Source organism: Centropristis striata, chromosome 20 (assembly GCF_030273125.1).
Source record: "Centropristis striata isolate RG_2023a ecotype Rhode Island chromosome 20, C.striata_1.0, whole genome shotgun sequence".
NCBI lineage: Eukaryota > Metazoa > Chordata > Actinopteri > Perciformes > Serranidae > Centropristis > Centropristis striata.
Window position 1 is genome coordinate 7,010,902 of NC_081536.1, and position 58,502 is coordinate 7,069,403.

The window sequence follows — 58,502 nt, forward strand, 5'->3', positions numbered from 1 at the left end:
AAGTTCAGTCTGAATGATTAAATATGAAAATGAGTAATATTTCTGATTGGGTTCCAGCAGAATCACTACCTCTCTCTCTGTCTGAGACACGTGTTGCATACAAACCTTAAAATCCACTTCTGTGTTTCTTCTAAAGGGCTCTCACTTTTTCCATGGGTAATTTCTGAAAGGGCAAGCGTGGTAAATTAGATATATCAAAATGAAGATGAAAGCACACATGTGCTTGCGCCACTCAGTGCATTTCCTTCCATCCTGTGATTTCTCATACAGCCATAAGTGATGGAAATAGGTCTGTTTCTGAGGAGACTGCAGCTCCCACCGGCACACTGTTTATAATTAAGTGTGATTTTCAACGTCAGGATCAGACCACAGGAAACAGAATGAGGCTGGCTATTTCCTGTTGTCTCTTCTCTGTGTGCTCTGTTTTCATTTGTGCCTTGCTTCTTTTACTGGTTTGACTAAGAAATATGCAGATTTCCAGATAGGAAGACTTGCAATTAAATGATTTAAAAAGCTTATTAATTCCACAGGAATTCCCTCCCTATTTAATTGCTCAGTTGAATTTATTCAACAGTTGAGTAAAGAGCTGGGTGAATTTGAATGAGCTCCTAAAGTCGAATAAAAAGGCCACTCGCAGACAACGGGGAGTTCAGTGTCCAGTTTTGCTCCGTATAAAAACACCTCTCAGGAGAGATGACTTCACTGACTCGATGACCAGAACTGACACGCAGTTGCTCACACATAACAAAGGTGTCAGTTTCAGAGCAGCAGACAGGAATCTCTGAGGATGTGAAATGCACGAATACCATTAAAAAAAAAAATCACAATTTGCATTCATTAGTGGTGTCTGTGACGCCGGCTGAAGCGGTGCGAGAGGAAAACCTGCAACACGATCTATGATTCTCCCATGGTTCACAGAGTTTGTACATGTACCTGTCAGACAACAGAACAACTCAGCAGGGAATCAAATAAACAAATCCAGATCTCAGACCTAAAACCCCTGATACACACACTCCTAAAACTCTGTCATATTCAGTAAGGAAATATTATTCATAAATCCAGAGAAACATGTGAATAAGGAGTGGAACATCACTCGCATTTGCATGTCATTTTCACTTCTTTTTTTCATCTGTCTTTCTTTAATTGTTTAGACTCCTGTGTGTATGAACAAACATGATAACACATGGAAAATCCTTAGAATGAATGAATTGGTTTTGGAAGAAAACCAATCCACCTCACTGGCACATTTTTACATCATTATATTGATTCAATGTAGACAACATTTCATGCTGCATGAACAAAAACTGCCAAGAGACTATTGGCCATTTGCCAAACTGTTCTCCCAAACAGCAATTGTCCAATCACAGCTTAGCAACCGTAACTAGGCATGGCAGGTCTCTGAAGCTTTCTACATATGTGAAGTGAAGTGGTTTGGATGGAGCTGCAGGGATGCTGACATTTTAGCATTAGCATCAGTCTTTTATATGGTAATTCTATATAGTAATTTATGATGTAAGCAGCCATCAAGTGCATATTAAGTGAATGTTGAATAAGTGAAAATTATGTGAATGTCCAGTCAGTGTTGATAGTAAATGTAGGTGACTAAAGCAATATATTCCACAGCTATATTGGCTGAGAAGGCTGAGTTTGCAGCTATCCAGCGCCATCATTGGACATGTGGAGGCAAGGAAGAACTGCAGGCTGCTTCAGCTTAAGCCAGGAGGCATGCCCTTTAAAACAGAACTTCCTTGTTTTCTTCACTAGTATTACAAACTGCAATGGCATCCCAAAATATGTGTGCAGAGGATGTTATGGATAAGGACACATTTTGGCTGTGTTGTTGTTGTGTTGGCTCGAATATCCAGCCATATTTATTTGAGTATCAGTCCAAAGAAATGCAGCAGAGAGATGAAGAGAGGCTGCAGCGGGGGCTGTAGCGGGGAGGACATGTCCAGCTTTTGCTCAAACTGCCCTTCCATGCCAACCTAAACACAATCATTCTGCTACAATGAGCAGTTCTGCTGTAATGAGCTGACAGTTTTTGTTCGATGCTGTCTCTGACATCAACCCCAGAGAGACGGAGCATTTCTGTGCATGAAAGTTTTACTTTTAGGATCTTATTCAGGATCCTCAAGATAAACTGGAAAAGACAACCAAGAACATCAAGGCAATTTTTGTCCTTTTTTTGCTAACTTAATGATCTGAATCTTGCACGCAATGTACCCTAGTACATGCAGGCACGGAGGGCACAGCTTCACCAGCAGGTCTCAGTATAGCACACACAGGAATGTATTTCTTCATTTACCATCAAAACTGATTGGACATATGCAAGAAATTTGGCAATATTCCAAATATATTAGGTCAATTGTAAGCATAAAAAAATTATAATTAATAGTCTTAAAGCTACTAAGCCCACGTTAGGTCAATTAGTGAGCTAGCTGATAAAATCTGCTAATGAGAGTGGTGAGTTCAGTCTGCCTTTGTCTGACTATCTGAAATCTATTGACCCATTGTTTCGAACATTTTTAATGAATTTCGAGTGGTATTGTGTCACTGACATTACAAAGGGACAGACTGGACTGTATTGAAAAAATACGTGAATTTAGCTAATTAGAATAATATATAGCAATACTGTATAATAGCATTGTGCAATAGCATAGCAGCCACATTGCAGAGACAAAGGACCTCACACTGCATGGTGCTTGGTTTTACATCAGGAAACATCTCACCCTGCTATATCTGCCTGCTGAAAACCATCTGGGTTTTTCTACGTGGCCATTTTATGAGCAGAGCTGCCATGCGGGGCACAGTATGGCGCAAGCACAGATTCAATTATGAGGTGGGGGTGTTTGGCAGGAAGGTGTGTGTGCCAGGCTCTGTCTGTATGCTGCCTGAGGCTGATAGATGTGGAGACTTCTGGCCTGGCAAGTGGTTTGCGACCTGTCAGTAATGTGAGAAAGACCCATTGTACTGCTGGAAAAACCCTGAGCACTCAGCTGTGTTTACAACCCAGAGCGCGGGACTGCAGGCACGCCTCCGAGGATCCCTCAGCACCCCCTGCTCCAAAAACACAGGGCACCGAATCAGATGGAGACAAAGCAACATCATCCCATTTCCCCCTGCCATGTCCTCTGTGAGGCTGCCTCCCAATTAGCCACACCACCGCTGCCGAGGCGAGATAACAATAGAAGCCCATGTATCCCCTAAAGACCTCACTAGAGGACCTTTATTACCGTATTGATATCTCCTACATGTCACCACTGCCCTCACTTGCCTGGCAGCACGCCCGCACATTTTATATGAGGGGAAATAACCAGAGGGGCTGTAACTCAATACATGAAGAAAACAGCAGGACACAACATTAGGCTGAATGGTACATGCTGTAATTAGTGTGATGCTGTAAGGAATAAATATAAAATATGATACAGCAGGTTCAAGCTGCACAGTAAATTAAAAAACTGATTAATGGGTGAAAGTACAAAAATTGTACCACCCAGTGGAATGAAGATACATAAAGTAAAACAACACATAATCAGCGGGAGAAAAAACAGCAGTTGCAAATACTTATGTGTCCACTGATCCTTCAATATTTCCTACATGCATATGACACAATTTAACTATTGTGACAGATGTATTTTAAAATACAGAACATCTCTCCAAGCATGCATACAGTGCTTTAAAACAAGGAGGAAAAAATAACCAAAATATTGCATTTTCCACACACACAAAAAAACAATAATAAAGTGTTCAAGTTAGCTCACATTCTGTAGCACCACAAATGAGTTATTTCATGGACAGAATTACACGTAACTGAAGTCCAATCGTACAGAAAACACGCAAAAGTGCCAAGCTGACCTTAAAAAAAATTAAGCATACATTTTAGTTTATGTGCAAGAATGTTACCAGTAAAAGATTGTCCGCTTGGTCCTCGGGCAAAATTCAAACAGGTTGTTGTGGTGAGCGATTAGTGATTTTTCAGCTTCAGTCAGGCTTGCAGGGAATGTACTGTTTTACACATTGATTTTTATAGCAAGACCGTGTAACTTTTGAAAGAAAAAATGACATATAATTGCTCTTACAAACTTAAACTTTAACCTTTCATTATTCCTGATTGCCAGCAGGGGACAACTCCACCACTTGCAAAACAAAAAAAAATTATGATTATTTCGAAATAATCAGGACAGAGACTTAGATTTGCATATCCATGGCATTGTGTACATTTAAAAAGCCGTGAACTTGCCTGTTTCAACTCAGAACGTTGGCCCTTTCACACTGTTCAGTTCATTATAGTTAATTGTAAGTCACTTAAAAATGTCTTGTTCAGCATTCTGTTGCAATAAAAGACACTTTAAGGAGTCACCTGTTATTTTTTTCAGCAAGTACATTTTGTTTTGCACTAGCCCAAATCAGCATTCCAATAAATATCACATTTAAGGTGAATTACCGGTGCACCTTGCTAACAAAGCTAGCTAACATTCCAAATATGGTCACTTCTGTCTCCAAAAAACCAACGTGGCAACGGCCAAAACGCCCAATTCAAGACTTCAAATCGGTAGTCCACAAACCAATAACTGATGTCACGGTGGCTTAGCCACTTCTATTATACAGTATATGTTGCTAATGTTAGCTAATATTAGCAAACACTGAATAGATAGAGCCACAATTTACTGTTGTTCAGCAAAAGTTACACAGTCTTGCTTTAAGGCTGATCAATTCTCATGGCAGCAAACCAGAGCAACTGAAAAACCCTTTATATTCAAATAACCACATTAGTAATGTTTTTACAGTAAATTTTAAATATTAAACTGAATATCATCTAGTTGCTCATGAAAACATGTATCCAAAAACATTTTCATTGAAAAAATAATCACTATTTGGGCTTGTTGGCCAAAGGCACTCTTTAGCTGGTTACACTTAGGCTGGCAAGGTCTGAGGAACTTCTGAAATTTGCATTAAAGTGTCAAATATTATCAAAATCCTTCATGTTTTCCTATTTCTAAATGGATGAAATGATACACAGACTCTCCAAGGCTTTGTACTGGAAACTTTCAGCAGTACCACAGAGGCTGGTTGTGAAGCCCTTTGAGTGAGGCTTTACAGTAAATGGATTTGGGGTCACTCCTACTGCAAAGCTGAGGTCAGGCTCTCAGAGAGCCAGTCTGTGTGAGTGGTCATAAAACATGACGAGCATCCATTTCAAATGCCCCAGCTGTCACTGAAATACTGATCCTCTTCTTCCTGCTCTTCCTCTTCCTCTTCTTCTTCTTCTTCGTCTTCCTCAGTCCCATTTTTCATGAGGTCATCATCTTGTAACTCATCCACTTCCTCCACCTCTTCTTCTTCCTCTTTGAGCTGTGCGAGCATGGTTTGTAAAGTGGCTTTTACTTCCTGAACCTCCTTTTCCAACGACTGTGCAACGTGAGTTAAGGAAGAATATGGCAGACACAAACTGAGAGTCACATATTACATATATTATTATTATTATTATATTATTATATATTATTATAACATTACATATTATTAGTATTAACAATTTATATTGTAAATTGTTAATACTTTTTTATATTTCTTACTTGTTTATTTGTTAATATCTTTCTTATATTTCTAGTTTATACTGCTGTTTACTATTTATTGTTATTTGCTATCCACTTTGCTGCTGTAACTCTGGAAATTTCTCCTTTGTGGGACTAATAAAGGAAATCTTACTTAACATGCATAGTTATTGATAGGGGAAATCAACATTGAACACTCTTGGAATAAAGGTTTTTGTGATCGTTTTTAAAACGGAGTACTGTGGAAGTTTTTTCCTCGTCAAGTAACTTAGACTCACTACTTTTTGTCAATGGAGGCTGGTGGCTTTAAAGAGAGCATAGATAATGGCTTCAGTTGTCTGTTGAAAAGGTCTGTCTGACAGCAAGGTAACATGGTGAAAATATTCTAAACATAGCTTACACTTAAAATGATATGGCCTAAATTCATGTAGCTGATCCCCCATCCATCCCCATGGGTAAGTACCTCGTACAACCCCACTTCAAAAACCCTATTCCTTCAACATGTAAATAAAAAGCATGCCAGAAGAGGAATATCTGGGCAATTGTGACACTTGTGGCGCTTGATGGTTAATAGTTATAGCAGAGGACAGCCATAACCTGATGAAGTCATCAATCTCCAATTTGGCCAGCAAACGGATTACTGGGACAGATCATCAAGTCATACCCAATTTAACCCCATCCAATTCACTATTCATGAGCTCATCTCGTCTAGTGGGGCTGGGTGGCAGCGCGGGGGCCCAAGCAAACAGACTGCCCAGCTAAATTATTCATAAACCATCAATGAAACGGGATAGAGGCTGTCATCAGTGTGGGGATTGTTTAACCTGCTTAGAAACTCAAATTAATCGTGTGAGTGTCCATCTTAAGTGGCAAATCAAAGGGATGGCTTTGATGGCAGATGGGGCCTGATGGCTCGTTTTACTGTCTGAATGGACACAGATTGTCATCATTCATAATTAACCAGCTAAAAAGAGCTTTACATCAATACTGCCGCCGGTTCGACTAAGGCAACATGGTCCAAGTGAGACAATGAAGTTCAGAATCATCTTAAAGCTATTTAAAACTAACAACATCCTTTTGCTGTTTTTTTCCCAATTCCAGTCTCTGTGGTTGTCCATTCACCTCCTTATATTGAGAGAAGGAACTCAATTACGACCCTTAGAGACTGGAGGTTTGATCTTCTTGTCACTATGGCAACAGTAGCGTCATCCCGAGTCCACTCTCGGTTCAATTTTTGCAACCCAACAACAATATTGTCCTGCATCTTCAGTGTCCTCTAGTGTCCACAGTGCTTTTGCTTTGACTTCAAAAGCCTGGGATGAGTGGCATGTAAGGACACAGCAACTGAGACGTGGAGAGAAGCAGGCCAATCTGTCTATCTCCAACTGCCAGGCTGCACTCATATCATGCAAACAGTGGAGGAGCCTGTACTGACCCCTGACAGCCCGGCGGGGGACTTGAATCTCTAATCAGATGTGGAAAAAAGTCCGGCCACATTTCAACAGAGAGTGAAGGACACGCTGCGCAACACAGCTTTTAGAGGTCCTGGAATAAAATAAATATTTTCCTCAGATTAGGAAAGTATTTCTGGCAGCCCGTGTTTGAAGAGAAACGAGGTTTGGCACTTAATAAATAAATTAAGAAAGAAAGAAACAACAACAAACAACAGGTTATGTGGCAAAATGTCTTCTTCTCAATGCAGAAATATCACCTTTTCTATCTGTCTTAATAAGCCCACAGTGTAGAGGGGAAAAGTGGAGCGAGAAAAACACACTAATCTATTTCCAATCAGCTTTCTAATTAGCGCAGAAAATGATGTATTGTGACCTGTAATCAGCTTCAACAGTTTCATTTGAGTCATTATCATGGATATTGTAATTTCCTCCGAGCCACATCCAGCAAGTGGAAGTGAGCAGACGGAGGGGAAGGGGAAGGGGAGGAGAGGAGGCGCGAGGAGAGAAAGGGAGGGTCAGCAGGAGGACGGACATTAAGATATGACTGGAGCAGAGTCATTACAGTGACATTCCTCTATCTGTCGAGGCGCTGCCCCTGTCGGCTGACTTTAATCTCAGCCCGTAGTGACTGGCAGCCTGCATCAAGCGCCCTCTAATAACCTCGCCTGGACTTTTACCATTTCATTTTCCAGGTGGCACGTCCAGCCTGTCAAGAAAAAAATCCTCTGATCCCGGTTTATCTTCAATTCCCTCCCTGAATGGACCCATAATGTCAGATAAGACAGGTTGATTTTTCCTCAAAAGGTAAAGTCTCAGAACATCAGTCAGCCTAAAGCCAGTTTGGATGTGTACTTTCGAGAGCTGGAAGGTCTCCAGGAAACTAGGTCTTTGAGATGGATGGACGGAGACAGGAACAAACCCACAGATAGTACACAGTCAGTTTATATGATGTATGCATATTTAGAGAGCAGTGAAAGGATATGGGTGAGGGCCTGATCCCGGTTCAGTATGGCCGTCTGCAATTCATCTTCCAAGGTCATTAGTCTGTCACTGATCAGCTCGCAGCGCTCTGTCAGGTCTGCAACCTCGCTGCACCCGTCCTGGCAAGGAAGAGAGATGAAATGAACGGCAAGGAAAGGAGGGGAGGTTTAAAACTTGAAACTGCAATGGTTTGGATACAGTATGGGTCTGACATTGAAAAGGAATAAACACAAAAGCCTAAAACAACAAAGGAAAGGAAATAATGAGGGTTTTAAAATAGGAATAGTGAAAAGTTAAGAGTAATCAGGGAAACAAGGTTGGAGACTTTCCTCCTGTATTTAAGAAATAAAACATTAGTATAACATTTTGTAGGTATCTTGAATATAATATAATATATAATATATATATATATATATATATATATAATATTTTGTGATACCAAAAACACAATGTAACAATAGTTAGAAAGAACATGCTGTTAATTAATGCTGCAAGTTAAGAAGGTGGATCACAAAAAGGTACACCAGTGAATTAGTATTTCACCTCCATAAACCTAACTATATTCTGACTTTTAGTCTCTAGTACCGATCAAGCTCCAAGAACACTGAATCCTTCAATTCCCATTATGCAACTGGTTACTTTCATTGGCCCCTCCCTGCTTGGTAAACACCCACATCATTCAAATCCAGCACCTTTCTTTTGTGCTCCAATACTTTATGTTTCTTTCTGTTTTATAAAAATGTTGAGTCTCAAACACATTATCAGGGTTATTCGTTCACAACTGTTTTCACATCAGGTTGTGCTTGTTGTGACCAGTAAACTGAATATCATGTTTGAAATCACCCATATCATAACAATCCAGAATATGTTATGACCATGCCTATAATCATTGTTAATGCCACTATAGGGAAAATAATGACACGTTATAAAGCATTATAGCTGTTAGTATGTCATTTGCTTCGACTAACTCTCCTTCAGTGGTGGAATGTAACTAAGTACATTTATTCAAATACTGTACTTAAATAAAGTACAAGTACCTCAAAATTGTGCTTGAGTATTTCCATTTTATGTATCTTTATACTTCTATTCCACTACATTTTGAGACAAATACTGTATTTCTTACTCCACTACATTTAGCTGAAAGCTTTAGTTACTTTTCAGGTCGAGATTTAACATAAAAACATGATAAATTTAAAGCGATAAGACATTTTTTGGACATTAAACCTCATAACAGTATATGAACAAATCTATAATAACGATATGAGTGGGGCCTCTCTATACAACAAGTACTTTTGTTTCTTTAAGTACATTTTTATGCGGATACTTTTGTATGGACTTTTACTTGTATTGGAGTATTTTGCAGTGTGGTATTAGTACTTTTACTTCAGTAGGGGATCTAAATACTTTTACACCACTGCTCTGCTCTCATCCTCCACTCAGCCCATGCAATCTACTCATTACCCTAACCTGGTTTTGCCTGTTTTGACCCTGCGTGCCTGTTTTCAGACAATCAAAGATTACCTGACTGCCCCTTTTTGGATTTGTTTGCCTGGATTGGACTCTGCCCGTTTGTTCAGTAAACTATACTTTTCTTGCACTTACTGCCTCATTGCTGTGCCTTTGGGTCCTAACAACAAGAGTAATGATATGTTATGATACAGTATCTTGTGATTCAATATAAGGCTCATTAGTCTTCACAGCTACACAAATAACAAAAATTCACAACATGTGCCTTGGAATATCTTGCAGGAAAGTAATCAAAGCCATAATATACTTATAATTAACTTTATGTTAAACGTCGCTACAGAGTTATCATCTGTAAAATGGATAGCTCAATTTAGGAAACATGATTACACAACAATGACGTCTAATTCCTTTAGTTTACACAATTCAATATCACCCTGCATTAGAGGAAAGCATCACCAGACTAATGGACTGAAACACGATGACAAAGTTAGCAAACTAAAACCTGTGACTATGTTTTCTAGTGTGTATAACTTTTATATTGCCATATTTAATGACTGGTTTCATAAAAGCAATGCGTAACTAAATGCTGTGCCATGCCATGATTCTATTACAGCTAAGGGGCTGACGCAAAGCAGCTTAAGTATATATATATATATATGACTGATTAGAGGTAGTGTATGGAGCCCTACTTCAGTTATAATGATGGCTGTTTACAAGTATGAAAAGTACACAATCAATCTTTTTCAGCATTTCTTGACTCTCTTTAATTAAAGTTCTAATAATGTTAAATTGTGCTCTTGTAACGATGAGTCAGAACTCAACGTAGGTCTCTTCAAAAATTTTCCCACCAATCATTTCATCTCTTTCAAACTAAAAGCTTAACCAGACAGTCAGAAGTGGAGAATAACTGGGCAGACAAAAGACACAAGGCTGCCAAAATTTCTTTTTGGGAAAATGCCAAGGTCATAATTTACACAAGACACACCAGGGGGGCCGGTGTGCACAACATGCAGCGGTGCATCTGCACACATCACCTGAGGATGCTGCCAGGCTGAGTGTGCGTTGCAGGATAGTGGTGATGTCAGGGTGGTGGTGGTGGTGGTGGTGGTGCAGAGTGCACTAGGGCACGCAGAGAGCAGAGCTGGCCATAATTAGAACATGTCCCTTTGCAGACATTGTGTCCTAGTTTCTTCACACTTATCAAGCAAAGAGAACACAAAAGCACGCGCACGAGTGCACACACGCACTTCAAGCAAATAGACACATACGAGTGCACGCACACTCATTGTTCTCATCACATAACACGTAGAAAGTCTAATCTGACTCATAGCTGCAGGTAGAAAATACCAACTCCCTGTAGCTCAGAGGTGTCAACACAATCACTGGAAAGTCGTGTCTCTGGTCTCTGTCCTTGAATAGCACTCCTACTCCGGATGATGTAATACCCCAAAAGAAATGTACAACAACAACAGGCCTGAGGCACGATGATATGTACAAGTCCTCCCTGATAAAATTAAAGACTTAAGTAGGACTTAAAGGCAGGACAGCCCACAGGACAAAAGCTTTAAAGAAAACATGGTGTTTCTGTGTGTGAGGTACTTAAATGAGCAAACAGTCTGTCCTCAGGTTTCATCTTATGTGTTGAGATCTCTGTCCTCCTATACCAAGAGGCAAGACAGTCAACTTATAGATTGACAGAGCTGTTTGTTTACCAAGGTTATAGGAGCTCCTCTAGCAGATAAGAGCTGTGTGTTTGTTCAGCTGATTGATTCTATACTTTACTGCCTCCAGTCAGCATTTGTAAAGTCAATATAACCACAGGATAGGAGAGGAAAGCTCACTGTGCAGAATGACACGGTTAAAAACATCCCTTAGTACACAAACCTTTTAAACAACTATTCAAAAGAAGCTATTTTGCTCCCGCTGGCAATCAAAACAGTACAAATTACTTTCTCCGCTACACCTGCTTTTGACAAACAAGAAAACACGGGAAATGAGATTTCAACAGCACGTCAATTTGTATAATAGAATCCCGGGCATACATGTATTGGCGTGTTGATTCCTGATGCACATTAGTGCTAATGTTATTAAGCCAAAAGTAAACAAAGCAGTCTGCAGGAGCATGAAGAGATTATTCACAAATTCAATATTCAGACTTATGTATGCACTGGTATGGTTATTTAAGCAATAATGAGTGAGAGACAGCAGGTAATTGTGCATGTTCCCACGGGTGCTGTTAGGCCCGGCGCTTTGTGTCGAGCGGGCGATACAAAGCAGTGATATTGCACTGGTATTACATTCAAGGTCGTGATTGCTTGTACAAACAATAAAGTAGCTGAATTCATTTTAACTCAAAAAGTAATTAACTAGCCTGTGATTAATTGGTGTCTTTGTCATTAGCGACGCCCTGCTCGTAAGTTACTCTGTCCACACTTAAAAATCAGCGTCCAAGACCGTCTACAAGGACATTTTACAAATATGTGCAGTGACAGTATGAGGTGGTACCGTCTGTAGCTGTGTCCCAATTCTGTACTACACACTTATTCAAAGCAGGCTTAGAGGAATGGTGTTTTTCACAGTGGAAAAGTTAACTATACTCAAAAAAGTAGGTGTGCAGAATAAATAACTTGTACTTTCTTTTATGTTTTCCCAAGGTCTCCTTGAAGTGTTACAACCACCTGCATTTGTTTCTCATGTTCCAATTCCATACTGCAGACTAGGGCTGTCATGGTTTGAGCATTTTTTACAGAGCCATTACAGTGCATGGGTTATGGTTAGGTGCACGCAACTGCATACAAAATACGCAATATGCATATAATGTGACAAAAGGTCACCAGCGAGTAACACTCGGAAACTTTAAGGTGTATGCCATGCACGCACAGGTTGCAAAAAAAAAAAAAAGTATATTGCGACAGCCATAAACCACAACAAGCTCAAGCCTTCGTAACTGGAGTCCACAAACCAATGTGTGACGTCAAGGTGACAAAAACCACTGTAATTATACAGTCTATGGGTGGGTCTGCATTGCTCCACAGTTGCAGAGAATGTAAATGAAAACACATCCAACATGCTAGTGCACATTACTCTGCATCACCCAGATTGGCTGCTTAAAATGTTCAAATATAACCAAGGTAAAACTAATTGAAACATTCCTCATAATTCACATTTTCTGTTTTAATAATCTATTGATTTAGTATTTTTAATTTCAAGTCAATTTCAGTGAATAGCCTGCTGTGACCTGCCAGTGTTCAAACTGTGTAATACAGAAGTGTTTAAAAAGTTTCTTGTTTTTATTAGGAAAATAGTTTAACAAATTTGCCAGTGGGCTAAATGCAACCTCAGTCCCCAGAGAGAGGGTTTCATCTGTCTTTGACACTTGGTGGACTGTCTGTTTCAAATAAATAATAAAAAATAAAAAACCGATCTAAACCTAAAGCATTTGGGGTAGGGGGTTTCTAGCTGTACTGAACATAATTGTGACTCCCAAACTGCATTAACCAACAGACCTTTCTGTACCGTTACACCCCTACTACATACTGAACCTGGTCTCACAGGAATCCATGAAATATCCACAGATTCGCTTAACTCAAAATCTGTGGAATAGCCACGGAATCACTCAAATTTCCGTGAAACTGACACGGATTTCGCTACAATGCAAGTTAATGACAGTCATATCCCAACCTGGTATTTTTTCCTATTGGTTCGTTCCCAAGTCATGTGACTTTCAAGGTTCCGGCTGTCAGAAGGAAAAACATGGCGGACATTTCTCTCATTTTTAGGGAAAAAAATCAATATTTTGACTTAATTTCTGCATAAAAATGGATTTTGATCACATTTCTAGCAAGAAATATATGTTTTATTTTCTAAATATTCACTCAGTGAATGTACATAATCACTTTGTATGTTGGAATAGCCACGGGATATGACTGTCATTAACTTGCATTGTAGAGAAATCCGTGTCAGTTTCACGGAAATTTGAGTGATTCCGTGGCTATACCACGGATTTTGAGTTAAGCGAATCCATGGCTATTTCACGGATTCCTGTGAGACCATGTTGACATACTAATTGTAAACTTCTCTATCAGTCTTTTATAGTGCATATTTTTAGTAGATAGTACGGGAGAAAATCTATTTTATACTAACAGGAAATGATACAATACATGCACCTTTAGACATCGATCAAACTGAAACTTTACTTAATGTCACTGACAATTCAACTCCACAAAGAGAAAACAACATTTTTTATACAAAAACTTAGTGTTGTATTTACAACCTTTTGGTTTTTGTCCGACCACCATTCACAGTTTGCTTTAATATTTGGCATTCATTGTGAGACAATAGTGTTCATTAACAGAACACTCGTAAAATCAGCAAATTGGCAGTTTGGAGCATTTTGTCACTTTTCAAGTGTGAAGCTGAATTAGGATGCATCTTCTATTTTAGGGTGTTCTGTTGGTGTTCTATCCCACAATGCACGATTATCCACTATTATTTACAACTTTTGTAAAATTATCTAACTTTGTCTTTGTGAAGTTTGATTGGCAGTGACATTCTAAAGTTGCAGTTTGATTTATGTAACATAACCTGTAAGTTATACTGCAAAAACAAAACAATATCTACAAAGCTTAAATCTTCTCTTCTAACTGGTGATCATTTCATGACATCATGACATACAAATCGAATCAACATTTCTATTAAATAAAATCTCTATTCTTGTTTGGTGCTGTGGGTCAGTTTGAAGAGGGGGATGAAAGGACCTTGAGAGGATAAAAGAACAATTAGTAGAGATTACAAGAAAATAGAGTAGTGCTAAAACACACACTTTAACACACACACACCAATCAATCTCCATTGTGGCAGCTTGGCAGCGGCTAAGTGGAAATCATTTACTTAAAGTCATTATGGAAAGGAGAAAGAGGTCAGACACTCTGCAAGGCAGAGAATCCCGCTTCTCCACAGCGCTATCACAACACCATCAAGACAAAGACACAATATATTCAACAGCCGTCATTTCATTTGACTCAGTGATGCATCATACTTTATCCAGATTCAGGCCTTTGACGTCAGCTAGGGTTTCAAATATTCAAAGTGATTCAAAGTTCACGTATAAAAGTCACTGTCGTATATACACCCTGTCCAACCTAGAGTTATGGTTAAAAAAGTTTTATAATAAAAACGGTGGTAGATTTACCATCATAATTCTTGATAAACATTTCTAATCAATGAGTGTGAGGGGTAATCACACTTGCCTCTCAGTGTGGATCTGTGATCAGCTCAGTGCAGTGTCAGGTGTGTGTGTGTGTGTGTGTGTGTGTGTGTGTGTGTGTGTGTGTGTGTTCCAGTGCTCTGTTTGACTCATTGTCTCACCTTCAGAGGCAATGAGAGCATCTCCTCCATTTTCAAGTATTTAGTGATTATTCCTAGTGTTTACTTGTGTCTTCTAATGTGTTGGTTCTTTGCCCTGGGCCATTATTAAACCCAGCTCATTGTGTTATTTAAAGGCTTCCTTGGCAGCCATGTTTGTGTTTTTGTTTATCTTCTGCTCCCTGAGTTTGTTTTTTAAGTCAGCTGCTTAGTCTCCCTCCTTACCCAAGCCTGTATTGAAAAGAGCTTGTTATATCTTTTCATACTGCCTTATTTAGATATTTCCCCCTCTCCCATCCAATCGCTTGCAGTATTTGTGGTTATCCCTCTTGGATAACTTTAAGTTAAGTCTGCAACTGTGTTCCATACCTCACCACCCTGACAATGATTTAAGGCAGAGCTAGAGGAAAGCTTAAAGTTAGCATTACCCTTTAGACATTTGATCTTTGTTGACCCCATGACTTCCAACCTGAGCTAACCAGCCAGTTGAAAGGCCAATCCTAGCGTCAGAGGGCCGGTCTTGTTTCTAAATGCAGTGGGATCCATAATAAGGCACAAGAGTGCCATCTGCTAGCTGTTTACTGTAAACCTGTGTCAAAAAGGACAGCTAAACTAACACAAAACACTACACATTAAATATAAATTAAAAACAGGAGATTTAGTATATAGTAAGCCACAGTGGAGTGGAAAATTAAGAACATTTGTTCTTGTTGCACTATAACGATACCCAAAACTCAGGACCCTTTATTTATGGTTGCAGTTCTTTTGTTAGTTTGTCCTGTAAATTGTTGACATTTATTTAAAGTTCAATATTTTATTAATTACCTCAGACATTGTGATTTCCTTTATTTGTTAAAGAAAAATACTACTGTTTTATTGTTTTTCAATAAAATAAGATTCAAACATTAAAGGTGTATGATGTGAGTTATAAAAAAATCCGTATCGTCCAAAATCGGAATCGGCAGGTCAGGCTTTTTAAAAATCGATGATCGGTGATCGGCCAGAAAATTGCAATCGGTGCACCCTTAATTTCTGATGATGAATGATTGACAGACAATCGATTATTGGACCAGTGATGGAAAGGCAACCAACAGCAACCACAGCTATACTATCCTCCAAAATGGAGAGAATTCCAACTATGAAAGCAGGATAAGACATGCCTACACCTACACACATTATCAGACTCACATCAGTGTATTCTGGTACAGGCATCGTTTTACCATGTGGTTTACCAGGTGTGAATGAATATAAATGTATGAATTTAAAGCAAGAAGGTGCTGAAAGGAGAATACATGCTCAGCAAATCCCTCCTTTGTATACAGAAAGGTCTTTTGTGCAAACTCAGTCAGTCAGCGACACCAACCGTCGCTCCTCATGTAGATCAGTATCGATCCGACAGCCAGGAAGGCAGCAGAGGTCATGTTTAAGTTAAGGTCAACTAATGGATTCCCAGTAAGCCCAGCATCAATGCAACTGACACTTTAATTACACTGAAAACATTCCAGCACACAGTGACAGTGTTCGCATTACCAACCTCTGGATGATTGTCCTCCATGCAGAACAGAAACTCCTCCAATTTCTGCAACAACAGAGAAACATTTGTTGAGGCCACACAGTCATAAACCTGCTCATGAATTATTGAAAATGCAATTATGTTGGCTGTGTACTGTATGTGTGCAGCATCATCATAATGAGGAGAGGTTGTAATTATTCATCACCAAAACTGACAGGGAGAAAATAGATTAACTGGCTCATCTGTACTGCAGGTTCCCTTTGTTGGTATTCAAAGTGTGTAATTGTACATTCTTCACTAAGGAAGGAGATAATTACTGTACCTATTGGAGGCTAACATATTGTTTGTGGCTTTAGGGTAAGTAAGTACATAAGAAGGCAGAGCAACAACAAATAATCAGCAAAGTTTTAATTATTGTTGTTTAATCACAAATCGTGTAACTTCATGCTCTCGTCGCTTTGCTCTCCGGTAAACAATACAGCTCCTACAGTATCTGAGATCACATCGTTTAAACGCTGCAATTTTGAACCAGCCACAGGACTTAGATTGTCTTCACTCTCTCCAATTACATTCATCTCACAGCAACGTGTAATCTGTCACATGCGGTTGTCTAGGTGCAGACTGCGAAGGGTTTTCTGGCACCCAACTGAGAAAATACTCTTCTATTGTCTGTAGCTGTGAGATAAAAACACCCACATCTACCTCATTAGCAGGACATTTTCCATACATTTTTCTTCAAATATTCAGAGTAGAAACCTTACTTTACGTATGCAGAATGATACTAAATGGCTGAGAATATGAGGACGTATTGTAATTTTAAATTAAAAACCGCTTTAGGACAAAAATTGTCCACTCAGTGTGCAGTATCCATCTTTTTTTTTCTTAGGACAAAAACATGTTAGCTGGTTAGTTGAAGCATCAATGTGTTGTCATTCATGTTAAATGTTGCAAAGAGCATTTGCAATACAGATGTGACCTACATTACTAATTATTTGTCATTTTATAATCCTTCAGGGCATCTTTGGTCCTCTGCTGCTGTTTTTCTTTAAATAGAAAAAACAGCTCAGCTTTTTTTTTAACTTTAACTATGAAACTCCCAAACCAAAAGCTGTACTTATTTAACACTAAAACTTGACTTGGTGTAATGGTGTCGCGTGTAAAAGTAAAAACCCATTAAATTTTAGAGTGAATCATGGGGCGAATACTAAGATAATTTTTCACTTCCATTGACATTGGGAGATGGGGCATTTGTGCTGCATTTATAACATGTCAGAATAATCAGACAAATGAGCTGGGGGGGGGGGGCTATGATTGTCTTGTTTAACTATTCACATCTTCTTTGTCGTATCCATGTTGTTTCCACATTTCAGCTAAAAGCTTGTGAACACACCGAAGTCAAAAAAACATGTTACCCTGTTAAATGGGATCATTCAAGAAGCACATGAACGCACCATTGGCCTTGGCGGAGGGCTGTGCTCTCAGAGTGTCAATCTAGTTTACAGGTTTTATTGTTTTATTGCCTTCCTGTGTTTTATTTCTATCTCTCATATTCTAACCATACCTGTTCTTCATATCTCCTGCCTCTTTTGTTTGTTATTCATATGAGGCATTTGTTTTCACATGCAATATTTGCACTTGTTAAGTTGCCTGTTTTTATTCTTGTTTCTTCACATTATTGGAAAGCAACCTGAGTTAATGATAAAGTTGTATTATTTGTATAAAATGTGTTTTTGCTCCTCTGTCCATGAAGTCATTGATACGTTTTATTGTATCTTTTATTGTATCTAAATTTAGTAACACCTACTTATGTTCTGAAATATTCAAGAATTAATACTAAAATCTAAACTTATAGAATGTGATTTTTTTCAGCCATGTGATAAACATCTTTCTTTACTGACTTTTAGTTTTTCTAGCTTTAGAGGACACAGAAAAGAGTGCACAGGACGCAGACAAAAGAGAGAAATGGTTGTCTGTCTCACCTTCCAGTTCTTGGAGAAATGTTAGGAGGGGCCGGGCTTTAGGAGGAGAAAGAAAAGCAGAGAGAAACAAAGGGAAAGCAGAAAATAGATCATGCAGTTTGTAAAATGCAGTCAGGCAGTGCAGGGAAAGAAGACATTAGTGCAAAGTGTACATTTATGGTTGCACAGAGCGAGACGGGGAGAGAAGGTTAAAGGATGCAACAGTAGGAGAATTAAATATGATAATGGAAATCCACAACTTCCAAGTTTAATACATGCAAGTGGGAATTCTGCCAACAGCGGTAAAGATCATTGATAAATATTTGCTTCCAGTGCAGTAAATCCATACTGAAAAGAGTACATTTGAAATTCAAAGTATCTACTATGGTAAAAAAAAAAAAACAGAAAACACGATATAAATCACAGTCTGAGCGCCAAACTAACAAAATATAGTCTCACAAAACATGTCTGGCAAGGGTGCTATTTTTTTTATTAATGCTGGCTGTGCTGGCTTTGTTCCTATCTCAGACGAGTCTGTCAGACTACGTGGGCGGAGGAAAGTGTGAGGAGAGGAGAGAATGAGTTGGACTCTGCCCTGAGGCAGTGGACCTCAACTCACTGTGGGATAGACCAGCACAGAGCACTTGCACAAACACACAGGCATGCACACATGCATTCCCACTAAACGCTGGTAATCATGCAGAAAGAGAAGCTTAAATCCGCACTCTGTAGAATGAAACTCTTCAAGGAAGCAAAAATATTTCCAAACGGTTGCCTCCCTAACGCCCACATTTTCCTCGTTTGGAAATACCTTCGAGCAAACCTGCTAATAGACTGCTGCTCATCTCGCAGAAGCAGACAGACTCCTGACAGCAGCTGAATGTACCAACTGAAAATGTCGTCTCCAGTCAAGTGGGAAGACTGACCGAGAAGGCACACTTATGTGGGTTCACGTTTTTATAACACAGTTTCTCTTTTTTTTAAGAGAAAAAGCTGCTCTCATTTGACCTTTCAGAAGCAAAGATGTGTTATGTGTGAAAAAAGAAATGTTAGACTGAAGCGATGGACAGCCTCAAAGGGCATCTTGTACATTGAAGATACTATAAATGTCTGCCTGCACGCATCAATCTGTCATGCACCCTGGTAAAAAAGCACAGGCATTTGTGAATAAAACATAATGTGTTGTTAACAAGACGCTACTGCGTTACCTTTGTGAACTCAGAATTCTGTAAGTTGGCCTCGGGACACCAGCGTCCTCCTAATGCAGTGAGCATGGCACAGTCTTCTTCTTCTTTGGTGCATGGCTGGGTTGGAGAATAAGAGGGGGGAAGTGCAGTGGGGAGGTCTTCGATGTCTCCTGCACTGCAGCTGGGAGTCCGCAACTGGAGGCCGCGAAGGAACAGGTGACACGCTTCCAGGTCTGCTTCCCAGATCCGCTCCAAGCCCGGACAGCCACAGCTACAGAGAGGAACAGACCAGCGTGTTATACTATACCAGACTATACAAAACTGTACCGTATAGTATCATATCACACTGTACCGTAATGTACAATAATGTAGGCATGTAATGTATTGTATCTAATTGTATTGTATCGTACCATATTGTATCGTATTGTATCATACCATATTGTATCATATCATACCATTATCATATGGTATCATACCATCATGTCATATCGTACCATTATCATATATCGTACCATATTGTATCGTATCGTACCATTATCATATCGTATCTTACCATATTGTATCGTACCATTACAGTATTGTACCATATTGTATCTTATTGTATCATATCGTACTGTACGTTACAATGTAATACAAGATAGAATGTGATATGATAAACATTTGTGGTAAAAAACATGGCGTAACAGCATACTGCAGATGCAATACAGTGTCATGTGATATGGTACAATGTGGCATAACACAGTATATCACAAATATGGTACAGTTAAATTTGACATGATGTTATACAATATAGCAATAGATATATTCATATGAATTTATATGTTCACATTTAGGACTGGCTGATATGGCCAAAATCATCTATCCCAATATAGGTCATTTCATATATCAATAAATAAAAAATATATATCTATTTCACAATATTGCATGTTTTTGCATGGTTCGCTGCAGCTTCACTACTATGTGCATGGATCAGAACACAGAGTATCGTCCAAATTACGTTAATATTGCACTAATGTAGTTGGGCAACTTGTTTTTCAACATCCCGACTATTAGACAATACAATAATCACATTTTGTTACTTAAATATCACCTACTATAAAACAGTTTACAAGAGAGTAAACACAACAGCACATGCATATTTGACATGTTAGGAATAGTTTGACATTTTGGTAAAAAGCACTTATTTGCTTTCTTATGGACAGCTGTAAGAGATGACTGATCACTCCTGTGTGTGTCCGTTTAGTATTGACCTGGAACCAGGAGATGATTAGCTTAGCTTAGCAGCAGGTGGAAACAGTGCTAAAACACGTGTGACCATAACCTATATTACATGTTCATTTGTGACCTTTAGAGGTGTTGATGGGTGTATTTTTGAACTTTGGAGAGAGCCAGGCAGCTGGTTCCATCTGCTCCCACTTTTTTTGCTAAGCTAGGCTAATTTCCTGGCTGTAGCTCAGTGCTAAACAAGCAGACATGAGAGCGGTACTGACCTTCTCATCTAACTCTCAGCAAGAAAGTGAATCACCACTCTCTTATAATGCTGAAAGAACTATTCATTTAAAGAATCCAAGGCTGTAAGATGCTGAACATATTGTATGCTGTGAAATAATGGACACATCATGACTAATATCAGTACAAAAGCACATTCAAACTAATCTAAAATGACACAGTAAGAGTTACAGTATGCATGTCATGGGTGCACTGAGTTCAGTAAAGCCACACTAAAGGACATCTTTAATAACATCTCTATAATAAAGCACTGACAAAAGAGTGAAACGCCGGATATGAATCATTTCAAAGATTTAAATCCATTGACAAAATGCAATGAGAGTGAATGTGCTCCTGGTATGCTGTCCTTTCCTTCAAAGAGCTGCAGCAGAGACAGCAGAGGGCCTGGATGTGTTCATCTCTGCTGGGGTCACTGAGCAGGAGTTCAGGGGGAGGACAAGAAGATTGCTTTTTGTTTATCTAGTCAGTGAGTTACAATCAGTCATCCTTCTTCTCTCTCCCTCGCCCCTGACCCCTGTGACATCCCAGACTCAAGCTCCCAGTGTAAAAACAGAAGAGAACAATTAAAGCAGCCACTTCTGATTGAGTGTATTATTCAGTCACTGACCGGCAGAGTTCTGTGTTCATTGTTTCATGATTTAGGTTGAACTGGTAACTGTGTGAAGGCGAACATTTACAGTTACTTCAGACACTTAATGTTATCTAATACCATAATAACAAGATTTTTAGGTAACGCTTTATAATAAGGTCCTTAATAACCATTAATTAACAAGTAATAAGGCATTGTTCTCGCTTTAGATCCGGTAGTTGCAAAAAGCATAGTTAACTTATACTTAAGTTATAATAGATGAGCAATAAAGTATATTTTAATATCAATAAGCAAACAAAATAAGATTAATAAAGGCATGGCAAAGACATAATGGGTGGGTCATGGGTGTTTGTAATGCAATTATTAACACTTATATAAGCTTATAAACACAATAATGTTAATAAGCATCTTGTAAAGACTTACAAGGGCCTTATTACTTGTTAATTAATGGTTATTACAAGGACCTTAATATAAAGCGTTACCGATTTTTTTTTTTTTTTTTTTATGTTTTAACTAGGGCCTTTGACCCTCCTCTTATGTTGGGGGTCAAATTGACCCATTTCCAAGTTTAAAAAAAAAGAAATAGTTAAAAGTTTTTTTTTTCAATGTCATTTAAAACCATTGTTTTTTATATGTAGGTATTTCCAATGCACATTTAAAAAAGTTTTAACATGGATTTTTTTTTAATGAAAAAAGAGTAAATTATCCTCATTGAACCATAATCTTTGAGAAGTAAAGAACTCCATTGCACTAAATATTGATTGAAATGGTTAGTAATGGAGATATTAATGAAATATAAACAATGTTTATTGGGATTTTTAATAATAATAATTAAGCATGCCCTGGGTTATTGCTGTTCCTGAAAAAAACAAAAAAACAGGAGAATTAATCAGCAACCATCAAATTGTGATTTTTTTTGTTGTTGTTGTGTTCACTACACACATTCTCCAGATTTTGCCACTGATTTCTCAAATAAATAAAAATTTAAAAGATCCAAGGAAAACCCTGGAAGTACCTCTAACGACATGGTCGTTGGTTGATGTTGAATTATAAGTAGGTCCTTTTGGGCTCCCCTCACCAAAAAAACAACCCTTTTTTATCTTCCATTAAATGAAATACTCGCCCACTGGCTCGCATTTGAGACCTCTAACCTTTAAAATATTCATATTTATTCCCCTTCTTCTTTCAGTGACCTTTAGCTAACAAATCATTCCCAAATAACTGTGGTCCCAGGTGACATTTTAAAACCAAATCCATTGATCTTGTTAGAAATTCTACCTTTAATATGGTTTAAGAGACGCATAAAAAGTCCCCACACCAAAGAGCATAAATATTTCCCTGCCTTAACAACCTTGTTTCCAGGAATCCATCTTGTGTAGAAGACAAACTAAAGCTGACAGAATGCAGGGACAAATATGTGTTTTTATGCAATCAGTAAGAGATGCAACAAACATCTTAAAGGAAGAAACGTCCTCCGTGTCTCTGTATGTGCCGATTTCCAACCCAGGAGGAGATTCTCTGTCACAATCACTAATTCTCACATTGACTGATTCAGAATGAGGAAAAAAACACAACAATTTCATACTTTAAGCACAAATAAGCAAACATATAAGCCTTGATAATACATTCAGTATTTTCACCTAGAGAGCGCCTCCTTGCTGCGCAGTTAGATTGAAAAATTGCTCATTTTCCATCACATATAAACAAACTCAAAAGGCAAACTGCACCCAGACAATATTGTTTAATCTCTCCCTCTGTTCCTTCCACTCTCTCAGTGATGATGAGGCCCCCTGAAAATTGAATGCCACTTGTTTTCCAGCCCATCTCCTGCCTGAAAAGGCTGCCAACCTCTGTACCCTGCCAACGCACGCCTCTCAGCCGTTCTCTAACCTTCATTTGGCACACAGACAATAGAAAAATTGCTCGGCCCAGCCCCCTCTGCCCTCGCCAATTCGCTACTCAACGCCCGCCGCTTCTAAATTCTGCTATAGTGGCGACGCAGCCAGTGAGCCATGCCATTGTTATTTGTCTCTTCTGAAGTGGAGAGGCACACACACACACACACACACTCACACACTCTCTCACACACACACACACACACACACACAGATTCAGCTGGGCACACATGTGTTAACTTACACACACACACATAAATCACTCTCTGTGGGGATTCAGAGTCGTACAATCATAAATTCCTTAAAAAAAACGTCAAAGCAGGCCTCATCTATCACAACAGCTTCTTTTCAACGACAACCACAATTTATTACAAATAACTGGCATTTGGATTAGTGTTCTGTGTACTGAAAATGCAGACAACATGTCAGTTCCTAAGCAGCATCCCTGTGATGGTGGCCTCCTGGTGCCCGTCGGTATGAACTCCTCACCCGGGGGTTAATTGGTAGCAGCCGCTCGGCCTGCCGTCTGAAAGTGGCAGGGTGTGGGTGTGCTGCTCCGCTGATGGCCCGGTAATAAGATGGAGAGACAGGCAGGCACACGCCGTCGACAGTCTCAGCTCCCCCTGTGGGACCGCTGACTGACAGGACTGCTCTTTCTCCTCGAGGCATTGCGTTCACACAGACAGAAGGATTATAAATACAGCTGTGGATTGAAGGAGCAGTGGTCCAGTCCTGCTGGTACCAGAAGGTTCAGTTAGACCTCTCCATGGTTAAAAAAAAAAAAAGGCGCAGAGCGGTCTGGCAGATATTCTCAACTCTACCCAGCATCAGGTCATGTGTTCAGCCGCATCTTCAGGTCTCACACATGAATATCAATGACAGAGTGTGAAAAACAGCTCCTATCTTCAGTCACAGCTGGAGTTTTTAGCTATCTAAAGATCAGCCATCACCCCGAGAAATTACTCTCCCAAATAAAATGAAAATGAATGTGATTTTCACCTGTAGTCTCATTTCAGTGCTTCTGGATACCAAAAAGCCATAAACACAATAAAAATTCATTAGAAATGTAATAATACTCCATGAGTTAATCCATGATATAAAATATGTGGCAATTTGAATCAGAGATGAAAAATGTTTTTTTCACTGTATTGTTTTGACTTCACTTGTTTGATGTCCTACATCCTACCTCTGATTGACTAGCAAATGCTAAAATGATGCTAGCTATGATGCTAAGCGGCAAAATAGGCTTTTGTTGCAGGTTGTTGCAGCTAAGTTAATGGAAGTAAGCTAACGTAAGCTAATGTCCCTGGGTGGACTCAAAGCTCAGGTTTCGGGACTCATGACTTGACTCGCAGAAGACTGGGACAACTTCAAATTTTAAACAACACCTGTTACGGTTGCACCCAGAAAAGTAAGTGAAAGCTAAGCCAGCTAACTGAAGCTAATGTTGGCCTCAAATGTGATTCAACCACTGGTCAGATGTTGGGTAAGGAGGTAGTCAGGGAGAATATAGTACAAGATGATGATGATGAGTATCTTACAATTCTCAAAATTTCCGTGACCTAAGCACATTACTTTTTATTATGCAGAATGGTGTCATAGGTGTCATAATCAGTAATATGTTGAGATAACACCACCGCCGTTGGGTAAAATTAAGTTTTATCAATATGACTGTTAAACTTCTGTCCAAACTTTTAGAAATGCAGTTTAAATTAACTTAACATTACAGGACAACAAGGCAGATAAGCATTGGTTCCTATTAATTTTATAATTGACATAAGTGTTTTGATATTCAAACAAACCATCTGTTAACAACAGGGAATTAGAAGCCTCTTGCTTAATGCCTCCAGCCACGCATTATATTATATGTTGAAACTGATGACGTTTTCTTTTTTGTAATATACATTTTAAATGCTTCTTTGTTTTTTACGTTGTATGCTGTGTCCCTACTTTTTGGAATCTGGGGTTATAGAATTCACACCTTAAAATGCAAGAAGGAGATGGTAATGTTTTCACCTCATCTCGAACAACAGCAGCCAATGAGAGGTGTTAATAATATGGCGAAATAAAGGCGGGTGACTATTGGATGAGGTGTGATGGTGAAGTGAACAGTTTGTAAGGTGGGTGGCTTCATGTCTGGGGGGGTTTCTTTTACAGCTGACAGCTGAGCAGCCGAGTCCCCTTTGTTAAAGACTTTACATTTCCCTTTTGTAAAATCACGATTATGTACATTAAATGGGCTAATAGATTTGTTTTTCACTCCCTGCTTGGAGTCCCTCATTAAATTCTCTATTTTTAACAAACAGGTCTTTTCTGAGTATTTTAACGACTTCTCCACCAGTTGCATTGTATCCATTAAATATGATAAACGACATCCTAGTTTCAACAGAAGAATGTATAAATGTAGGAAACATTCGAGAGGCATTTTCCTAATGAAACATCTACATAATGTATCAAACAACTGCTGCTAATCTGAATAAAATGGGGTTTTTTTTGTTCTGGTGACACACTTACAGCATCTGCACTGCTCTAACATCCTGTTCTAGTCTTTAGCAAGGAAGAGATAATTGGTTTTTTCAACACCATCCGTCTCCACGGAGACCAGACATCTCAGCAGTACTAATCTGCCTCTCTCCTCCCCCCTCCCCCTCCTCCTCTCCTCACCTCCCATCACCACCGCACTCCATCAACAGTAATGTACATTAGAGCTGACTGATAAAAATTTACAGTGGATGATGGGTGTGTGTGTATTTCTGTGTGCACATGTGGGGACAATTGGCCATTCAATCAAGCCAAAATATGTGTCACTGTGCCAAACTGGAACTGGAGGAAGCTACTGGTCCTCGCCTGAAGGCAGAGCTGGACTTGTGATGTGCTGTGGACTGCCGCTGGTAATGGAAGCTGATCCAAAGCTGGAGAGCCAATCAATTAATATTGAATGTGATGAGCAGGGAAATTAGTCTATTGTGCTCCATGTCCAAAAAGGAGTCCTTTAATGTGATTTTTCTTCCAATAGTGATGTAGTTAGATAAATACGATCTATATCATACAGTGAAACTAAAAGATAGGATCAGAGAATATAGGAGTTTTATTAAAAGGGCAAATATAAAGCACACAGTAGCCAGACGCCGAGCATTCAATGATCTATTTTTGTTTTATTGCATCTGTTAGTCTGGGACAGGAAGGAAAATAAAATAGTTTTCTGAATTAGAGATCTGGGAATTTTACATCAGGGGAGAATAAATGGGGATCTTTTTATATTGTTATTATTATAGTTGGGACACACACTATGTTCTTGTCACAGCAATGTCAAATTGCCCAATAAACAATCACAAAACACTGTAATATTTGCTTTGAAGCCTCAAGTTTGGCATTTTGGTCATTGCCATTTCGGTTTTTTTGGAACCAGAAGTGACCATATTTGGACAAGACAATGGAGCTGAGTCATCAGCTAACACTGGCACTAGCTTAGTTGCTAAGGTGCATCTGTGATTTAAACTGAACAGCTGACGCCATAGTGTCTTTTAGTCCAACAGATTACCAAACAGGATATTTTTAGTCCAAAATGTTTCATTAGTTTTCATGAACTGAAAACACAGTAAAAGGGTCAAAATTCTGAGACAAAAACACACAGTACGCTGTGGTAGCAACTTGACAATCACATGACAGCCCCAACCTAAAGTTATACTTTATCCTCTATTTTACTCTAAATGGGACCACAATTTACAAAATAAAAATCATGCTGTATTGAAGAAGTCTTGACACTAGCGTTTGAGACTATAAACTCATCAGGAACATATTTACTGAGGTAATAAATCAAGTTACAAGTAGACTCATTTTCTCATAGACTTCTATAGTGCAACCAGTGGAGTTGCCTCCTGCTGCTTATTACAAAGAATGCAAGTTTAAGACACTTCTGCATTGTTTTCACTTTTAACACTCAGAGGATGCGACTTGATTATATTATTGTGTTGCATTATGGGATTTTTAGGATCCAGATAATGAGTTTTGCCAAATGCCTCTTCCAGTAACTCAGCTAGAGTTTTTTTCACCTTTTTCACATTCGATACGTGCCACAGACAGGTACTATCCAACAACTCTCAAGAATCAAACAAACAAAACACAAAACGGCCATCTGCCCTTTTGACAGAACAGGTCCCGAGCCTTTGCTCTCCTGCTGGGCACTGAGATTGCAGCCATGTTGCTCCTTGACCGTGCTGAGTCACAGCCTGTGCATCCCTCAACAACAAACAGGCCTTCAGTGTGTGCTCCCATCCAAAGAGGCGACCCTGCCTCTCTGAGGACGCAGCCCAGAAAGCAACTCCCTCTCACATACAACACACTAAAACATGGGTCAAGCAGACATACAGTGTCTCTCTGATAGTAAAGGCTTTTCCTGGCTCAGAGTAAGCCCAAGTGGCCCAACCCAATGCTTAAAAAAGAGACAGAGTAGAAAGCACAGCTCATATGGTGTACACAATAACATTACCAGCTCTATTCATCCATCTGTAAAACACAAATGGTTCCAAAACGCTGCAGAGTAAAAGCTGATCGCTTTGCAGCTGCTTGGTGTCAGAAGAGATGAGCTAAGCAGCTCTAATCTCCATAAGGAAGCAAAAACTCGCGTATGGTGTCGACACTTGACTGGGTTCCACACCCTCTGCTCGACAAAAGTCGGCCACTCAGCACATCACAATGCTGTTGTTCAACTGTCAGCCAGTTTGGGCGACCACCTGCAAACAAAACACACTTGTCCTCTGTTATTTAGGAGCGCCGAGACGCAGATAAACAATCACACCGACGGAGAAAGATATTGTTTTGTCTAAAATGGTTTATACAGAGGAGGGAAAAGGTGGCAACTGAGCTGATGTGAAGGTATAAAAAAATAAAGGGGTTTAGAAAATATGTGAGAAGGTGGGAAGAGGAAGACAAATTGCGCAGGTGAGAGACGGAGTGAAATGTGAGAAAGCCGCTCTGGGAGACGACGGCATAAGAAAAAGGTGTGAGTGCATGATGTGGTGGGTGAGGTGATGTATTGGGGAGACGGTGCTCTGGTTTAGAGGACGACAGAGGTTAGAGGGAAGTCCTTGGAGACTGTGTTGCTCTGTTTATGTCTCCTGTGGAATATTGAGTCTTCGTGTCTGCAGAACAAAACACTCTTACCTGTGCAATCTGTCCTCCAGTAGCTTCATATACTTGGTAGTGTTCTCTTTCAGCCGGCTTTCTGTTTGGAGAGAGAAAAACAGCCTGTTACTCACTACTTTTATTAGCCATGATGGGGTAACCTAGCAACAAATCACAGCTCTAATACCATTAAAAAGGACTTGTGATTAGCTATATTGTACAGTGGATGGGCTCTGTTAGGAAAGGTAGCAGTCACAGTGGGAGATGTGGTGAGAAAATGCAACAGTACAGCTCAGTACAGCTGGTTTTCTCTTAAGACAAACACAATCGAGGAAATATCATTCCCACCACTCTGAGGATGGATAAAATTGGAGACTGAGCCCGAGGATAAAAGGGGATTCTAACGTGGCATAGGTCCTTGCAGTGCCAGATTTTCTGTGGGGCATAAAGTTGGATGGATAGCTTATGCTGCTTCCTGCGCCCTGCTGCCAGCAGCGAGCTGTGCCTTGAGGAGGCGCACGCAGGCTGGCTGAGTGTTAGACAGGATGGAGAGGAGGGCAATCTGAGCGCCGTTAATGAGCTCATGTATGAAACATGAGAATATGCCCCCCGCAGTGGCAGATCTTTGAACACAATAGGATGCACTTATATCAAATTGCGCTGCATATATATGTGCACACAAAGCTATAGTGTTCAATATAATCCTCCTCCTCACTGAAGCACACACACAAAGCTGGCCTTGTGGATGTGCCTAACCCAGCATCTGGACAACTCAGCGACTAGAATCAGTGCTTTCCCACACGCTGATAAAGCGGTTCTGGACGCCCGGAAAAAGTCACAACATGAATCAGAGAGGTCATGATATGATTAACACAATAGGAAAAAATAACAATAAAAACTAACAAAATTCTCCACGTTTTCATTTTTCTGCAAAATAATTTATCCTTACCTGTTCAGACTTACTACTACTACACAATCTTGGGGAGGAAATTAAAATATGTTTAAGTAACAATTTTGCATTAAAAATTACTATGGGGCATCCTGGTGGCTCACTGGCAGTGTGCATACTACTAAGGATAAGTAGTTGCCGCAGCAGACCCAAGTTTGAATCTCGCCCAAGGTCCCCTTCTATTCCCTCTCTCACTGTAAATGGAAATGGACGGACTGCACTTATATATCGCTTTTATCCAAAGCGATCTACACTACAGACTGCGCTCATTCACCCGTTCACATACACATTCATACTTCATTTATACACTATGAACTCAGCATCGGGAGCCATTTGGGGTTCAGTATCTTGCCCGAGGATACTTCGACATGTAGGCACGAACCACAATCTTCCAACCAGTGGGTGACCACTCTACCAACTGAGCCAGAGCTGCCCGTCTCACTGTCTAATAAAGCTGAAAAAAATACCACAAAAACAGTATATGCATAACTATGTTATATATTTTGTTGAGTTCACAAACCTAGATAATAATCTGTTGGTTAATTAAGAATGCCAACTGTCATATCTTCTTTGCATATGCGTCAGTGTTGTCATTGTGATGGTGAGTGAGCGTTGACTTTATATTGTCATATTCATTCAGGGGTTGCAGGAGGCTGGAGCCGATACATACTGGACAGGTCTCCAGACTGGTCAGCAGGGCCGACACATAGAGACAGACAATCATTCACACTCTCATTCACTCCTACGGGCAATTTACAGTCACCAATTAAATCTAAACTGCCTGTTTATGGACTGTGGGGGGAAGCCAGAGGACCTGGAGAGAACCCACACTGACACAGGGAGAACATATAAACTCCACACAGAAAAGCTGCAGGTCAGAATCGAACTGGTGACCCTTTTGCTGTGAGGCAAGAGTGCTGAGGCCCATATTGTTATAGTGTTATGACATTTACAGTTTTAACCAGCTGCTGCTTGAAGCTTCATATCTGACATCAAAACTCCTCACTTACTCTGGGTAAGAAAGAGAAAAAATTCCCAAAATGTCGAATAGAGACATTACATTCCACAAAGTCAGAGTCAGAAATAGACATTGCTTCATTTTAAGGAAACAAGCCAAGAAATGGTCGGAAGCTACTCTAATGTTATGCCACTTAGCATTCTCACACAGACAGAAAGTCACCTAATTGGGTGTTCTGAATCACACTGAGGTTTGAAATATAATTTGTAACATTGTCTTCTTGATGGTGGTTATTAGACAGCATCAGCTCGAAGATGAGACAAGCTGGGGGGCTGGCACAGCGGGGAGGAAAGGAAAGACTCATTGACTAAGTGGCTGTGACACACATACATATTCCTGTTCATACTTTGGGGGGAAATGAGATAGAGATAGTCGGGTTATTTATGGGGGCTTCGTGAGTGTGTCATAGAAAGAGAGAGAGTTCATGGATGAGAGTCTTTTTCATTCAAAGTGGCCAAATCTGCTCAATCAGAGGGAAGAGGGAGGCCGCTGGAGTAACTATCACATATCTGGTGAGCAGATCTGGTATACGTGGACCAGACAGCTCACTTACCACCCCTCTAATTGCTATGTGAGATCCTATCCCACCTGACAGAGTCTCCCATGTCAGCTTCCATTCATGCCGGCTCCGCTAGGCAGCGTGCAAGGAGATAGCCATTGAATAATACATGGGGGCATTAAGCCTGACTTCAGATGGCACAGGGCACGTACAGATGTGAGATGACTAAGTAGGCTACGGATGGAACAAGAACAAGAGCCAGATATAGAAATAATATACGGTGAGGAATAGAGACAGTCGATACAAAACGCAGGTGGAGATTTGAGACGTGAGTGTAGTAACCGTTAACTTAATATTTCCTCAGTGTGCCGTCCTGTCGCCATGCCAACCGGTGGCAAAACTAGTGAGCCTCTTCGGGCGTGACAGATGAAAATAATCTTTTCTTTATAGAATGGGACAAGACATCAAGCAGCCGAGCCCCCTCCTGCGCTGAGTGGGACCAGAGCACTGGGTGATATTACCACTTCCTGTAAGTCAGCAGGAGGCTGCTGTCACTGGCAGGCCATGCGAATAAAATCGGCACTAAAAAGGCCATAAAGAAGAGAGCCAGTCTGTTAGCCCGCGATACATGCGGCACTATATTTGGTGTTGAAGGAACCTCACAAAGGCGTTTCACAGAGCCTGTGCTGGAAAATTCATGAGCTCAGCCTCCCCTCACACCAGTGATCTCAGCAGGAGCTAAACATCACTGATTGCTGCCGAGGACCCCGGCCAAAATCGAAGAGGCCATTCATTCATACCACAAACACAACTGAGACACTATTGAAAGATGATGAGAATGCATTACTGGATGCAGCAAAGAGAATTTCTTAATATAGGTCAAAACACTCATTCATTATTCTAATGAAGAAATAATTACTAGAGTTAAACAGATGTAAAGTGGATAAAAATGACGAAGCTGATGATTACAATCAGTTGTGCAGACAAAGCAAATGGAGCAGACATATCGCAGTTATGCACAATTCCCGATGATGAAGTTACAGGCTTTAATGAGCCTGCAGAAGTTAACGAAGGCAAGGTGTTGGGATTCGCTGCTGCATTATGAGCATTTGAACAGCGCTCTAATTGAAAGTGAATAATGCAGTCACTTCTTCAGTGCCTTGTAACAATAAAAGCAGCCAACATCTGCGAGGCCTTCGTGTTGTCAAACAAATTAGAGGCCGCTCCGTGCTAACGCAGCACCACCGATATGCGTGTTATAAAACCCTGCGCATAATAAGGCAGAAGAGAAATTGTGTGTCTTTGTAATTGAGTTGAAGGCACCGACTGTGATTAATGTGTTTAAGCTTGGCGCGGGCTGCTTGAGTGCAACAGCTCTGCAGGTAACACAAACACACAGTCAGCATATGCAGACACTCACATCGTGTGAATGTATCTAAACTTAACAGCGGCCAAGCAGCATTGCTAATGAAGGGACAGGGACAGGCTGATATCTCAGACAGACACTCAATAACCCATGATGCTTTAAGGCTGCGCACAAGGCATAGCAGTACACAGATTGCAGTTGGCACGGCGTAACATATTGTGGGGATATGCACCGATGCACAACAAAAAGAATCATTTGACAAAAAATTGGCTGTGTGCACAAAATCTGTGCTTGGGTGGAGTTATATATATTTCAGTTCTGTTTCTGGGTGCTGAATTGCTCTGACTGAAATGTTAGACATGCTCACTTTCATTAGAATTCAAGCCAAACTCAGTAAACAGAGTATGTTAAGAGGAGACTCTAAACTTTCTTTCCTTTCGGGCTCCAAAATAACATTTTTTTTCAGATGGCTTAATCCGGGGAAGCACTAAAATGCCCAACAAAGACGAACTTTACCAAATTGTGTGGCCATAAAAGCCCTAAAATACTATCTAAACAGCTCACCTGCTCACATTCCTGCTCCATTAAACTGGCATCTTATTATTTCCTCTGCATCCTCTGGGAACCTCCATTAGCACCAGGCTGATACATTTTCTACAAAAACACATTTCTGAATTTGTTGCCGGGCTAGCTGCTCTGTGGAGGCTGCACTTAGATACCTTGGTGCTTTAAGCTTAATGTTAATGTCAGCATGCTAACATGCTCACAATGACAATTCTAACACTTCATCAGCAGGTACAAATCCTGAGTACAAAGCCTGTGTAAGGTAAGACTGACTAGAGCTGGTCATTCACCTGTGTTGTAAGCCAACAGGAAAAATGCCCCTACTTCTCACTTGATTATTACCTCAATAAACATATTTCTAATATGTTTATGGTCTCAGCTGGTAGTTTCAAGTCTTAAAAACAGCATGATGTTCATTTTGTAACTTATGGTGAAGTCAAATGAAAATCCACCCAGTAGTTGTTGAGCTATTTCAGTCTGGATCAAAAATGCTGTGAGCATGGCTAAAAACAAACAGCTGCACTATGAAACTCAAGCTCCTTTCAAGTCATAAAAAAAGAAACAGATTGATGCAGTGGTGGGAGCTATTGTAGTGGTGCCTCAATCAACTTCCCTTTGTTTTTGCAGTAATTCTGATGGGTATGGACGCTATGATACTCACAATGGAATGACATCCTCTACTGAATCCCAGGAAAAATGAACACTGCCAAAACTTCAGAGACAAAAACCAGGAAACATTCTCCCGGGTCCACTTAACCACTACACTGCTCTCAATCATTCAGACACTCTTTAGGAGAAGAGCTGTCATACGTTCCATCATGTTCTCAACAGAAGCACCCTGAAAGAGGCAGAGTCATGAATAAATCATATATGTCCTCGCCTTTACTATTGGCACTCCATTAAGAGGAAATTGCATCTGTTTAATAACACACAGGGACAATATTTTTGATGTACACTTCAGCTGCTGCACCGGTATGCACTTTTTTTTACTTGAACGGAGTCCCAAATCCTACCAAGGACCATAAAACACAGAGGTGACACTGGAGAGGAAGAAACAATAGATGGTGTAGGTGCAGCTAAAGACAAAGAAAATACTAATTAAATATATTCCAGTGGAGCCATGTGGAGAAGACAACCTACTGTCTTTATCACAGATTGCCAAATTACCTGCTACAGAATATATACCACCTGCATACTAACAATAGCATTAAATAAGCCATGCTAGAATACTTGGATACATCAAGTGGGAACACACACTGACACTGCCTCCACATTCGAATGTCCTCACTCCTGGGGGTCATTTTCTCCTGTTATTCAGCTCTTCAATTATTTATTTGTAAATTTAGTATCACTCCAGATCTCTCTTGGGGACAAAATTATACTCTCAGCAGGGAATCAAACCTCCGGCTATAATGGGTTTGGTATTCATCAGCACTCGCGTCAATGGCAATTAGAGACGTAATGGCTCCCAGGCCAAAAACCCCCCACGCCACAAAGTAGGCTGGGCGGAGATGCTCAACAAGCTGAAGCTGTGTCGTTTAAGTGGATGCATGTGCGTGGATCTTGTCAAGGTATCAGCTGAACTGTGTGCATTACAGCTCCTGCCATGACAATAGGGCTTTTCAAGAACAAGCATATGGTTTTCGTGTTATAAGAGGACACTAGTGTCATAAGAAATGCCTCGGAAACCAAAAGGATGGCCATCTTGACTTTGAAGTAGACTATAATTTCTAATCCCCTCCAGCTAAAGAAATGGTAATGTGCTGTTTGTGGGCTATCAGTTTCCAGCTAGCATGTGCCAGCCCCTTATTACCAAATAGGATGACAGTTTAATGAGCCCCTTGCTTGGTGTCAGCACCGCCTTGTGAAACTGCGCCTGCTGCCATATTGTGTGCGCCCACTTGTGCATTTGAGCAAAGCCGCACAACCAATCATTAACTTGCCGTCCCTTCCCACATTTGTGACGCGTCTCTCACCTGATTCCTTTGTTTAAGCGGAGCATTTGCATGTCACTGGTTTCCAAGCCTCCGCGTCGCTGAGAGCTGCATTATTCTGTGTGCAGTGTGTTTAGGATAGGGAGGTGAACTTGTCTTTGGTGGTTGTCAGAGGAGAGATTAATGCTGTGTAAGGCTGTTTAGCAAGTCAAGGTGTTCAGGACTGCAACAAAAATAAGGCAGGTGACTGAGTGTCATCCACACAGGTAAAAGGAGAGAAAATATGCAAACAAAATATATATAAATCTTTATAAGAACAAAAATGCCAAGTCCTTGCATTACTGTATACCTCATAAAAACTCAATGCAACTCTGCCTGACTGCAACAATGAAAGGGTGCCCCCTAGTGCCAGCAGAGGGTGCATTCAAGACAAGACAATGGGTCGTCACTGATGGTGATGGTGCAGCCACAGGCTTTAATGGTCTAGATAACAGTGTATGTTAGATGGCTGATTGCACGCCTTGGGGTTGCAGCAGGAGCCTGATCCAGAGCGCCACTCTCTGAGCTTTTACTCCTCACTTTGACCTCGTCACATCCCCTTTCCTGTCTCCCACCTCAGAGAGTAAAGTGACTTTTTTTTTTTTTTAAAGAAATCTCCCTTTGACTGATTGACTTGAGAGAGCAGCACTGCAGGTGATGCTGTCAAAGTCCATTTATCTCTCTGCCAGTGCCAGGAGGCCAAACCAATCTACCCTCCTCTTCCCTTCTCCCTGCGAAAAAGTGAGCCCTTCTTTTTAAGCAGCATTCAGATCCTGTAGTTGGAGAGTGTGCTGATACATCATGTCTGCACTGAGTAGCTTGGAGGTAATTGGCTACTTCACACAATCTAAAGCTCATTTCCCCTGCACACAGCCCCACCACCACCCCTCCCCTTCCTCTCAACAACTGCCAATCCTGCTGGTAACTCATTTGATGCCGACTCCCCACTGACAGCAGATCACTTCTCCTTCATTTGGGAGAAAAAGTCATCGTCCATTGATGTCCTCTCAGCGTGGAGCAACATCAAGAGAGGACTTCTCTTTCAAAGAGCTCTCATGATGCACATTTAAATTGATATTTAAAAGGTGTATTCAGAGAGAAAGAGAGAGGCACCTTTCAAAAATACAACAAACGTTTCCAAGTCTCAGCGGGCAAGAACGTTTGTAATGTGGTCAGTTTGATACCAGTGCATTTATTTATTTATTTTTCCCTCAGGTGAAAAAAAACAGCTAAAAGTTAAGGTGAACATCGGATTTACATTCACCAGATGGCCAGCGACTTTATATAAACAGGCAGTGCTTTGTTAATGGCATATTAACTTAAAAGATATAAATGGGTGCACCTATTTTGGCAGGAAAAGGTGCATGTAAGTATTGTGTTATCTTGTTTCCACTGCGCCCTTAGTGGCCAAAAAAAATCAATAAATGCAAGTTTAATGGGGACAATTGCCAGAAAGTTATTTCTATGTGCAGTTTGTGGGCAGGTGGAGTACACGACAGCCACTTTTTAAGACTTTGTCTTAAAAATAAAAAATAAAAAAATAAAAAAACTTCAGTCATGAATAAAAAATCCCAATATTTTTTTCAGCATAGACTGTATTTAAAAAAAGTGCACTTGTGGTATACGGTTTTGAAGCCTGGAGTTTGACATTTTGAACCAGAAGACACCATATTTGGAAGAGAAGTAGCTAGGGAGGAGGAGCCTAAATTATCAGCAAACATTTGTGCTAGCTTGCTAGCTTGGCTGGCAAGAAGCATCTGCTATTGAAGATGAACACTTGATCTTTCAGACAACCAAACACTGAACATAACATTTTTATGTGACCAAAATGTTACAATTTACTTTGAGTAACTGAATACACACTGTGTAAAGGTCAAAGTGTTAAGATTAAAATACAGTGTGTCATGGTAGCGACCTGTCAATCACAAGGAAGACACACCATTAGGATCCCATGTTTTATTGTCTGTTTTGGCTATAAATCAATTGACAAGAAGGCTCATTTTTTCATAGATATTTGAACTTCTTTCTGCAGCCAGTGGAGTCGCCCCCTGCTGGCTATTAGAAAGAATGCAGGTTTAAGGCGCTTCCACATTGGCTTCACGTTTCAGACCCGGAGGTTAGAACAACATTTGAATGAGATTCTGGTCTAGAAAAAACAGATGATATTGCCTACAGCAGCCAAGCTCCTCCTTTGAGTCCATGTTATTTGATGTAGACTGGCCTCAGTGACTCACCGTGCTGGGCCTCCCTCTGCTCCAGCTCCTGCCTGAGCTGCTGCCGCTGCTCCTTCATCCTGGCTAGCTCCTGGCTGCTCCCCGAGCTGAGGCTGTGCAGCCTCTTCGCCAGAGCATCCAGCCGGTCCCGCTCCAGGTACACCGCCTTCATCTCAGCTTTCAGCTCCTTGGCACTGCTGAAGTCATTACCTGCACCGGTGCACCACAGGAGGACATTAGGCTTACACCGCCCATTAATGAGCGCCTCGATCATTAATAGCGTAATTAAGTGAAGCTAATGGCGGGCTATACAAGTAAATGAGGTAAACAGAAGACGTGAAGGGTTGAGTTGGGGTTCGGTTGAGTGGGGAGTTACCTGAGATGGCCGCCAGCTTGGCTTCATGCAGTGCCAGAAGCTGAGTTTCAGTCTCGCTGACTTTCCTCCTCAGGCTGCTGCCCAGCCTCTGACTCATGACCACCTGGGGAAAAAGAAGGAGAAGAGGCTGAGGAGAGAACGGCAGGGGGGGAGGGTGGTAACTAACAAAACCTTTGCAGACACATGGATCCCACAGGATGCATAGCTCATTTCCAATTCCGCTTTCATTTTGCTTTTGACACTCATTCTTACAAGACCTTACAGATTCATTTCCGTCCTTGTGCGCCGCCCTGCTTTGAATACACAGCAGAGCATCAACGCAGATGTGTTACCTTGTCTATAACCTTTAGGAAGAAAGAGAGTGTGTCTCCTTTCACGTGGATGGACAGGGAAATGTGAAATCTCCATAAAAGATGCCATTAGAATGTCAGAGAGGAAAAAAGGGCCCTGAATGTCACAGGCCTGATGGGGATGCAGCACCTTAGCTCTGATGTATTCACAGAGGAGTTGATGGCTTCAGATACAGCCTGTCTGGCCCCCATCTGCCCTCGCACTGCCCTTTAAACCTCTTGTTCTTTCCAATGTATTCACTTTGAGTAACAGCCAGATACAATACCCACGATGCACCTCCTTCTTTTGAGGAACTATTTTCACAACTCAAAAAGGATGTGGAGCCAGATTTTCTGACGCATTTTCTTCTTGAATCTGACACAGTTTTGTGCAACACTTTGAAAAAGCTGTCAAATAGGTTGGTATTTCTGAGGCAGATCATCCCCAGGGAGTTCTCTTCCCACAGAAATATAGAAAACAGGTTTTTTTTCTCCACTTTTTTTTTTCAAACAGGCTTGCATAATTTTATTTCACGCAATATATGAATTGGAAACTGCTCTGGAGTGCTTTTCAAACTGTAACTGTGAAATTCTGACATTGCTGATTTAATTTCAAAACATCAGGCTATTTGTCAATTTTGAAAAACCCAGTAGAGAAAGTGAAAGTTACTTTCATGCCAGCAATCATTTTGTCACAGCAGGTGTGCCATTTTCCACATGGTGGACACCTTATTTAGCAACAAAACTTTTCATTTCACCTCAACAATGGACAATCTTGTGATTGAGGTAAAAGTGTCTCTTGGTGGAAAGCCTTCATGTTTCTTTGAGGTGCAGTTTCAGCATCGACCAGCCATTTGATGACGGCTTTCTAAAGGACACAGCAACAGCAAAGAGGTTTGGCTTTTTTTCGCCTCCGGTCCCCTGCTGTGTGTCTAAAACCACCATTTCTTATGGGTTTCTGCCGCTTCTGTCTTTTTCCAGCTGCAGAGATCTATGTATAGAGATCAGTGAGAGGGAAAAGCAAACCCCTGAGAAGCAAGAGGGAACTCCAGAGACACAGCACATACAAAGGGAAGCATGAAAAGCCAATCACACACAGGAGTACATCACTGACATGAACAGAAAACCCACCAAAGCCACGCACATATTTCACACAGACATACACCTATGAAATCCACTGGCCTTAGCTGGGATGAAGTTAAAATTCAGTTGTTTGTTTCTTATCAGCAATACTGAGAAAATCAGATATTTCCCTATTTCAAGCTTCACATCTTTAAGGAGGATTTTTTTCAAAATGACAACTCGTACAAGACTCTTTCATTACTACAGAAGTTTACTGCCTTGTCAAATAAAAATAAGCACATGAAGACAGACACTGACACTTAGTATGCATATTTAATGCACTGACGTTAGCACACTGTACATGCTTTCTAGTTTGACTTCCTACTCATTAGGTATTCACACACATTCAGTCAGTGTTGGCATGCCGAGGGGAGGCTGAGCTGCGACGGACTAAAGCAGGTCAGAGGAACAGTGGCTTACCTTAGCAGTGGCTTCCTTGATGGACAGATTCAATGCCTGCTCCTGCTCCTGGAGTCTGCAAAAAAAATAAAAAATACAAATAAAATATTACAGTGTATAGGTGAAAGTAATTTCTTCCTTTGTTGGCTTCAGGTGAAATCAATAGATGTTAATGACAAGGTTAAATCTTAAATCTAATCTTCTGGCTGCTAAACACACAGTGCTTTCTCAGCAATCAAGTCTTTTATCATTTTTATGAGGAAGTGTTGTAAAAGATCTTGTACCATTGATAAGGGCACCTATTATTCACTGAAGACAAAACTTTAACCAGTGATTTTGAGGCTTTTTTTGCTTAAAAGAATAACAAATGAATAATCAATTATATCAAAATGACATTTTTCTAACTATTGACTTAAAGGAACAGTTAAATATTTTGGGGAAATATGCTTTTTTTGCTTTCTGGCTGAGCGTTAGATGAAAAGATTGATTCCACACTGTAACTGTCTGTTAAAGGGACAGTTAACCCCTAAATACCACATTTTAGGGAGTCAGTAAACTGAGCATAAACACTATAAATAGGCGGAAACAGCAAACCTGGCTCTGTCCAAAGGTGACAAAATCTGTCTTCCAGCACTAAAAGCTCACGACTTAACATCTTTTACCGTGTTGTAATATGCATACAAAGACAGAAGTGTAACAAAAACACTTGTGGTTGGATGCCGCTTTGGTAAATAAAACATGATGAAGTGCCCTCGATATGGTGAAGATGTGATGAATTGCACTAATGGGTACCCTCATAATGAAGAAAACGTGATCAAGTGAGATAACAAGAGCAGTGCATGAGCCTTGGAACCAGATGAAGCTGCCAAGCTTAAACTCATATGGCCCCCCACTCAGACAGATTTCCAAGCTTCCAATCACAACCACTGATCTGATATGGGGCGGGTTTGACACAATGACTGGCGTCCAGCTCAACGCACCAGACTCACAAAACTCAAATATAAACCATGATTCCATTACTGCCTATTCCTCATCTCAAATATTATAAGAATTACATTTTAGTGTATTGTTTGGCTAAAATCGAGAGCAAATGAAATTACATATTTTTGTAGGCCAACCCAGAATTTTGGAATCTCCATGGGGTCTATTTGCATTGGATTTTGGATCATTGCAGAAAATAAGCTCTGTGGCAAACACACGTTTCTGATGCTTATACATTTTGTTTAGTAGGATAACCTTCCCAAATGAACACCACTTTTACAATGGTTGAAGCATTAATGCAGCAACCACAAGTAAAAAGCTAAAATTATGCTATAGCTACTACACAATGTGATCACATTAGCACTTAGCACTTGTAATCTTTGTGCAATAGAGCAACGTGCAATAAACATTCAAGCACTTTAGCACATGCACTTTATTTAACATATAGCAATGTGAAAAAACATCTCAGCACTTTAACTTACAGATAACTAAGTACCACGCTGTCAATAATTCCCTTTTCCTCTTGTGAAGTAGTACCATGTTAATGCTTCTTAGGTTCTTGTCAATGTAATGTAATGTTACTCTTTTGTGTTGTGTTGTGTGATTTTTTTTTTATCAAGCAATAATGCCCTTTGCCCAAGCCAAATCTCCCTTTGGAGATAATAAAAATTTAACCTTAACCTTAACCTTACACCACGGTTGCATGACTTGAACATCACAACCATTGAAACCAAAGCCTAATACATTTCTTATTAACCAAATCCACGATCTCCAAGAGTTTTCTGAGCACTGAAAAACACAACTTGAGGCTGTGAGCTGGACTAGGGAGAGAGTTCTCGTCCGTGTCCAGCGTGATGACGTTTAATGTCCCCGACAACCACTGTAGTCTCATTTAGCCACTTGTTAGCAACCGCCTTTTAAAGACATGTAAAAATAAATGTATTTTATGTGGTACAACAAAACCCGTCCATCTCTTAAGCTTGTGTTAACCACAGACCTTATTTCAGGCATCTTACCACAAACCCATTAAAAATCCTCATTGACTTTGACAGGATGGACCCCAGGGCGCTAACATGCTAACTTACTTCCAGGTTAAAGAACTCATTCTTGTGGCGCCCTATTAGAGAAAGTTTGTGGCCGCCATGTTTTTACCGCTCGTTGGTAGGTCAATCCAGAGGCATTTTGGTCTGCGCCTGTTTTATCTCCCCTGCTCCTCAGACTGCTTCAGTCCGCCATTGATATGGGACATACAGGATTTAGTTGATTCACATTTTTATTGTTCTTACAATAATGGTTTTCTGGCCCATTAGATTTAACTGTGTGAATTATAATATCAGCCATCAAGGATAATTTCGGTAATGTTGTTACTGTACATGTGCATGTGACCATGCAAACAGGATGAACCATTAAGGTCACATTATTCTGTGACAGAGATTGAAATCAATTAGTAGACAGGGGAAAAAAGATCATAAAATCCATTATGCACAGCACAGTCACCTTGAGATATTCCCAATCGTCTCATATCACAAAAATCAGTATGCCCTTTTCATATTATTCAAGCTGATGTTGAGGGTGAGTAAAACATTGTCTCAGTGTTACAGTACAGAACCCTTCTTTTTTGGGATGCAGCTTCTCTGGATAGTACAGCTTTTTTTATCCAGTACCTACAGTAAAATAAGCAACATAGCCACACAAATCTTGATATGAGAAAGAAATATCTTGTGTTATTTGGACAGGAAACTGCAAGCAACACAATCATCATGATGACCCAGAGCACGCCACATGGAGATGTGCATCTGAATATCCAATCTGGGGTCGCAATTTCAATCAGTGGTGAGAATAAATGCGTTCCAGTTGGGGTGAGAATATGTCAGATATCAAATTATGCCTGTGATGGTGGGTCACGCCATCGAGAAGGCGATAAGTACAATTTACATGTCTTTCTAACGAGTGGCAAGACAGAGAGGCTTTCCACGGTGCTCCGTCGCAAGCTATTAACTTCAGAGGATGTGATGCAAAGTAATCATTTGCATCTGAGAAAAACCATTAAAATTCAAAGCAGGTTCAAGCAGGTGTGAGAGAAGAGGATTGAGGGCACAGGGGGATGCGAGGAATAAAGAAAAAGTAGTTGTGGCTGCTTGATACATCCTCTGTGGACCTGGATATAAACAAATCATCCCTCGTCAAGTCTTACACTATTATTGCATTGCATTACACTAATATGGCAGGTGCTTTTGTTCAAAGAGACTCATAATAAAAGCTTTCACAGGCACAAGATGTCCTTAAATATCGCATCCCACCCAAACTTCCCAAAGTGTGTGCAGTTATAGGCATTTTCTAAATGTGAAATCTGTATTTCGTTCTTTAATTGTCCAAGCTGTTCTGTGTTGTTATTTGAGATGTTAATTGGCTTGAAAGATGACGGTGTGCTTTTTAACTCAGTTGTACTTTCTTGGCACAAGACATGACAATCCTGCTGCAAGATTTATTCAGGACGCCACTTTGTTTGTCGGAGGACGAATGGAGCTGGGAGGCAAACATTTAGTGGAAATAGAGGATCTGCTCCGACACATCCTCCTCCAAACGAGCTAATTTAATGATAAGAAAAATACGTGACTTGATAGAGGGAAACATTCATGGACTGATGATTGTTGTTGTGTCGGTGACATTCACAGCTCTCTAGCAGCCCCACCTGGTGACTGACAGTACTGCAGGAGCTGACAACAAATCTCTGACCGGGACTGTGAGCATATACTGTATGAGGTTTATCTTCTGTGTCTCATATGATCCAAATTGTATATGTATAAATGCATAAATACTGTCAAATATTAATGATGTCAATTAAAATGATAAATTATACGAGAAGTCAAACATGCAGACAGTATCACCTTCGAGTAGAGGCAATGCATGTGACAGCCCAGTCAGCAAATTATTTTCACAGTTTGACAGTTCTGCAACAGTCAAGCTCAACCAATCAGAAAAAAACATTATAAAAATATGTAAAATGCAAATGTATAAAGTGTGAATATGGTTCTGCACAAGGCAATTTGATATCTACATTTTCCACATTTTTCCGCATATTTTTTGTTCAATGCCCATTCACATTCTGGACAGCAAAAGCCAAACATATTTCATATGAAAAAACATTCTTTTCAGATGGTACATGTGTGCATTTTACCACTAAATGATTTGGCGCTAGAAGAAACAGAAATATTCTGAATGCACAGTTTGTGCAACTGACCTGAGCAAGGACGGTGAAGGAGAGACAGAGATCTGTGTGCGATTTTCAGAAGTGACGAGGTCCTGCAGGGTCCGGCTCATGTCGCGGAGCTGGGCCATGGTGCAGCTCCTCAGCACGGAGCCCTCCAGCTCCTCGGCCTCCATCCGCTGCTCCTCCTGCTGGATCTCCTGCTCCAGGCATCGACTGCGGTCCTTCAGCTCCGTCAGCCGCCGCTGCAGCTCCGATATCTCCTCCTGCACAGGATTTATTATCATCCTTATGCTCTCGTTTTTAGTTATAGATCTATTCTCTGTGTGTGTTGGACATGGATATTCCTCTTATAGTATTCGGGGTCGGAAAAATATCCCGTTTTGATTAAGCTAATCAAGGTCCTAATCTAATAAATGAAATATAATACGTTAATCATCCAAACCATTATATTTAAGACTATATTCAAGTATTTAACGTAAAACAGAATAAAATGTAACTATTTATGGAATGGAGCTTGGACAAGAGAGCTGCAAATATGAGCACAACTTTCAGTCTTTCTATAAATTATAATAAATTATATATTATAATTTGTCAGTATCATATTGCCAGAAATGAGCTGAATTTACCTCTACCAGCCGTTTCTCTTGAATCAGACGATCTCTTCGATGCAGTGGAGCCTGCAATGAGTCGGGCCGTTCCCCTGCATCAGCCTCAGCACCCTCCCTGACAACAACCACAAAAAGACAGTCAAACAAACTACAAATGCTTCAGCATGGATGGTTTTTATCGTGGCTTTTCTAATTTTTCATTCACATTTCAGAGACCTTTTTGGTTTATTTAAAGTGAGTTAAAGAGGGCAGTACATGTGAACTTTGTACTGGGACATTAATACTTAACGTACTATTACCACTAAAGCTTGTTTGAACTGAAATTCTTTCGGCTTTTCTCACTCAAATGGAAGGACTTACTCTATAACCTTAAGTCATTGGGGAGCATTCTTTCCTTTTTTTTTAGCATTTTAAAAGCTCTTAGATGCCAGTATGTGTGGAAAACACAGTAACACAGCATCGCAGCATGAGCTTTGGGGTTACATTTGTTCAGGATGCCCTCTAGAGAGGCCCCACCTGATTTCCTTCCTGTTAGAAGAGCTATTTTTGACGTCCCTCCCTAACCACTCTGTCCTACTAAGTTATAATGGAAGGTCGAGCACAATCAAGATCACAGGGCAGAGTTTATAAACTCAATCTCACCACATAAAGCTGTCAAAACTCAAATTTCACCAAGAGCTGAACAGCCTGTCAACTTCAATACTACGAACCACTAGGGCTTAGTTTTATTTTATGTATCATATATATTTAAACATTTGTTATAGTATATTATTCAAAATAAGAATGAAACACTTTCCTTCCATGTGTGAGTGTGTATGTATTGAAATGCATTTAAAATTGGATGTGTAAAAAAAAAGGCTACATCAAACTGTGTACTATAATATTTTCTATACCATAGACCAGTCATTCTCAACCTTGGGGTCCCGACCCCAATTGGGGTCGCGAGATGATTTCTGGGGGTCGCCAAATCATTTCGAAAAAATTTTTTATATGTATATATCCTTTATTTAACCAGGTAAAAAGTCTCGTTGAGATGGCCAAGAAAGCAGCATAAAAAGTGACAAGTTACAACATTTAAAACACAGTTAACATAAACAATTAAATACAATTAAATACAAATATAAATGCACAAAATTAATATTCAATCACATAACTTCGGATAGGGAGATGTTTTAGTTGTTGTATGCTTCATTATTTGTCCAAAATGAGTCGTATCAGCTGAGTTTGTATGATCTGAACTGTGAGATTCTGTTCAGTGAGCAGAGTGGAAAAAATAAACAAACAAAAAGAAGAAAAAAAACTGTTGTGTTGTTGCTTTACTGCAGCTGCTGTTTGCTAGCAGCTAGCTATAACTGATGCTGGAAAAATGGAGCAATGACTGGGGCCGCGGACAACATACAGTACAGGCCAAAAGTTTGGACACACACCTTCTCATTCAATGCGTTTTTCTTTATTTTCATGACTATTTACATTGTAGATTCTCACTGAAGGCATCAAAACTATGAATGAACACATATGGAATTATGTACTTAACAAAAAAAGTGTGAAATAACTGAAAACATGTCTTGTATTTTAGATTCCTCAAAGTAGCCACCCTTTGCTTACTAGAATATAAGACATGTTTTCAGTTATTTCACACTTTTTTGTTAAGTACATAATTCCACATGTGTTCATTAATAGTTTTGATGAATCTACAATGTAAATAGTCATGAAAATAAAGGAAACGCATTGAATGAGAAGGTGTGTCCAAACTTTTGGCCTGTACTGTACATGTTAAATTGGGGGTCGCGACTCAAAAAGGTTGAGAACCGCTGCCATAGACTATCGTGGAGTCCTTGTTGTGCCATTGTTGTGTGACTGACCTGCACTGGCTGTAGTCTGCCCTCTGGAGGGCGCTGTGCACCACCTGTGTGAGCCGCTGGAGGAACAGAGCCACGCTGGGCTGTGTGGAGGGTAAACCCAGCTTCAGAGCGCCTCGCTCTCTGCACAGCTCCTCCAGCTTTTTCCCAAAACGCTCAGCTGAAAACACAAACACGCACATACTGAATAACACGCAGCAACATTTGCAAAAGAGTTCAGTTATTAGCCATGGGCTGATTTGTAGTTATTCTGTGTCTATTTGTCATTTTCTTTATAGTAGTTTCGAGTGTCTTTGTGTCTCTTTGCAGTCATTTTGAGTGTCTTTGTAGTTGCTTTGTGTTTCTTTGAGTTTTACCCCTATTTATAGTCATTGTAAGTCAATTTGTGGTCTCTTCATATTACTTTGCAGCAGTTTTTCATCTCTTTGTAGTTTCTTTTTTAGTCTGTTTTTGTTTGAGTCTCTTCCTGGTCGGTACATTTCCCTCTTTGTGTGACATTTTATAGTTGAAGGCCCATTCAGTAGTCCATCTATGTTATTATCAATAAGTCAGGAAGTTCAAGTCAGAAATCAAGGTAGAAACTTGTTGTGACTGTGCAGAAATCAGATTAGACTCTAGGTCATAACCTACATTCACCGCACACACATCACTCCTTATTCAATTACCAAATTATACGTTAACTAGAACACAATTAGAGAGAGGAAACTTCTGCCGATACTGAACAATTCTCAGCATGCAGTTTCCAAGAACACATAATTCCTATCATTTAAAGCTTAAAAAATCTTTGTTGACCCTGTAAACACCATGGTGATAAAATGATAACCTTTTAACTGTAACATCTAGATGTTCTGCAACAAAATCCAATTAACATTTCTTTTTAATAACATTTTATGGAAAGCTGCTGACAAATAAAACAAAAACAGAAGTTAACAGTGAAGGAAAAAGAATTTCCATGGCAGCGTGTGATGTACAATATCAAAAGGCAAACAGAAAGCCCGACAAGACACACTGACCTAAATACAGCAGATGTTGGTATTTATTTCTGTCACAAGGTCCTATAAATGGGTCAGAATGCAGCACTCGTTTGAAGATCAACTGTCCTCAGGCTAGCTAGAAAAATATTCAGTTTCTTCTTGAGACAGATTCAAAATAAAGTCCAGATTAAATGTGTAAATTTGAGGACTTGCTGGTTCTTTCCCATGAAGGCTTCAAAGTCAAATCATTAAAAGATAAACCTGAATGGCAAAAACATGAGTTAGTGTTCACAGAGCGCTGAGAGCCCCGGGTTTTTCTAGTAAATAAATGTGGATTTTGCTACAGCTTTGCCTGCCCTCTGTGAGACTTTCAGTAGTTTCACAATGTCCAGTTTTTAGTTTAACTTGGCCGGTTGATCTGAGTGGCGAGCACCAACATGTCCGGACAGACACTGTTCAGTCCTTTATCTTATGATACAGAAAAAAACACTGCTATTAAAGTCAGTATGAGCTTTGAAACTATCAATCAGAGCAAGAGAAATGATATTATTTATATTTATCTTCACTAAACTCTCTAGTAACTACGATCTGAAATGTATGTCAGTCAGTCAACAACAAACCATTTCTTCAGCTCCAATTAACGTGCAGCCTCACATGCTTTATCAAACATCTCAGCATGATCCACAACTAATTCAGTTAGAAAAAAATCAAATAAAGGCAACTGGGGGACAAGCCATATCTTCCCTCATTTGATAAATGTCTGTTTCCTGACCGAACAGGTTACACTGAATCAAATGGAGAATTCAACAAAAATATTCTTGAGGAGGATAAAATAATTAAATAAAAAACATGGGTAAAGATATCAAAAGAGAGACCAGAAATTCAAGTTATTCCCAGTCGAACTCACTCCAACCCATCCATACACTGTAAAAAATAATCTGTTTAATTTACGGTAAAATACCGGCAGCTCCGGTTGCCAGAACTTCACCGTAATAAATAAAGTGAATGGTTTTCGGCTGTAAATTTAAATGTAAAAATCAGCAAAAACTGTCATCTAGACTGAATATTCCTGCTATTTTTATGGTAATTGTGTCATTCATAAACACATCATGGTATTTCTCTATTAACTTTACATGAAAATGTTATATTTTAACAGCAAAACGGTGTTTCTTCCAGTTTATGACAGAAAAAAGGAAAAAGTTTGGTGCCATTCTTTGATTAACGGCAGTTAAAAGTGTCTAATACAGTGCTACACAATTTTTCATTTTACACCCCATTTCTGATGTATTTGACAGTGTTTTACTGTTATTTCTACAAACATTTTTACAGTGTAGCTACTGTATGCAGTAGCTGACCTACTTATTAAAGCAACAGCTCATTCAAAGACTTAGTTCACCTGCATCATAGTCATCATCCAAAATGGCTTTCTGCTGGAGCCTCTGTAGCTTCAACATCATGGACTCAATCTGAGAAAGGAGACACAATAGACAGAAGACAGAACAGATCATACAACAGTCCAGAGGGTAATGCTCTTGCCACAGGCAGGGGGAAAAAACGTGTGGGTGCAATGACCATCATGTCAAAGTGACACTGGTCAGCAAGTTGCAGACTGGGTATGTTTAAAGTTTACAGTTTAAATCATCATTGCTAAGTATTGCTATTCAGACTGCAACTCATCAGAAAGACTGATCAACCGAATTACATGTTTTTAAATTTGTATATATAAATATATATATATATATATATATATATATATATATATATATATACAGTACAGGCCAAAAGTTTGGACACACCTTCTCATTCAATGCGTTTCCTTTATTTTCATGACTATTGACATTGTAAATTCATCAAAACTATTAATGAACACATGTGGAATTATGTACTAACAAAAAAGTGTGAAATAACTGAAAACATGTCTTATATTCTAGTAAGCAAAGGGTGGTTACTTTGAGGAATCTAAAATACAAGACATGTTTTCAGTTATTTCACACTTTTTTTGTTAAGTACATAATTCCATATGTGTTCATACATAGTTTTGATGCCTTCAGTGAGAATCTACAATGTAAATAGTCATGAAAATAAAGAAAAACTCATTGAATGAGAAGGTGTGTCCAAACTTTTGGCCTGTACTGTATATAGTTACATAACATTTACATTTAGTCATTTAGACGCTTTTATCCAAAGTGACTTATATATTATTATTTTTTTTTTCTCCATCCTTGTTTGTTTCTTGGTTAGTTTTACATCTTCTAAATAAAGTGGCTTGCAAAAGTATTCATACCCCTTGGATGTTTCATCACCATGTTGCTTTTACACATGAAATCATGATCAATATAATTTGGCCTTTTTAAAAAGAATTTGCAAAAAAAATCATCATCACTATTCCTGCTACAATTGTACCATGAAGACAAAAGAACACTCCTAGCAACTCAGAGAAAAGATCATTGAAACGTAGAAGTCAGGATATGGCTACAAAAAAATGTCCATCTCACTGGACATCCCACAGAGTTCAGTTAAACCATCATTAAGAAATGGGAGCAGTATGGCACTTGTTTAAATCTGCCTAGAGCTGGCTGTCCTCACAATCTGAGTTGTTAGGAGTGTTCTTTTGTCTTCATGTTGCAGTTGTAGCAGGAATAGTGATGAACCAGAGACTGGCACAGATGTTTTTATACTACGATGACTTGACACACATCAGGTGATCTCCATTTCACTTACTGTGACACTGCTGGCATCAACTAGCTGGAACTCTGTTGAATTAGGTCAGTTACTTTAAAGCAGGGGTGTCAAACTCTGGCCAATATCAAATTATTATATTATCATTGTACTATAAAAGCTGACCCGCCGGTATTATACGGCGCATTTACGGCTAATACTAGATTTATTATTGTTATTTTATTTTTAAATGTATTAACCTGTTGAAAAACTTTATTTTGATATTTAAATCAGAAGGATGCAAATAGAAAAGAGGCATACGATTTTTATTTAATTTTTATTTAATAAATTATATGAAATTTGATTTTGCATGTCTGCACTATTTTGTTATGTATTGTATGTTTATAAGCGTTGCTGGTTCCATATTTAATGTTAAAGCAAAACATGTTTGGTATATATTAAAAGGTTTATTTGTTCAATGTTGGCCCGCAATTTTATTCAAGTTTTAAAGTTTGGCCCATTGTGTATTTGAGTTTGACACCCCTGCTTTAAAGGGTATACTTATGCAATCATTTATATTAACTTATATATTTCTAATTAATTGATACTATTTTGTAAAAATCTGTTTTCCCTTTGATATTAAAGAGGGGTTTTTTTGCAAATTCTTTTTAAAAAGGACAAATTATATTGACCATGATTTCATGTGTAAAAGCAACAAAAGGGTGAAGCATACAAGCTGAGATGGTAAAACTCACTCATGCATTTGGTTGCCTTACTCCTTCTCCTTTTAGCTTTTATTTTCTGTGTATTTGAGAATGACTTGTGATTGTTCCTGCTCTGTCTTTTATCAAAGCACTTTGTAAGCTGCTGTTTTTAAAAGGTGCTATATAAATACAGCTATTGCGATAAAAGTTATTATAAGAAGCTGTATGTTGAAGCATAAATTATAGTGTAGAGCTGCAGATAGCAATTAGCAGGTGGAGCTACATTTTGTTTATATGCTCCAAAAGTTATGCGTTTACCCTCACAAAAGCATACACACTATTTTCCTAGTTTGCTCTTGTGAGAGACCACATATGCTAAAAAGAGTGGTATCAATCTTCTCATCTAACTCTTGGCTGGAAAGCAAACATTTTTCCTAATATGTCAAACTATTTCTTTAATAAGAATATCTTGATTTGCTTTCATCTGAGTCTTGGTGCTAAACCTGGTCTTTGAATTGACTTAATTAAAGTGATTGTGAGATTATTATTTCTTTTTTTTTCTTTTTTTACTTCCTCCTCTTTCCCCTCTCTCTTTTATTATTATTTATGTATTTTATCTGTTATGTTTATGTGGTCAGTTTATTCATTTTATACAGACTATGTCTAAATATCTAAAGACTGTATAGTGTATTTGGTTTAGTTTTTTGTGACTGTTGTTTGTTCTTAAAATCATACAATTTAAATCTAAGGACGTGTACAAGATGTTTAATGTCGACACCAATGTACCCTGATGTACAGTACAGGCCAAAAGTTTGGACACACCTTCTCATTCAATGTTTTTCCTTTATTTTCCATGACTATTGATATTGTAAATTCATCAAAACTATTAATGAACACATGTGGAATTATGTACTTAACAAAAAAGTGTTAAATAACTGAAAACATGTCTTATATTCTAGTAAGCAAAGGGTGGTTACTTTGAGGAATCGAAAATACAAGACATGTTTTCAGTTATTTCACACTTTTTTTGTTAAGTACATAATTCCATATGTGTTCATTCATAGTTTTGATGCCTTCAGTGAGAATCTACAATGTAAATAGTCATGAAAATAAAGAAAAACGCATTGAATGAGATGGGTGTGTCCAAACTTTTGGCCTGTACTGTAGGTATGTCCCTGTTTTGGTTTTTTTGTATACACATCAATAAAAATATGAAACACAAAGTGATTGTGAGAACAGTAAGGAGTCAGTCATGCCCACCTTAGTGTGAGTGCGGTTGTTTTGGAGGCAGTCTTGCAGCACGCCCTCGTACTTCTTCACCAGGTTGTCCCAGCCTTGGTCGGAGGCGGGCGTGGCGCTCTCGTATCCGGAGGTGACAGAAGAGGCGGAGGCGGTGTCTGAGTCCACAGATAGTGACGAGGTGAGCTCTATGTCCAGAGATTGGGAGTCACAGTCAGGCAGGTCGGGTGTAACCTCCCTGTCATCCCACTGACAGTCCTGCCAAAACCTCCCACCCAATGACAGCTCCTCTCTCTCCACCTGGCTGGAGGACGGCAGTGATTGGACAGGAGTTGACTGTTTTAAGACATTGTGCTCAATAGATAAGGTGGCTGGTTTTGTTTGAGGCGAATTAGGTGCTTTAAGGGACTGATTTAGTGGTTCTGGTTCCCGGGATGGCGTGGCAGTGGATGTGTCTGTCCTCTGGCTGGAGTTGAGAGACTGCTGGATGAAACTGAAGCTGGAGTTAAAGGTGTCCTCTGGTGGGGGCCGGCGGGCTGGGCTTGGGCTTAACCTGAGTTCATTCTGGGGTGGAGAGGACGGAGCCCGGTGGATGGATGTACCATTCAGGGCACTGTAGTCCACATGAGGGATCGGGTGGGTAACAGAGATGGAAATACTCTTCCAGGAGCTACATGTGAGTTTATCAGGCTTCTGCTGATTCATTGCAGACGCTTTGACAGCAGATGTAAGACTCATCCTCTGAGTTCCCTCAGTTATGTCAGTGTGACGTCCAGATTTTCCATTCCTAATGCAAGAGGGCCTCCCTTCCTCCTCCTCCTCCTCCTCCTCCTCCTCCTGCTCATGAGAAGTGCTCTGGAGTCTGGACTGTTCTCTCATGTACCCTGGTCTTCGGTGGAGCCTCTTACGTGTCGAGCTGCCAGCTGTCCCTGATGCTCTGCCACCTGTCGATGCAGAGATTAACCATTAAGCTGGACAACACGGTCATGAGGCAGATAAAGAGTGAGCTCATAGGACTGGCAGGATTAACAGTGCTATAATGTAGTTCATTAAGGAAATGTGATGCTAAATGTGCCAATTACACAAGAATGTAAAACTCTGTCTTGTTAGTATGCTGAAAGTGGCTTTTCCCACCCCTTTGCTCTTAAAGCTAGCAGAGCTAACTGAATGAAAAACAACTTGGGCAGCTGTGTGACATTTCCCAGAGTTCTGCTCCAGCTGTTGGGAAATACCAAAGCCACACAGTCATTTTGAGTTAAGACACGCCTCTCAACGGAGGAGTGGACTACAGGAAAGATATTTCCTCGAGTTACATTTGAATTGGTTCAAAGCTGAATGAATCTGGAACAAAAAATATTGCTCTAATACCAGCAGGGCTGTTAAGATTTAAGTTGGAAATATTCATTTAGAAAGCAATTTCTATTTTTGTGAAGCACTACATGACAGTGACATGTTTAATACAGGTTCAACAAATCTTTTTTAAGCAGCATTATTACATGTTTTGCCAGTTGAGTCAGCAAAACACCACATGAAGTTGACATGGTTAACTGTTAGCAAACAAATGCAGACACATCTAGCAGATACAGAGCAACATTAGCATGTATTTGAAGCTGCAGCAACTAGTTACCAACTTTGTCTGTCTGCTATTTCGTGCAGAGAAATTAGGGGGATTTTTTGCACACACAAAAACAGCTGCTTGCCACAGCTGGAGCTGTGGCAAGTGAGAATCAACCCAAATAGTAAAGCTGCTGAATCTGATGATAAGTCTCTGTTTGTTTCTCTGAGTTTGTGACTAGCTACTCCTATTGTGTAGATTCAATCAATTCATCCATTATTAATTTGTTTGAGTATTGATTAGTGCAGCTTTAAAGGGGACACATTATGTCCATATTTGTATTTTTGGGGTTTTACTAGAACATGTTTTTGTTTTTCTCATAGTGCCATGACCTCTTTTTAATCCTCTGTCTGACACAGGCTGGGGTAAGAACACCAGGGTAAGCAAATCAGAGGCAGAGTAGTACACCCACCATTCACGTTCTCATTCATAATAAGAGTCATCTGAGCTGCATGTCTTTGGACTGTGGGAGGAAGCTGGAGGAGAACCCACACTGACACAGGAGAACATGCAAACTCCACACAGAAAAGCTGCAGGTTGGAATCGAACTGGTGACCCTCTTGCTGTGAGGCAAGAGTGACCCACAACTGGATTTGAACCTGTGACCACTACATCACTGTGCAGCCCCATGTTTAATATGTTTGTATGACAGAAAATAAGGAAAGGCATAATAGTTCCCCTTTAAGAACATGATGGCTGTTAGTGATAAGAGAAGAAAGTAAAAAACTGATCAAGCAAATAAATTTCCCTAATATTATTCCTGGATGAATGAAATGTTAGTATATATATATGTATGTATATATCCAGTGGTGGAATGTAATGAAAGTACATTTACTCACTTAAGTACAATTCTGAAGTACATTAGTATTTCCATTTTATGTGCCTACAGGCAAATATTGAACTTTTTGGGCACTTAAGTTTCACTTAATTCACTTAAGTAATTTTGTATGCAGGACTTTTACTTGTAATGGAGTAATTCTGCAGTGTGGTATAAGATAGATAGTATTGCAGACAGACATGGCCAACCCGAGCATTAAAAAGTGATAAAACATCAATGTAAACACAGTATTGGGTGTGAAAGTGGTGCAGAATAATAAAGACCAGTTTGTGTCCGGAGCTGGACACCTGCTGCAGCTCCACATGCGTAATACATATAATGTGTAGGATTCATAGAGGGAGACAGGCTGAAATGTTGGGAATCAACAGCTCCTTTGTGTACAGCTGCACCGCTCTCTTTCACTTCTGGCTCTCAACTTTCTCTTCCCACTTACACACACACACACACACACACACACACACAGACACACAGACACATAGACTTTTGTACTGAAAACACTGGAGGCATTCATACTACTATCATAGTAAATCCCTGCTACACTTTTTTTAGCTTAATGACATATATTGTATTCATATTACTATGACTTTTATTCCTACAATGGGAGCACAGTGTTCACAGTGCTCAACCCCCCCTCCCCAACCTCCAGTGATGTCACCCCTAAAGCCTCCCATGTGACTGGAGAGGAAGAGACACACACAAAAACAGCACTTAAGGGGGTTGGACGCCAAGAGTGGTAGTGAAAGTAACATAGGGGTGTTCCCATTGTACCCAGTCTGTATGTAGAGTCTTCTGTCCACTGGGACCACCGCACTCACGCTCAAGTTACATACAGCTCCATTAGTGTTTCTCTGCAGACGTGGCCACTGTTCCATAACCAATTTAAGAAACCCAACACTCTCGGTAGGTATACCAAACACAACCGTCCACCATCTGGTGTGGTCAAGATATTACATAGAGCCCACTCCAGAGAGTCAAAGAGCTCAGGAGCTGAGAGGGGAAAGGACTTGTTGAAAGAAAGTGTTACTGTATCCTCGTCATGCTTGGATTACACAGACACAGCTCTTCTCAGTAAAGGGGAAGGAAATGCCTCAGGGCCCATTGTGTGTGTGTGTCTGTGTGTGTGTGTGTGTGTGTGTGTGTGTGTGTGTGTGTGTGTCTGTGTGTGTGTGTCTGTGTGTGTTATGGGGGGCATCTAGGTCTCAGTTGAAGCCCTTCAGAGGTTTGCTGCTGCTTCCTGCCAGGCTTTGTGCTAAAATTGTTTGCCAGGAATTCCGGCAGAAACGGCTAAAAAAGCAAAAGGAGATGTGTATTGGTTCAACACTGATGGCTGAATGATCCAACTGCAACAATAACATTTCACCTTGTTGTGAATGTTGGACAACCAATCTGCACAAAGTGTGGGAAAATGAAGCGTCTCAGTCAGAAGAGGCCAGATTATTTACCTTTGGAGGTTAAACAGGCCCTCCTCAGAGCCCTTCGGTTAAACACCGCATCCCATTGGTTGCTGAAAGTGCTTGGGCCAAAGAGCACAGGAATGCAGAGGATCTCATAAAAACACAAACGTTTGAGGAACAAGCTCCTCAGACACACACACACACACAGTGGTAGTTCTGCATGTCAGCAGCCTCCTGAGAAGCAGCACTGCTCGGCAGATGTGCAGCACCTCACCACTTGTGACCGGCCACAGCGAGAGAAAAGGGGAAGTGAAAGTCTTCGGACCATAAATATGACAAATCATGACCTCAGAAAGAATCCGTCTATATATCTGGAAAAACAGCCTACAACGGCTGACAGGAAACTGGGCTATAATGTGTGATGATCCATATTTGCATCTCTGCTCTGCTCTGGTGAGACTTTTAATAAGAAAACAGCTCCACGCTTCCTGTATGGTCGCACAAGGATCATAAAGCAGCGGGATGTGGTTGAGCTGAGTGGCGTGAAGATACAGCAGCGATAGATTTATATTGTGAAAATGAATAGACCCCACAGACCTAAAATACTATTTATTTGTTAATAGTGCAGTTAAATGCCGACATTGTGCAACTAAGAGACATTTTGACACCAGCATCCATTATACTAAATAAGTAATTATCACTTGAGATAGTCCCATGTTTCCTATACCTTATTTTACCTTAACCCATATACACGGTTGTTGTTGTAATAATCTTCTTTCCAGACACAATCCTGTGTTAATTGTGGTTTCATTTTCATTGTGATATATTTGGATGAGATTGATTAATAAAGCTTGAGAAGACATACACGTTATCTGTCAAGAATAAATCACAATTTCACAATCATTTCATGGAAAGAGGTAAAAAATATATGTTTTATTCCGACTTGAGCAACCGTGTATGTTCCTCCAGCCCTATGTTCCCTCTGCCCTGTGTTTTCTTGACCCTATGTTCTCTTGACCTTATGTTCCCTCAGCCCTATGTTCCCTGTGATCACTACCTGTCCCAGTAAGGTTATAGTTTCACCAATGTCTGTCTGCCTCAAAAAGTTCTTCAGATCTTAACCCTAACCCAGAGGAAATACAGGGCCTTCATTTGAGTTATAAATAATGACAGGTGCTGTGGGAACATAGGGCTGATCTGCTTCTGAATGCTGAATTTTAACACTCATTCAATAGGTTGTTACTCAGTATTTAATAAATGACAGTGATCTTACCAGCTGTTTTCATTGGGAATTCCTTAACATAAGAATATTTGTGCACCTTGTTACTTTTGTAAGATTTTAAACTAAAACTGTAAAGAAACCTGCTAGAACATTAATCTGGCTATAAAGGGTTTACGTTTGTCCAGATTTGAATAAAAAGGCTGTAAACATGTACTTATGAGCAGCCTAGCGGGAACACAAATGTGTCACAATTCTGTATGCAAAATATTCAAGCTACGCCATATAGATCATTTTCAATGGTGTGCCATTAGATGTCTTCACGTTGTGAACATATTCAGAAGGGAAAATATCTTCCACAGGTATTTAGTCACTTTGCACTCATCATTGACTGGTAGAGAGCCTTTGACCTCTGTGACCTGAATGATGCAAAGACAGTTCAGTGTGGAGAACCAGCCGCAGGACTCAAAAAAACCTCAGACACTGTTTATGTGACACTAAGACTCAGTGCAAACAGCAGGTCTTTCCATACTACGCGTGTGTATATCATTTTAAAGTAACGTGAAGCTTCTGATGAGAACTCAGCCCAGCATTTGTCCTAGCCCCTTCTGCAGAATAATCTCCCTATGATTGTTAGAAACAGCAGTTTATAGTTTTATAAAGATGGATCTTACCTTCCACGACATCGCAGCGGTGAAGCAAAGAGTTACTGTGACTCCCCAGCCCCATCAGTCCAGCAAACATCTTCCCATTAACAACAGGCAGAAGTCAGAGTAGATATCAGATCCTCGCAGTGCTACATGGACTTACATCGACCATGTTTTAGAAGAAGTGGAGCCAGGCAGCGAGACTGATCTCATTTCCGTTGTGGAAAAATGAACCCAGGCTGTTAGTTTTTTTTCCTCTACTTTGGAATGACGTGTGAAACCGGCTTTTTACACGCGCTCTTTTGTCCATAACAAACATTTCCTGACAGTAAAAGTAGTGATCGCCGTACTTCAGATTCTTACGTTTCTCCTCTGCGGCAAACAAGTGGGTCCAGCTGCGCGTTAGAACCACACACGGTCTGGGTAGGAACAGATCTCCATGTCACGTTTGTTGAAGGAAAAACATCCCGTGGCGTGCTGTAATGGCAGGAGGAATAAGTATTAATCTGTGTCTCATCGATGAGTTGATCAGTAATCCGTTATTCGCTGCGCCCGTGCGTCGTGCGTCGTGCTGGAGCAGCCGAGGAGCTCCTACGTGTTCAGGAATTTGACTCGAGCCTCCTTCAGACCGCCTCATGACCACAGCAGCGACACTGCAGCGGCAACACATCAGCTGCTTACTGCTGCTGGAGTCAAACTGATCCATGACTCCAGCTGGTGGAGGGAAAGAGGAATATTATGTTGTTGTTTGTTTATTTTTAAAGCATATTGACTTACCATCCCAACCCTGTTAAAGCCACATAAACAACATGACAAGCTTTCACGTTTAAAAAATAAATCAACACTACAAAAAAAATAATTTAAAAAATTGGCAAAAAATAGTTGCAATTGTTGTAGACTATGTAATTAGTTAAATTTCTCATTAAAATAATTGTTAGAGATGCTATAATAAAAGTTGTAACAATACAATTATTCATTCTTGTTCCATTTTTCATTAAACTAATTGTTAGAGATGCTATAATAAAAGTTGTAACAATAAAATTATTCATTCTTGTTCCATTTCTTTGTGTTTTTTTAATGAAATAAATCAATATATGCTTGGACAAACATGACCCTGCACTGTTGACACGACAACATTACAAGTTTTGTATTGC

The 58,502-nt window shown here is 39.9% G+C and overlaps 1 protein-coding gene across 1 annotated transcript; it reads right to left on the reverse strand.

The window, feature by feature from the left end:
• Positions 1-3,361: 3,361 nt before the first annotated feature.
• Positions 3,362-57,454, reverse strand: disc1 (DISC1 scaffold protein). Its single transcript, XM_059359185.1, has 14 exons — positions 57,376-57,454; positions 51,657-52,579; positions 48,431-48,500; positions 46,064-46,220; positions 44,220-44,316; positions 43,624-43,856; positions 39,423-39,477; positions 37,552-37,654; positions 37,197-37,385; positions 28,633-28,693; positions 19,498-19,747; positions 16,353-16,397; positions 7,989-8,106; positions 3,362-5,411 (listed from the first exon to the last, which is right to left on the reverse strand). Exons 1-14 carry the CDS (start codon positions 57,443-57,445, stop codon positions 5,197-5,199), a joined length of 2,586 nt encoding a protein of 861 aa, XP_059215168.1. The 5' UTR covers positions 57,446-57,454; the 3' UTR covers positions 3,362-5,196.
• Positions 57,455-58,502: the final 1,048 nt, after the last annotated feature.

Bases quoted from the DNA above. Each gene is read 5' to 3' on its own strand.
- disc1 (XM_059359185.1), bottom strand. From the start codon at position 57,445: ATGTTTGCTGGACTGATGGGGCTGGGGAGTCACAGTAACTCTTTGCTT. The intron at 46,221-48,430 runs GTGAACTAAGTC...TTGTGTTTTCAG, and splicing joins GGATGATGACTATGATGCAG to CTGAGCGTTTTGGGAAAAAG. The intron at 43,857-44,219 runs GTAAATTCAGCT...AATCCTGTGCAG, and splicing joins AAGAGAAACGGCTGGTAGAG to GAGGAGATATCGGAGCTGCA.